Source organism: Rutidosis leptorrhynchoides, chromosome 4, assembly GCF_046630445.1.
Source record: "Rutidosis leptorrhynchoides isolate AG116_Rl617_1_P2 chromosome 4, CSIRO_AGI_Rlap_v1, whole genome shotgun sequence".
Taxonomy (NCBI): domain Eukaryota; kingdom Viridiplantae; phylum Streptophyta; class Magnoliopsida; order Asterales; family Asteraceae; genus Rutidosis; species Rutidosis leptorrhynchoides.
In genome coordinates this window covers 103001318-103073406 of record NC_092336.1, presented here as the reverse complement: position 1 = coordinate 103073406, position 72089 = coordinate 103001318, and the positions used below count along the sequence as shown (strand labels likewise).

General features: G+C 32.6%; 1 protein-coding gene across 1 annotated transcript; it reads right to left on the bottom strand.

The window, feature by feature from the left end:
- Positions 1 to 48993: 48993 nt before the first annotated feature.
- On the bottom strand, positions 48994 to 61329 carry LOC139840866 (uncharacterized). Its single transcript, XM_071831108.1, has 3 exons — positions 61047 to 61329; positions 49644 to 49816; positions 48994 to 49413 (listed from the first exon to the last, which is right to left on the bottom strand). Exons 1-3 carry the CDS (start codon positions 61327 to 61329, stop codon positions 48994 to 48996), a joined length of 876 nt encoding a protein of 291 aa, XP_071687209.1.
- Between the last annotated feature and the right edge of the window lie 10760 nt (positions 61330 to 72089).

Here is a 72089-nt window from a genome sequence, read left to right as displayed (position 1 = left end):
AAATCACTACACCCTTGTAACGTTGTGCTGAAAATTCTGACCTACTCGCACTTAAACCGTCGCCATAGTCAAACAAAGATGAGGTTGGTTCTAGAAATTGGTCAGCAACTAGAGGACTCCCATACGGAGCCATAGCCACTGATTCCGCATCTTTTTGATTTACATAGAGGTCGTAGCAGCTGATAAAAGTCAGCCTATTGTTCCGATCTCTATACTTGTTAAAGTTACTTAGCTTTTATGATGATGAATGATGATGATGATGACACTTAAACTTATTTTATGCACTATTAGAATGAAACGACCCATCCTAATCCATCCGGACGAAGTCCATATTGATTATAGACGATTCGTAATAGTTGCTTACATCGCGAGGTACTTGACCTCTATATGATACATTTTACAAACATTGCATTCGTTTTTTAAAAGACAAACTTGCTTTACATCGAAAGTTGACGGCATGCATATCATTTCATAATACATCCAACCATAATTGACTTAATAATGATCTTGATGAACTCGACGACTCGAATGCAATGTCTTTTGAAATATGTCATGAATGACTCCAAGTAATGTCTCTAATATGAGCAAATGCACATCGAAAGATTTCTTTCGTACCTGAGAATAACATGCTTTAAAGTGTCAACCAAAAGGTTGGTGAGTTCATTAGTTTATCGTAACAATCATTTCCATTATTTTAATAGACCACAAGATTTCATATTTTTCATTTCTCATAAACATACGTCCCATGCATAGAGACAAAAATATCATTCATATGGATTGAACACCTGGTAACCGACGTTAACTTAATGCATAGAATATCCCCAAAACAGAACCTCTCATCTGTATAATAATCTCGAAGTACTAAAGCATTCGTACCCCGAATGGGACTTGTCAAGGTCCATAGATCTATCTTTAGGATTCGCGTCAATCAGGGGCCATTTCCCTTAATTCTTAGGTTACCAGGCTTGAAGGGCGATATTTGGTTTAATAATCCAACCATAGAATGTAATTTTAAGTACTTGTGTCTATTTTGTAAAACATTTATAAAAGCAGCGCATGTATTCTCAGTCCCAAAAATATATATAGCAAAAGCATTTAAAAGGGAGCAAATGAAACTCACCTAATGTATTTTGTAGTAAAAATACATATGACTATATTGAACAACTGAACAATGCAGGGTTGGCCTCGGATTCATGAACCTATATCAGTTGTATATTCATTAATGTATATACTCGTAATTGAACAAATATATATATATATATATATATATATATATATATATATATATATATATATATATATATATATATATATATATATATATGTATATATATATATATATAAATTTATTAGTTGTATCCTTTTTATATTATATTATATATATATATATATATACATATATATATATATACATATATATATACATATATATATATATATATATATATATATATATATATATATATATATATATATATATATATATATATATATATATATATATATATATATATATATATGTTTCTTATATTCATTTTGTTATATAAAAATATTAATCTTTGTTATGTTATATATTTTTTGTTATATCGAATCTATTCTAAAATCCAATAAAACTTTTACTCATATTATATCTTACTTTATATGTTATATTTATTTATTTTGTATATATATTTAAAATGATAAATATTTTTATATATTTAGTTGTGTCAATATATCTAAATATATTATATGATCAGTATTATATTTAAAATCATTAGTGGGTTATATGTAAGTATTTATATAAATACTATTAATATGTTTGATATATTGTATATGAAATATTAATGTACTTTTAGTATATGTAAAGAGTATATTTTATGCACAAAATATTTAGCTGTTAAAAATGTTAGTTTTGATAACAAGGATTTACTCATAATAATAATAATAATTTTATTGATAATGATAATACTAATAATTACATAAATGATACTAATACTAATATTAATAATAGTTCGTAATATTTTCATAATAACATTTATAATAAAAATCTTAATTTTAATAGTACTTCTATTATTATTAATGATACTAATAATAACATTAATAATGATGTTACATAATAGTAAAGTGATAGTAACATTAATCATAATCTTACTAATACCTAATAATAATAATAGTTGTTACTTACTACATATATTAGTAATATTAATAACAATAATAACTATGATACTAATATTAATAACAATAACAATAATAATCATAACAATAATAATAATAATAATAATAATAATAATAATAATAATAATAATAATAATAATAATAATAATAATAATAATAATAATAAAGATTTGTGACATTAAAAACTACCTCATACGGCCTTTTAAAAAAAATAGTTGCTGTCTGCAGGACTCGAACCCTAGACTCCTCGTTAACCCTTCAACAGCCAAAACCATCCCCTCTAACTCGCTTTTATGTTTTAATATGGATTTTTGTTTTCATATAACATCTTTTCTGTATTCCCTTCTTCTTCATCTCAAACTATAATTCGACCAGGAATCAAAACCCATCTAAACCCTATCTAATCGTTGTATTCAGAATCTTGATACCAAATAGAAACGATACATAATTATTGTTTGACTCAATTAATTTGAATAAACAGAAAAATTGCTGTAACAGACCTGTTAAACTCTTTTATGAACTCAAAATTAAATTCAATTATAGAGGCTGTTAGAGGCCACGATTGCTTCATGAAAAAGGTTTCAAATCATCATTAGAAACTATAGAAATTATCAATTTATCTCAAATTACAACAGAAACTTCGAATTTATCTGAAGAACAAAAGTTGACTTTTTAGAAATTAAAATTTGACTCAAGAATTGGAACTCGATAAGGAAATTTAGACTTTGAAACTTTCCAGTTAATTTGAATACAAGATTTCTAACATCTTGGTTTTAATACATTTTGAAATTTGATTAGGATTCGAGTGTTGACAAAATTGAATGAAGAACAGAGCATAAGCTGTGTTCTTCAGCTCTTTCTATTTCAATTCGATCCCTTGAGATATATTAAATGTGTTTGTAAGGTATAACTGATAATGTGAAGTCATTTGTTAACCTTTACAACTGGATTCTACTATGTTTTATAAGTCTTCCTTGACAGCTTGAATAATTCAGAAAAATAAATAAATAAATAAATAAATAAATAAAATAAGTCGTGACCTCTAACTGAATTTGGACATATCTGGACTCAGATTCGTTGTGTAACAGATTTAGAGACAAAAAACAAAACAGATTAAAGTGGGATGGATACGTGAAACAGAATTACATTATAATTCATGTGATTTTATATAAATAATAATATTAATTAATATTTATAATTATATTAATAATTTAAATAGAATTAATACTGATTTTCTATATTTCTATGTATATAATCATGTATGTATATATATATATTATATATCTGTATATATCTATCTCTATATATGTATATCTATTATATTTATAAATTTATTTTTATAGATTATAATTAATATTATTAATAAATATAAATATAACTATACTAATAGTACTCTTACTATTATATATAATAATAATACAAATTTATAATGATATAATAGTAATAATAATATTACTAATGATAATGATAATAATTATCATAATTGTATAGCAATAATATTGTTATTAACTAATATTATTAATAATAACAATAATATTAATAATAACAATAATATATCAAATCACATGTATTAAATTTCATTAATAATATTAATAGTACCAATATTGTTATTAGTGATAATAAAAGCAGTTATAACAAATATATATATATATATATATATATATATATATATATATATATATATATATATATATATATATATATATATATATATATATATATATATATATATATATATATATATATATATATATATATATATATATATATATATTTTATATCTATTTAATCATAAATTTATAATAACATATACATATTTATATATAATAATAGCATTTAATTATCCTAACTGCTATTTTATATTTTAAATTTTAAATATTTAGAGTATACTTTATTAAATCAAAATATTATATATTCTAATATTTATATTTATATAATATATACATTTTTACTTACACACAGTTGTTCGTGAATCGTCGAGAGCAGTCGAAGAGTAATTGATTACATGAACATAGTTCAAAGTTTTTGAGACTTCAGTATTATAGACTTTGCTTATCGTGTCAGAATTAAATTAGAATTAAGTTTAAATTAGTTCAAAAATTCCCGGGTCATCACATAGAACTTATGAGGATAACCTACTGACCTAGTAACATTTGACTTAGGTTGACGACCTTTCGGACCGACTTACTACTTGCACACTTTCGTGACGACTTTTACTACTTATTCACTGTGAGTTATAGCATCCCTTTTTACTTTAATTATTTTGGAACTGAGAATACATGCGCTTTTTACGTTTTACATACTAGGCACGAGTAGTTAAACTTTATATATGTGTGGGTTATACAACGGCATAAACTTTCCCCTTAGCTCGGTAACGTTTAGTCATTGGTTTTTGAACTGGTGAAAGCGAATCTTAGATATGGATCCATAGGTGTAACAGACTGAAACCCGAGCTAGTTGTAAGTGGACTATTTTTGCCCTTAGGGTTTGTGCTTAGTCTTAAGTGATTTTTATTTTAATTATTTTATTAGTGTTTTATTATAATTGTGTTGTGACCAGTTTGTGACAAGGGTCCTAGAACAGGTTTGTTTATTTTATTTGGACCTCGTTTGGGTTACCTAATCTTGTGCGAAAGATATCAGATAACTGGTAAATACCCGTGTGTTGTGAGGTGGGGAAAATAGCAGCCTTAAGTGACTAGTGTACTGCTTTCTTCTTTCCATTTCTAGAATTTTCCCACACACACGCGTACCTTCATCCCTCCCACCTAACCAAACCCTAATTCTCCATTGTTGATCTTGAGCTCGAATTGGTCTTGAAATCACGTTCTTTACACTCTACTGATTCTTTTAAGGTATGAATCATGAGCTTTCATGATCAATTTAGTGTTAAAATGGTGTTTTTAAGTGTATTTGTTCATAAGCTTGATTTTGTGTCAAAATCCATGGATTTGATGTTGTTATGGTCAAAACTTTGTGGGTTTATAGTCTATAACATGTAGTAATTGAGTTGTGGTAAGTTTTGGTGTCGAAAACGAGCTCTAGATCGAGTTTTAGTGAATTTAGCTTGATGTCCGTAGGTTGTGTTCGGAATCTGCAGATGATGAACACAGTCGGCCGACTGTCGGTCGACAGTCGACCGACTGGCTAGTGAACCGACCGACTGAGTTCGACTTTTGGCCGATTGCGGTGATACCAAATAAGTCGACCGAATGGGAAAGTCAGTCGACCGGTTGTGTCAACAGTCGACCGACTGTCTATGTTAGTCTACCGATTGTGTCAACAGTCGACCGACTGTCTACGTTAGTCGACTGATTGAGGAGACAGTCGACCGACTGCGTGTCCAGGGCAGAATGTTTTACCAAAGTGCCTTTTTATAGCCGTTTTGCTGCCCGTTTGTATTTTTGGTGTTCAGGATGTAAATTTTGAAAGTGCATAAGTGTTGAGCATGAAAATTTTAGCGGACGCATTTTTTTACTAATTTGCTATAATTCGCTGTCAGTGTGTCTAATCTTGATGGGAACACTATTCTAACTTGATTTGCCTTATGTTCAGGTGATAAGGATAAGGAAGCCGCTCAGTGATAGATTATCTGAGCTAGTTGCTGGTATTCGGTGAGTGGGTCTATCTACGTGTAAAGACCCGTCCTTATCCACCTGGACGAAGTCATTAACATTTGGTCCCATTGCGATGATCGACTCCAAGTAATGTCCTTAAAATGAGCAAATGCACAGCGGAAGACTTAATTCGTACCTGAGAATAAACATGCTTTAAAGTGTCAACCAAAAGGTTGGTGAGTTCATAGGTTTATCATAACAGTCTTTTTAATATATTAATAGACCACAAGATTTCATAATCATAAACATAATACACTCGCAAGTGTATGTAAAGCATTCTAAGTGGTTGAGCACTTGGTAACCATACTTAACTATTAATCAACGTCGCATATTCCCTTTATTATGAAATCTCACTACACTGTACCAAGTGTAGCCTACAAAACGAAGTACTGTGCAACCGTTGAATACTGGTCGTCCAGTCCGATTGGGGTTGTCAGGCCCGATAGATCTATCAACAGGATTCGCGTTTACAATACCCATGTAAATAGTAGTTACCAAGCTACAGGGAAGTATGCCAGTGGTACAACTCAACGTAGAATATATTTTAAGTACTTGTGTCTATTTCGTAATCATTTATAAAAGCAGCGCATGTATTCTCAGCCCAAAAATATATATTGCAAAAGCAATTAAAAAGGGAGCAAATGAAACTCACCTAATGTATTTTGTAGTAAAAATACATATAACACCATTAATCAAGTATAAGGTTGGCCTCGGATTCACGAACCTATATCATTTGTGTACTTATTAATATGCATAATTGTAATCGAACAATTTCTAGGTTGTTATTATTAATAATATACTAGTTATATTATTTTTCTGTTAATAATATATATTTTAAATAGTAACAATATTAGTTTAGTTAAGTTTTGTTTTAAACATATTTTTATATAATCATCTTTTGTTTGTCAAATTAATGATAATAATATTTATACTTAGTAATAAAATGATACGATTTTATTTAAGATAATAACATTAGTATTATCAATAATAATAATAATCTATAAATGATTCTTATATTAATAATAATAACAATAATAATAATACTTATGATTCAATTACTTTTAACAATAATAATCTTAGCATCAACAACAATAATAATAATAATAATAATAATAATAATAATAATAATAATAATAATGATAATAATAATAATGATAGTTATAATGTTAATAATAATATTAACAATAATAATTCATAATAATAATTAATAATTAATAATAATATTAATAATAATAGAGTTTAGAAACTACCTTAAGAAGTTCTTAAAAAAATGTCAATAGCGGGAATTGAACCCGCGACCTCCCAGATACCCGAACACTCCCTTAACCATTCCTCCAGTCCCTTATTTCTGTTTTTAATACCCAGTTCTTTATATATAAACCGTATCCTTCGTTCTTCATCTTCTCCCTTCCAAACCAGTCGATCAGAAACCAGGTTATAGCTAACTATTAATTATTGTTTTAGTTTTAGGGTCAATATCTGTTACAGATACGAGTATGGGTAATTAAAACAAATCAAAACAGAAAAAAAAATTGACTGTAACGGTCATTATACTCAAACGATGAACACAACAAAACCCTTACACTGATTTTGATTTTTAGGTCGTTTCAGTTTATAACTCCAACATGAATTATGTTATAAATGATTTATAGAAACTTATGATATCAGTAATTTGCCTTGAATCAAAACAAGTATTGCGAATTTAAATGAAGAACAGAAAGTTGTCTTTTATTTCCAAAAGCTTTGATTCAAAAATTGAAACGCGATAGGCTGAATTAGGCGATGAAATCTTGGAGGTAGTTTAAAGGAAACATTTATAACAGAACTGCATTAAGGGATTTTGATATTAAACTCATTTTCGCTGTTTTTAAAAAAAAATGAATGAAGAACAGGGACCGACGGGTTCAGGGAATTTTCTGGGATAAATATCAACCTATTTATGGCTGTAATTGTTATAATTGATAGTGAAGATGGAAGAAACAGATGTGTCATTTAAAAATACAGATCAATTCGATTGTTAAATATAGATGTTTAGTCGACAGCTGTATCACAAGTTTAACAGAGTTTTCTGAATATGAACAAAAATAAAAAGAAATCTGATAGTGATAGGAAGTTTACACCAAAATAACTACTTTTATATAACATGTATCTGCATTTTCCTATCTATATATAACAGTATTTGCATTTTATTTATCTGTATTTTATATATCAATCTTAACAATTAATAATTATGTTAATTAATAATATTAATACTTTTAATATTATAAATTCTGATAAATAAAATAACAGTAATGTAATAATTTTATTATTATTATTATTTTTTTTTAACGATAATGATAATAATAATTTTAATTGAAAAAGATAATTTCAGTAAAAGTAAATAAACAATCATAATAATAATTATAATGATAGTTTTAAGCATTCTTATAATTATATTTATATTTAGCATCTTTATTTTGATGATTATAATATTTTAATTATAAATATAACAAATACAATAATAATAATATTAATATTAATAATATTAATATTGATATTTGATATTAATAGTAATAATAAAAGTAATAACAATATTCCATAACAACTATATTTTCAACTCTTAATTACATTTAATATATTAATTTACAATTTATTAATTATATAATATATATTAATTATAATATATATATATATAATAAATTATATTTAATATTTAATATTCATACAATGTACATACAGTCAGCAATCATATATATATATATATATATATATATATATATATATATATATATATATATATATATATATATATATATATATATATATATATATATATATATATATATATATATATTGTAACAGTAATTTAATTATATGTATTTTAAATTTTTAATATTAAATAATAATAATATTTAGTGCCTTTTATAAACAATACATCTAATACACATAATTGTTCGTGAATCGTCAGGCATGGTCAATGGGTAATTAATTACCTAAGTATAGATTTCAAACTTTCTGGACTCAACATCACAGATTTTGCTTATCGTGTCGGAATCATATGAAGATTAAGTTTAAATTTGGTCGGAAATTTCCGGGTCGTTACACTACGGATAGAGTTTAAGTAGCATATCATGCTACTGTGGTTGACTATTTTACCATGCATAGTGTAGGAATTGTTATGATAGAATAATATAGTTTGCCTAATGTTGTATGTGAATTATGTGTACACTGTGTGAATGGCACCAGTCGGGCCTAGGGAGACTGGGGACTCGAGACCGTGCCTAGGAGAGGTTAGAGTCCGTATGAGGTCAACCGTGCCTAGGGGAGGTTGGGTCCTGTAATGACCCGGAATTTTCCGACCAAATCATACTTATGAGATTAATATTTACATAAATTAAACCATACCAACATGATAAGAAATCCAAATTGTTGAGACTTGTATTTTTAAAAAGAGTTTTACACAACGTTTGACCGTCCAATATGACCGATGATATCACGAACTATATAACATACGATTATTATACGTTTGTGTATATATATGTATTTATATATATTTAACATGATCTAAGGATGGTTTAACATCTCATTGTGTACTAATGACAATGAGTTATAAGTATATTTTGAAACTACTAACTTAAGTTTTCAAAACGATAACTATACGTAACATTCTTTGATATATATATACTTATAATATATAATGCTTATACACGTATCGTATATATAAAGTATTTAATCACTTTTTAAGGAATTAAATACATAAAACAATATAAGTATATTCACAAAAGATAGCTATATTTGAATTCTCGTTCCGTTTCCTCAAGATTTCTATACGTATATCTAGGATATATGTACCCGTATCATACCCAGCTTCTATACGTATTTACTATTGGTATATACACATCAAATCAACATCCTAATCAACATTATTACTGCCCTAGATATGAGGTAACTAGGATTTGTCAAGTAGTATGAATTATTAGTAAGAAAACAAAATTAGGAATCCTTTTCTTTCTTTATAAACTAAAAACGTTTTTATAAATGAACACCATTTCTTCACTCCATTTTCTCATACCTACACCCTCATTTCTCTCTCAAAATACTCCTAACTTCATACTTGATCATCTCCAAGCATTTTCCCCATCATTTAGCTTCAATTACAAGCCTTAAACACCATAAGAAAACTCTTTCAAGAACATATCAAAATAACCACCCATTTGAAGAAGTTTACTTCCAACCTTTTGATCTAACTCCACCACTCTTTGATTCCAAGATTATTTCTTATCTTTTGCAGTAACTTTGTCTAAGTAACTGGAGGTAGTAACCTTGTTCATAATCTTATTCAATTCATATTCATATAGCTATCTTATTTTGTGGTATAAAATTTTAACAACAAGAACATAGTTTGAATGATTTCAAACTTGTTCGCAAACTAAATAGATCCTTCTAACTTGACTTTTAAAACACTTCAAGACCTGTAATATATCATAATGATATGCTAACCTAACAAGATATAACTTGGTTTTACAAAGAACATCTTAAAAACTGAATCTACGTCGTCGGAGTGCAACCGGGGGCTGTTTTGGGTTGGATAATTAAAAACTATCTTGAACTTTGAATTGGAAGTTCATGTTCTGGAAAAATGATATTTCTTATGAATATGTTAACACATAAAAATTTCATGGTTTAACTCAAAGTGTAAGTATTTTTAGAAAAATGATCATTAAATGTTGTTTTTATGATGGAAAATGATCACTTTCATAAGTTTCACCAAAGTTTGACCTATAACCTATGATTTCGAATACAAACTAAGGTATTTTCAGTTCATATTCTTAAAATTTGACTCGATCCAAGGAAGTGGCAAGTTGAACCAACAAAAACAGAGTTGTAATGAAGAAACTACGACTAAAACAAGATTGGGTATCCGAAGCTAGTTTAGCTACGAAAATATTTGGAGAAAAAGTAAATTAATCATATCTTTTCTAATTAATATGATATTTTATATATAATTACTTATGATTTGATTTTATATATTTCAGGACCACCCGTAAACAACACGAGAAGATTAATCATAAGACCTCATGATTGTACGCAACACGTCATTTGACAACATGGTACCATGGGTCGAGATTAATTCTGATCAATACGAATATGATGGGGTCTTTATTTATTTTATTTAAGCAACTAATTGTGGACCACTAACATCGGACTACTAACTACGGACTAAGAAAATATTAAAAGTATTAATAGTATATATATATGTAACGATTACTTAAAAAAGAAAATATGTTGATATATTATATATATGGTTAGGTTCATGATATCTATCGGAGACCAAGTCGAATTAAATACCTTCAATGCAAAAGTGAGTTTCATTTGCTCCCTTTTATATATATTTTTGGGACTGAGAATACATGCGCTGTTTTTATAAATGCTTTACGAAATAGGCACAAGTAATAAAACTAATTCTACGTGGGTTTAAACCAGAAATATTCCCTTAGCTTGGTAACATTAAACTAATTGTCTATGTACGGTAGGCGCGAATCCTAAAGATAGATCTATTGGGCCTGACAAACCCCATCCTGACTATGGGATGCTTTAGTACTTCGAGGTTATTTTAAACACACCTGATCTGGTGTACTTCAGAGGGTAAAACATGAACGTTAAGGCTTGTTACCGGGTGCCTACAACTTATAGAATACTTTTATACACTTGCGAGTGTACATATATTTATAAACGGAAATCTTGTGGTCTATTAATATATTGAAATGATTGTTATGATAAACCTATGAACTCACCAACCTTTTGGTTGACACTTTAAAGCATGTTTATTCTCAGGTATTAAAGAAATCTTCCGCTGTGCATTAGCTCATTTTAAGGATATTACTTGGAGTCATTCATGGCATTTGAAAGACGTTGCATTCGAGTCATTGAGTTTATCAAGATTATTATTAAGTCAATTATAGTTGGATATATTATGAAATGGTGTGCATACCATCAATTTTTGTTGTAAAGAAAGTTTGTCTTTTAAAAACGAATGCAATGTTTGTAAAATGTATCATATAGAGGTCAAATACCTCGCGATGTAATCAACTATTGTGAATCGTTTATAATGTAAATGAACGGGTCCTTTCAGTTGGTATCAGAGCGGTGGTCGTACCAAACCAGGTCTTGCATTAGTGTGTCTAACTAGTAGTTGTTAGGATGCATTAATGAGTCTGGACTTCGACCGTGTCTACATGTCAAAAGTTTGGCTTATCATTTCTAGTCGGAAATCATCTGCTTATCATCCTTAGGAAATTACCTGCTTATCATTCATAAGTCTAGACACGTTTTATTGCATTTACTGCATTGATAGTGTATAGACGAATTCTTATCTTAGCATATCTGTTATTGCGAACTTTGACTGATATCTTTTCAAAGATTCTCCGTAATTTACGGGATTTTGGTATTATATATACATATGTAAATTATGTATTGAAGAGTACCAAATCTAACTCCTATAATCTATTCCATACCAAAAATTCATTTTCCCCATTATACAAGATGGATTCCGCATCTAGTTCGAATTCTTCAGATTCCGACAGTTATGCCGATATGGATTTCCATTCGGGCTCTGAAAGCAGCGTCACCGGAATGGATCAACCAATTTCCCATCATCTATTCTGGATGAATTAGGGATGGGTTCGTAATATACTAAATCACTGGAGACAAGAAGAAGGTGATCCATTCCATCCACCAAATTGCCCTCTTGGCGATGAACCTGAAGCACTTCCCGGCGAACCTATTCGAAACACCATTTTCTCTCTCATTTCTAGAGTATCTCGTCACGATTATATACTATCCCATATTACAAATCTTGTTCATACGCTCGCTCCAACCACCAATCATCCCGGTGTACTAGCAGAAGTTAACGAACTTTGCGCTCGCGTGACGGCTTTGGAGAACATGGTGCGAAGGTTGCAAACACCAGCAGTAGCACCAACAGCATAATCAGCACCACCATCAATAACATCAACAATACCATCATCACCACTAACAAACAACATCCGCATCACACGTCTCGACATCATAATCTGTCCCACAAACATCAACATCATACGCACCATAGATACCAAGGAGTACCAACAATAATGAACGATGAAGTATTGATCCATAACTTCATTGATGTTCTGCGAAGAATATGTGGTTTCAAAAAGTTTTAGAGATTTCTTATTCTAGCTCAAACCGAAAAGCAAATGAGATTAATATCATATTAACTCATTAAATTCATGATTTCATCTGAAGAAAATATATATGTATATATGTTTTCATAAAGATTGTAATTAAAAGTTCTTTTGTACAAAATATTAATGGTGAAATTTTTTTTTAACGGGTAGGTAATACCCGAGGAATAATTAGATTTCATCTTAATAAGTTACATTGTACATTCGTCGAAGCTGATTCAACAGTCATTTACTATCCTACTTACAATCACCGATATACGTATCCGTTCACCGCAGAATAACCATTTTCATTCAATTTCATATTTGGATTTTGACTTCCCAGAATCCAACAAGTGGCATATGAAGAAAACATATGACAAAATAAAATCTGTTAGAAACAAAGAAATTAACTATGAAAAATTTTGTTAAGAATTCACGCTAACTGTTCCAGCTAACTGTTCCTAGCTAACTGATTACATTTTATTTATCGCAGTTTATTTATCGCAATTTAATTATCGCACTTTTATTTATCGTCATTTAATTTCTGTAATTATTTTACGCACTTTAAATATCGGGACACGTATACAATGTTTTGACATATCATATCGACGCATCTATATATATGATTTGGAATCACCATAGACACTCTATATGCAGTAATGATCGAGTTCTCTATACAGAGTTGAGGTTGATTCTACAATAATATATATAGTTTGAGTTGTGATCGAGTCTGAGATGTATACGGGTCACGACACGTATTAATTAATTCATATATTATATATTAAACTATATATGAATTATTGGATTGTTACTGTGGACTATCGACTGTGGACTAATGACATTGGACAATTAAAATGAATTAAAATATTGATTATAACATATGAAACTAAACATTTCTTCAAGATTGCCACTTGATTTCATCTTAAACCTCATTGTATCTCGACGATTACAATCAGCGTTCAAATCTATCATGATTCTTAAAAACACCTCAATCGAGAGGATAAACCAACCGCACTTCATCTACGGAAGAAAAGATTGATGCATATAGTTATGCACCTAAAAAATCCTTGGAAACTGAGTAAACGTTTGACACGTATCTGTTCTAGTTCCTTTGACATTGTTATTACCGAAGATCGTTTTGCAATCCCTTTCCAAAGTAGCTAATTTTGTCATAGCTCCAGCAAGTCAACTCCGACTTTTCATCCGAAACAACTTTATTATAACCGCGATATATATGCGTACTCTTTATTGTTACTGGGGAACCTTTTATATTCCACAATATTACCATCAGCGATTAATCATTCTAAAAACACAATTTTCCTGAAACTACCTCGGTTTGATAACCGATGACCCAGATCAGTTAACTTTAAAAATGCTGACGAAGCAGCATGTTGTAGATGATTTTAATGGCTAAAAGTTTGATGATAAAGAAAGGAGTGTTAGGAACGCTCGATAGAAAATTTAGTACCGAAAAGCGGATTATGCGAAACTATGAAGAAAGCCGTGGACAAATCACAAAGAATAAGTTTGCCTTCAAAGAATCCAAATGATTCTGTGCCTGCTGAAATCGTTAGCAAACATCTTATTTCTCATTCTAAACCTTCACAGACAAATCTTCTTCTTCATCCATTGATATTAGAAATTCTAAGATATTCTCTATGTTCTATTATAAATATCCTCCATATTTCTGGCGATATTTTCACAACTATTCTTATCTGAGATCATTTATCTCTCCGTAATATCTGCAACATAAAAGAAACTGTGTTAGTTTCTAAATTCTGAAACCTTCGAGTTTAAAATATGAATGTTTTGAAGTAGTGTTGGGAACTGAAGCATGGATTAGTATAATATAATGACACTTGATCAACGTCATTATATTACAGTAAGTCATGCTGAGTTTCTAATGAAGCATGATGATTCACAGTACCGTCATCATGTGCCATTTACACGACTCTTACATTCTATCTAATCTCTAAACATATCAAGAGAATATTTTTCTGGATGACTCGGTCTTCTCCAGGGTATTCTGGTAATTTAACAAATCAAAATCGTTCTATTACCATTTTCTTCTTAGAGCATTAGCTATGTTCATTCTGAATTTTATATCTATGAATTCCGGACCATTACTCGATTGACTCAAAGTCGGGAAGAGAAAACGAAAGCATGAAGCTCCGAAAAATAATGAAGAATATAAACTCCGATAATAACCCCGAAATTACAAACCATGTATATCGATGCAGATAGCAATATAGAGACACGGGAGAATTAGAAACACTATAAACACAAGAGTATAGTAGAAGTAAATAGATTCTTCTGGTGGTAGATGAAAAAGAAGAATGACAGATATAAAAGTTAGGAGTATATCAAAAATCAGGACTGGATGGAGCATATTGATGAATGCTTTAAAGTAAGAATCAAGGGAGAAAGAATAGAAGGTGTGAGTCGTAGAAAATAAGGAAACGAAGGGGTGAATTTATAGTGAAATATCCGACAGAGCAATCAAAACAGATTATTGCATATAATCAAAGAAGATCCTGATTTCCTTAATCACCAAAGAACCAAATCTTGTTACGTAAGATTCTCTTTAAATCCCTTAAATCTCGGAAATCAATCATAATTACATCATCGGTTAAGACGAATATATTTTACTCATCTCACTCTTTTACGATAGTCTCATTTATATTCTTTGCATAATCGAATCGTTTTATCTACATTACTCAATGATGATAAAACTCCATTATCACCTTATATTTGTCATGAAAACCTTCTTATTATTATCCATAACAACCTCTATCAAATTTCGGGGACGAAATTTCTTTAACGGGTAGGTACTGTAATGACCCGGAATTTTCTGACCAAATCATACTTATGAGATTAATATTTACATAAATTAAACCATACCAACATGATAAGAAATCCAAATTGTTGAGACTTGTATTTTTAAAAAGAGTTTTACACAACGTTTGACCGTCCAATATGACCGATGATATCACGAACTATATAACATACGATTATTATACGTTTGTGTATATATATGTATTTATATATATTTAACATGATCTAAGGATGGTTTAACATCTCATTGTGTACTAATGACAATGAGTTATAAGTATATTTTGAAACTACTAACTTAAGTTTTCAAAACGATAACTATACGTAACATTCTTTGATATATATATACTTATAATATATAATGCTTATACACGTATCGTATATATAAAGTATTTAATCACTTTTTAAGGAATTAAATACATAAAACAATATAAGTATATTCACAAAAGATAGCTATATTTGAATTCTCGTTCCGTTTCCTCAAGATTTCTATACGTATATCTAGGATATATGTACCCGTATCATACCCAGCTTCTATACGTATTTACTATTGGTATATACACATCAAATCAACATCCTAATCAACATTATTACTGCCCTAGATATGAGGTAACTAGGATTTGTCAAGTAGTATGAATTATTAGTAAGAAAACAAAATTAGGAATCCTTTTCTTTCTTTATAAACTAAAAACGTTTTTATAAATGAACACCATTTCTTCACTCCATTTTCTCATACCTACACCCTCATTTCTCTCTCAAAATACTCCTAACTTCATACTTGATCATCTCCAAGCATTTTCCCCATCATTTAGCTTCAATTACAAGCCTTAAACACCATAAGAAAACTCTTTCAAGAACATATCAAAATAACCACCCATTTGAAGAAGTTTACTTCCAACCTTTTGATCTAACTCCACCACTCTTTGATTCCAAGATTATTTCTTATCTTTTGCAGTAACTTTGTCTAAGTAACTGGAGGTAGTAACCTTGTTCATAATCTTATTCAATTCATATTCATATAGCTATCTTATTTTGTGGTATAAAATTTTAACAACAAGAACATAGTTTGAATGATTTCAAACTTGTTCGCAAACTAAATAGATCCTTCTAACTTGACTTTTAAAACACTTCAAGACCTGTAATATATCATAATGATATGCTAACCTAACAAGATATAACTTGGTTTTACAAAGAACATCTTAAAAACTGAATCTACGTCGTCGGAGTGCAACCGGGGGCTGTTTTGGGTTGGATAATTAAAAACTATCTTGAACTTTGAATTGGAAGTTCATGTTCTGGAAAAATGATATTTCTTATGAATATGTTAACACATAAAAATTTCATGGTTTAACTCAAAGTGTAAGTATTTTTAGAAAAATGATCATTAAATGTTATTTTTATGATGGAAAATGATCACTTTCATAAGTTTCACCAAAGTTTGACCTATAACCTATGATTTCGAATATAAACTAAGGTATTTTCAGTTCATATTCTTAAAATTTGACTCGATCCAAGGAAGTGGCAAGTTGAACCAACAAAAACAGAGTTGTAATGAAGAAACTACGACTAAAACAAGATTGGGTATCCGAAGCTAGTTTAGCTACGAAAATATTTGGAGAAAAAGTAAATTAATCATATCTTTTCTAATTAATATGATATTTTATATATAATTACTTATGATTTGATTTTATATATTTCAGGACCACCCGTAAACAACACAAGAAGATTAATCATAAGACCTCATGATTGTACGCAACACGTCATTTGACAACATGGTACCATGGGTCGAGATTAATTCTGATCAATACGAATATGATGGGGTCTTTATTTATTTTATTTAAGCAACTAATTGTGGACCACTAACATCGGACTGCTAACTACGGACTAAGAAAATATTAAAAGTATTAATAGTATATATATATATGTAACGATTACTTAAAAAAGAAAATATGTTGATATATTATATATATGGTTAGGTTCGTGATATCTATCGGAGACCAAGTCGAATAAAATACCTTCAAGGCAAAAGTGAGTTTCATTTGCTCCCTTTTATATATATTTTTGGGACTGAGAATACATGCGCTGTTTTTATAAATGCTTTACGAAATAGGCACAAGTATTAAAACTAATTCTACGTGGGTTTAAACCAGAAATATACCCTTAGCTTGGTAACATTAAACTACTTGTCTATGTACGGTAGGCACGAATCCTAAAGATAGATCTATTGGGCCTGACAAACCCCATCCTGACTATGGGATGCTTTAGTACTTCGAGGTTATTTTAAACACACCTGATCTGGTGTACTTCAGAGGGTAAAACATGAACGTTAAGGCTTGTTACCGGGTGCCTACAACTTATAGAATACTTTTATACACTTGCGAGTGTACATATATTTATAAACGGAAATCTTGTGGTCTATTAATATATTGAAATGATTGTTATGATAAACCTATGAACTCACCAACCTTTTGGTTGACACTTTAAAGCATGTTTATTCTCAGGTATTAAAGAAATCTTCCGCTGTGCATTAGCTCATTTTAAGGATATTACTTGGAGTCATTCATGGCATTTGAAAGACGTTGCATTCGAGTCATTGAGTTCATCAAGATTATTATTAAGTCAATTATAGTTGGATATATTATGAAATGGTGTGCATACCATCAATTTTTGTTGTAAAGAAAGTTTGTCTTTTAAAAACGAATGCAATGTTTGTAAAATGTATCATATAGAGGTCAAATACCTCGCGATGTAATCAACTATTGTGAATCGTTTATAATGTATATGAACGGGTCCTTTCAGGTCCATAGGCTACTGATTGTGGAGTATAGTGTGAACGATGCATCCCCTGCATCTGGATAACTATACTGTGAATTGAGTAGCAGGGACTATCGGTAGACTCAGGCCCGATCAGCTGAGAGTCATGTGCTCGTATAAGCCGCCGATCCTCGTATTGTCTTTTGTATGCTAGTTGGTAGTTAGCAGGTGTTGTTGTTAGTATATAGCTTGTGTGTGGCTTAAGCTATATCTGTTAGATAGATTCCATTCACTTAGCGGTGCGCTAATCCCCCACATGTTTCCCCTTTACAGGTTTAGGTACTGCTAGTTGGGATGGGTATTGATGCAGAAGACATGTTTGACAACCCAACTCTGATGTGGACTTTTGTATAAATAATGTTTTGTAATAACGTAACACCGTTGTGTAAACTTAAACATAATTACACGGATTAATGTAATAACGTGACATATATAGTGTTTGTAAATAAAGTCTTCCGCTCTGTGTCTAAAAAAAAAAATGGCCGGTGTTACAATAGGGTTTGACATCCCCACTCGGGCTAGTCGCGCTAGCATTTAACGGGTGTTTAATACTTCGTAAACTTACGCACTCGCCAAGTGTACTTTTAGGGGGTAATATTACGTTAAGTTAGTTACCGGGTGCCCACGGATAAGCATATACTTTATCATACTGATTTGAAATACTGATTTGAAATGCTGGTTGAAGCACTGAAATCTCGTGGCCTACATTACATTACTGATTACAGACAAACTATAGCTCACCAACATTCGTGTTGACTTTTTAAGCATATATTTCTCAGGTGCTTAGACATTGTTGCTTCCGCTGTTAGACTTGCTGTCATGCTGTTATAGCTTTGCTGTTAAGGACCTGCTGTGTTAGATTTCCGCTGCATTACTTAGAGATGTCTCAATCATGGAACTTTTCTTTTGCATTTGTAACTTATGTTATTTTCAAACAATGACTTTGTAACGACCTTTGTGTCACGTTATCTTTTGTAAAGCGCTATCTTTTTATGAATGCAAAACTGGTTTTCAAACAACATATAGTGTTTGACCTTGTAATGATCCTGTTGTTGATGAACCGTACACGATGGTTTTGTACGGGGCGTCACAGAAGGTGATGAGAATTCGAGTTATTTTCACGCGGTGATACGACGAAATTACAACAGTAAGAACATAAGAGGGATAGTTATTGATGGTATTTGGAATGAAAATGTTCACGATATAAAGCAAGCTGTCCAAATCCATTTCGAGTCGCAATTTCAGAGAAAAAGTTTCAACATGAAAGGACCCGTCCTAATCCATCCGGACGAAGTCCATATCGATTATAAACGATTCACAATAGTTGATTACATCGCGAGGTACTTGACCTCTATATGATACATTTTACAAACATTGCATTCGTTTTTGGAAGACAAACTTTCATTACATCGAAAGTTGACGGCATGCATACCATTTCACAATATATCTAACTATAATTGACTTAATAATAATCTTGATGAACTCGACGACTCCAATGCAACGTCTTTTGAAATATGTCATGTATGACTCCAAGTAATGTCTCTAAAATGAGCAAATGCACAGCGGAAGATTTCTTTCAAACCTGAGAATAAACATGCTTTCAAGTGTCAACCAAAAGGTTGGTGAGTTCATTAGTTTAACATAAATAATCATTTCATAATTTTAATAGACCACAAGATTTCATATTTCCATTTCTCATAACATACGTCCCATGCATAGAGACAAAAATATCATTCATATGGATTGAACACCTGGTAACCGACATTCACAATATACATATAAGAATATCCCCATCATTCCGGGATTCTCCTTCGGACATGATATAAATTTCGAAGTACTAAAGCATCCGGTACTTTGGATGGGGCTTGTTGGGCCCGATAGATCTATCTTTAGAGTTCGCGTCAATTAGGGTGTCTGTTCCCAAATTCTTAGATTACCAGACTATATAAAAAGGGGCATATTCGATTTCGATCATTCAACCATATAATGTAGTTTCAATTACTTGTGTCTATTTCGTAAAACAGTTATAAAAACAGCGCATGTATTCTCAGTACCAAAAATATATATTGCAAAAGCATTTAAAAAGGGATTAATGAAACTCACGCATATAAATATTGTAAAAACAGTTAATAAAGCATTTGCATGTATTCTCATCCCAAAACGTAAAGAGTAAAAAGGGAGTAAATGAAACTCACTGTAATGTATTTTGTAGTAAAAATACATTTGACGACATTGAACAATGCAAGGTTGGCCTCGGATTCACGAACCTATATCATTTGTATATATATATTAACACATATAATCACATAATTCCTTCTATATAATATTTATATATTTTTAGTGTTGTAGTTATACAAATATATATACTTTATTTATATTTATATCTTTAGTTATATTTTATATATCATTATTTTGTAAAATAATCCATATTCATAGATATAGTTATATTACAATATTTATATATTTGTAGTTGGTATTATATCGAAAATCAGTAATTTGTTATAATAATACTAATAATAATAATAATAATAATAATAATAATAATAATAATAATAATAATAATAATAATAATAATAATAATAATAATAATAATAATAATAATAATAATAATAATAATAATAATAATTCTAGTAATAATAAAAATAATAATAGTAATAATAGTACTTATATTCCTAATAATGATATGATAATAATAATAATACTAATAATACTAATAATACTAATAATAATAATACTAATAATAATAATAATAATAATAATTATAATAATAATAATAATAATAATAATAATAATAATAATAATAATAATAATAATAATAATAATAATAATAATAATAATAAAAGTAATAATAATAATATTAATAATAGAGTAAGATTGCTACCTCAAGGAAATGGCTTTCTTTTAAAAAAAAATAACACCCTTGCCTAGGCTCGAACCCAGGACCTCTCGCTCACCCGCAAACACCCATAACTATTACTCCATCTTGTTTCGTTCTGAAATTATTATTATCACCTTATTTATATTTAATTCGATTTCCGTTATCTTCATCTTAATACTAAACCCACTACTACTCATCATCATCATCATCATCTTCATTTATCAATTTCATCAATCGTCTTCAACAGACTCATCGTCGTCTCAACCTAAACTTAGTCACCATCAGTATATATCACTTATCGTCATCATTATTATTATTGTTATTTCATGTATCAATTAACCAATATTATTATGATCATTATTTTCGATTCACTTCATCACAACACAACGACATCATCATAATTATCACTTTCACTTCTATTATCACCTTTAAATAAGTGTTAGTGTTAGTGTGATATCGTCGACAGGAACTCGAAAGAAAAAAAAAATGGAACGATAAGCTTGAAATTTTCGTAACCCAATTCTCTTCACAAATCCAACCTTATTCTTGGCCCAATCATCACTAATGGTATTCGGGCCGCTTATAGTAAATAAGTTTACAGCCCAAAATACCTCCACCAATACAATGGCCTGTTATAACTCGATGGCCCAAAGAAAAAAATAATAATAAAATAAAACGGAAACCAGATACTCCATGACATGATAGCGGTTTCGAGTGGGGTTCGTCCGGAATGTATCAACATCAACACGTCATCATTTTATGATAACAATTTATCCTTCTTAATTAATTAGACATTTGGTATTAGCTCGTCTAGGACCCACAACTATCACGGCCCAACTTAGTACACATGGAGAGGATATACATCGAGCAGTAGATAATCACTAGGGCCCCTTTTATTTTTATAAATTGAGAGTTTGAAAAGGTTGTGTGCCTGTCGGCCATATAATAAAAGTAGAACACGTAATATTAATACTTTATTGATCAAGCATGTGATAAAAGGAAATCAAATGCGATTGATTTTAATATCATCTTCATCGTATCATAATATCATTAACACTATTTATCATGTTCTCAACATCGTCCTTATCATCGTCATTCGAACAGAGAAGGAGCAAAACAAGAACATCAAAATTGTTGATGGTGGTGTGGTGTTTCTTGATAAAAACAGAAAAATGGAAGGTGGTGTTTGTTGGCTCATATCAACAGAAAAGTAGAAGCTGTAGTTTAAAAATGATGATGGCTGTTTTGAGTTGGGTTTGATCATAGAACACATAAAATGGCGAGTAGCAGATTCTAGGTTGTTATCGTATGTGGTGTAAGGTGTTGGTATTCGCTGTTTCCAGTTCTGGTTGAACGAAAAAAAAAAATAGCAGCACAGATGAGCAGTAATAAAGGGTTTTCGATGGTGTTTTCATCGAACTAGCAGAAGCAGATAGCAATAGTAGGTGATAGTGTGGTTGGGTAGGTGGCGGTTCATGGTGGGGAAGGTGGTGAACTGTTAATGGATGATTTCAGCGGTGGTAGCAGCCGGACATGGACGATGTCGTGGAGATTACAGGAGTTTAGAGTGTGACGAGTACTTATCGAAATAGAAATAGACAAGATTGATAGGTGTAATATTTTTATCAATGTCTATGGTTCATATATATAATTACAAATTGAATGATGATGTAAAAAGTAAAACAGTGGGTCTAGTTAAATTCACGGGTGTACATTTATTTAATAGACTGCCGACAGTTTGAATTGGCTATAATATCGTGCTCCGTTGTTGATCAGTGGTGGATAAAAAGGTCTCAGAAAAATCCCAAAATTTTAAATTAAATGTCTTTATTTATTTAGGTCATTATGGTATAAAATTTAGTCATTAATTTAATAAATGAAAGTACATCAACTGTCCCTCTCATTTATGAGTAAAATATAAAAAGTGTTAAAATTAAATAATTAGATCCTAAATATACTTTTAATAAGACTACAACTTACATAACTCATTTTCGAATCACCGTTTATTTTAAAATAATATAAGTTTGAATTAAACTTGCTTAATATCAATCGGGACATCAAACGAGTATTACAATCTTTAAATATTTATTTTCAACATACTTTATTTATATATATACATATATTTTAAATAATAATTATTATAATACCCTATTTTTATTTTATTAATTTTTAATAATAACAACATGTAATACTTCAAATTATATTTCGAATTATTATTTATATATACATACACACATATCTATTTACAATTAATTGTTCGTGAATCGTCGAGAGCAGTCGAAGGTCAATTGAATATATGAACATCGTTCCAATGTTTCCTAGACTCAACATTACATACTTTGCTTATTGTATCGAAATCATATAAAGATTAAGTTTAAATTTGGTCGGAAATTCCCGGGTCATCACAGTACCTACCCGTTAAAGAAATTTCGTCCCGAAATTTGAGTGAGGTCGTCATGGCTAACAATAAATATGTTTTCCTGACGACTATGAGCTGATAAATAGAGTTTTATCATTATTGAATAATACAGATAAAATAATTCGATTATTCGAAGAGCACGAATGAAGCTATCACAAAAGAGTGAAATGAATAAATGAAATTTCGTTTTAACTTTTGACGTTGTCTTGGTTGAATTCCGGAATTCAAGGGATATAAAGAAAATCTTCGAAATCTAAAAGATTTGATTCTTCGACGAATAAGGAAATCAAGATCTCTATAAATAAATACAGTGATCTGCCTCGATTACATTGTCTAATATTTCCATTATAAATTAAACTTTTTCCGTTCCATTAGTTTCCACCACTTCTATACCTTCTTTCTCAGTTCGTATATCCAAAAGATTATAATAATGCTTAATCCGGTTCTAATCCTTGTTCTTATTCTGACTATCACAATGATCGTTCTTCTTTTCCAACTCCCACCTGAAGAATCTGTTTATTTCTACTATGCTCTAGGGATTATTGTATTTATAATTCTCCCGTGTCTTTATATTGCTATACGTAATGATATCCACAGTTTGTAATTTCGGTGTTGTCATTGGGCTTTATATTTTCTCTTATATTTTGGATCTCTTTGCCTTTTATTATCCTCTCGACTTCTAGTAAAGCGAGCAACGGTCCAGAATTCATAGATATGAATTTTGAAATGAACATAGTTAATGTTCTAACAAAAAAATGGTAATAGTACGATCTTGATTCGTCAATTTACCAGAATATTCGGGAAAGATAGAACTATCAAGAAAATATGTTCTTGATATGTTTATATATCAGATAAAATGTAAGAGTCGTGTAACATGGCACATGATGACGTTATGATCTGTGAATCATCACGTTCCATTTAGAAACTCAGCATGGCTTACTGTAATATAATCACGTTGATCAAGTGTCATTATATTATACTAACTCATGCATCAGTTCCCAACATTACTTCAATAATATTCATATTTTAAGCTCGAAAGTTTACAGAATATAGAAACTAACAGTTTCTATATGATGTAACACTGATATCAGGAAGAGATTAATGATTTCAGATAAAAATAGTTATGAAAATATCTTCAGAAATATGGAGGATATTTATAATGAAAGATACGATGATATATTGGAATTTCTAATATCGATGGATGATGAAGACTATTATCCGCAAGGGTTTAGAGTAATGAGCAAAATATTTGCTAAGGACTTCAGCAGACATTGAATCATTTAGATTCTTTGAAGTCAAACTTATTCTTTGTGATTTGTCCACGGCTTCTTTCATAGTTTCGCATAATCCGCTTTTCGGTACTAATTTTTTTTTTTTTTTGAATGTTTCCAATATAATGATACACAGGAAGCACGAGGAGGTATATAATTTCGAACAAGAATATTTATGAAAATATCCTCAGAAATATCGAAGATATTGATGATGATATTTTGGAATTTCTAAGTTCGATGGTTGATGGAGAAAGATTTTTCGCAAGATTTTAACATGACTTCTGAGCAAGATATTCTCTAAAGATTTCCACGGATCCAGAATTACCTGAATTCTTTGAATATAGGGTTTGGTCCTTGTATTTGTCCTTGGTCTCCTTCATGGGTAGCTCAATCTGTTTTTCAATACCCAATTTTCTATCGAGCGTTCCTAACACTCCTTTCTTTATCATCAAACTTTTGGTTGTTTAGACCATCTACCATTTTTCTGTTTCCTCTGCATTTAATGCTATGATATCCGAATCATCGGTTATTAATCCGAGGTGGTTTCAGGAAAATTGTGTTTTTAGATGATTAAACGCTGATGGTAATATGGTGGAATATGAAAGGTTCCCTGGTAACAATAAAAGAGCATGCGTATATATCAATGTGATAATAAGGTTGTTTCGAACGAAAAGTCGAAGTTGATTTGCTGAAGCTGTGACAAAATTGGTTACTTTGAAAAGGGATCGCAAAGTTATTTTTGCTAATAAATGCCAAAGGATCTGACGCGGCTACGTGTTAAACTTTTACTCAGTTGCCGATAGTTTCTCAGGTGCATAACTATATACATAAATCTTTTCTTCCGTAGATGAAGTGCGGTTGATTCATCCTATCGATTGAGGTGTTTTCAAGAATCATGAAAGGTTTGAACGCAGATTGTAATCGTCAAGATACTAATGAAGTTTAGAATGAAATCAAGTGGCAAACTTGAAGAATTGTTTAGTTTCATATGTTATAATCAATATTTTAATTCATTTTAATTGTCCAACGTTGATAGTCCTCAGTTGATAGTCCACAGTTAGTAGTGTACAAGTAATAATTCATATATAGTTTACTATATAATATTCGAATTAATTAATACGTATCGTGACCCGTGTACATGTCTCAGACTCGATCACAACTCAAAGTATATATATTATTATAGAATCAACCTCAACCCTGTATAGAGAACTCGATCATTACTGCATATAGAGTGTCTATGGTGATTCCAAATAATATATATAGATGTGTCGATATGATATGTCAAAACCTTGTATACGTGTCCCGATATTTAAAGTGCGTAAAATAAATAACAGAAATTAAATGACGATAAATAAAGTGCATAAAGTAATAACAGAAATTAAATGACAATAAATAAAATTGCGAGAATATAAATTGCGATAAAATAAATTGCGTTAATTAAATTGCAATAAATAAAATGTAATACGGAATTAACAGTTAGCTAGGAACAGTTAGCTAGGATTTTTGTTAGCGTGGTTTCTTAATAAAATTTAATATTGTTAATTAGTCTGTTTCTAATCAATTTTTATTGTGTCCATTATTTCTTCATTATGACACTTGTTGGATTCTGATAGGTCAAAATCCAAATATGAAATTGAATTTGAATGAAAATAGTTATTATTTGATGAACGGATACGTATCTGGGTGGTTGTAAATAGGATAGTATATGACTGTTGAAACAGATTCGAAGAACGTACAATGTAACTTATTAATGTGAAATTTAAATATTCCTCGGGTATTACCTACCCGTTAAAATATTTTCACCATTAACAGTTTGTACAAGAGAATTTTTAATTACAATCTTTATGAAAACATATATACATATATATTTTCTTCAGATGTATTCATGGATTTAATGGTTTAATATGATATTAAACTCATTTGCTTTTCGGTTAGATCTAGAATAAATAATCTGTAAAACTTTAGAGATTACATATTCGCCATGTCGAACGAAGATAAATGAGGTAGAACGATACGTAGAACGAAGATCATACTCAAAGTACAGATGATGATATTGAAGCATGGATTGTTGATGGTACTGGTGCTGTTATTGATGGTACTGTTGGTGCTGGTGATGTTGCTGAAGCTGGTACATTTTGCACCATATTCTCCGAATTGGTTATTCGAGCGCGAAGTTCGTTGACTTATTACTCCAGGATGATTGTCGGTCAGAACGAGTGGATGAATAAGGTTCAGAATTGTGGATAGAATATAATCTTGTCGAGTTACCCTGGAAACGAGACTGAAAATGGTGTCTCGAACAGGTTCACCGGTAAACGCTTCAGGTTCATTGTCAAGAGGTGAATTCGGTTGGTGGAAGGAATTACCTTCTACGCGTTTCCATTAATTAAGTCGACTACGAACCCATAAGATGAATTGATAATGGTTGATTGGTTGATTCATGCCGATGACGCTGTTTTCGGAGCTTAGGTGAACATCTATGTCGGAATAGCTGTCGAAATAACTATCGGAATAGCTATTGGAATCTGAGGGACTCGAACTGGTTGCAGGATTCATCTCGTACGATCAGATGAAGGAATTTCGATAAAAATAGATTATAGGATGTAGATTAGTACCCTGCAATACATAATTTACATATGCATATATAATACTAATATCCCATAAGTTACGGAGGAATCTACGGAAGCTGTCAGGCAAAGGTAACAATAACAGATACGCTAAGATATGAATTCATCTATACACTGTCTATGTAATAGAGGCAATAAGACATGTCTAGACTAAGAATGATATAGCAGGTAATTTCCTAAGGATGATAAGCAAATGATTTCCGACTAGAAATGATAAGCAAAACTTTTGACATGCAGACACGGTCGAAGTCTAGACTCACTAAAGCATCTAAACAACTATCAGTTAGACACACAAATGCAAGACCTGGTTTGCTAAGACCACCGCTCTGATACCAACTGAAAGGACCCGTCCTAATCCATTCGGACGAAGTCCATATCGATTATAAACGATTCACAACAGTTGATTACATCGCGAGGTACTTGACCTCTATATGATACATTTTACAAACATTGCATTCGTTTTTGGAAGACAAACTTTCATTACATCGAAAGTTGACGGCATGCATACCATTTCACAATATATCTAACTATAATTGACTTAATAATAATCTTGATGAACTCGACGACTCGAATGCAACGTCTTTTGAAATATGTCATGTATGACTCCAAGTAATGTCTCTAAAATGAGCAAATGCACAGCGGAAGATTTCTTTCAAACCTGAGAATAAACATGCTTTCAAGTGTCAACCAAAAGGTTGGTGAGTTCATTAGTTTAACATAAATAATCATTTCATAATTTTAATAGACCACAAGATTTCATATTTCCATTTCTCATAACATACGTCCCATGCATAGAGACAAAAATATCAATCATATGGATTGAACACCTGGTAACCGACAATCACAATATACATATAAGAATATCTCCATCATTCCGGGATTCTCCTTCGGACATGATATAAATTTCGAAGTACTAAAGCATCCGGTACTTTGGATGGGGCTTGTTGGGCCCGATAGATCTATCTTTAGAGTTCGCGTCAATTAGGGTGTCTGTTCCCAAATTCTTAGATTACCAGACTATATAAAAAGGGGCATATTCGATTTCGATCATTCAATCATATAATGTAGTTTCAATTACTTGTGTCTATTTCGTAAAACAGTTATAAAAACAACGCATGTATTCTCAGTCCCAAAAATATATATTGCAAAAGCATTTAAAAAGGGATTAATGAAACTCACGCATATAAATATTGTAAAAACAGTTAATAAAGCATTTGCATGTATTCTCAGCCCAAAACGTAAAGAGTAAAAAGGGAGTAAATGAAACTCACTGTAATGTATTTTGTAGTAAAAATACATTTGACGACATTGAACAATGCAGGGTTGGCCTCGGATTCACGAACCTATATCATTTGTATATATATATTAACACATATAATCACATAATTCCTTCTATATAATATTTATATATTTTTAGTGTTGTAGTTATACAAATATATATACTTTATTTATATTTATATCTTTAGTTATATTTTATATATAATTATTTTGTAAAATAATCCATATTCATAGATATAGTTATATTACAATATTTATATATTTGTAGTTGGTATTATATCGAAAATCAGTAATTTGTTATAATACTAATAATAATAATAATAATAATAATAATAATAATAATAATAATAATAATAATAATAATAATAATAATAATAATAATTCTAGTAATAATAAAAATAATAATAGTAATAATAGTACTTATATTCCTAATAATGATATGATAATAATAATAATACTAATAATACTAATAATAATAATAATAATAATAATAATAATAATAATAATAATAATAATAATAATAATAATAATAATAATAATAAAAGTAATAATAATAATATTAATAATAGAGTAAGATTGCTACCTCAAGGAAATGGCTTTCTTTTAAAAAAATAACACCCTTGCCTAGGCTCGAACCCAGGACCTCTCGCTCACCCGCAAACACCCATAACTATTACTCCATCTTGTTTCGTTCTGAAATTATTATTATCACCTTATTTATATTTAATTCGATTTCCGTTATCTTCATCTTAATACTAAACCCACTACTACTCATCATCATCATCTTCATTTATCAATTTCATCAATCGTCTTCAACAGACTCATCGTCGTCTCAACCTAAACTTAGTCACCATCAGTATATATCACTTATCGTCATCATTATTATTATTGTTATTTCATGTATCAATTAACCAATATTATTATGATCGTTATTTTCGATTCACTTCATCACAACACAACGACATCATCATAATTATCACTTTCACTTCTATTATCACCTTTAAATAAGTGTAAGTGTTAGTGTTAGTGTGATATCGTCGACAGGAACTCGAAAGAAAAAAAAATGGAACGATAAGCTTGAAATTTTCGTAACCCAATTCTCTTCACAAATCCAACCTTATTCTTGGCCCAATCATCACTAATGGTATTCGGGCCGCTTATAGTAAATAAGTTTATAGCCCAAAATACCTCCACCAATACAATGGCCTGTTATAACTCGATGGCCCAAAGAAAAAAAAAATAATAAAATAAAACGGAAACCAGATACTCCATGACATGATAGCGGTTTCGAGTGGGGTTCATCCGGAATGTATCAACATCAACACGTCATCATTTTATGCTAACAATTTATCCTTCTTAATTAATTAGACATTTGGTATTAGCTCGTCTAGGACCCACAACTATCACGGCCCAACTTAGTACACATGGAGAGGATATACATCGAGCAGTAGGTAATCACTAGGGCCCCTTTTATTTTTATAAATTGAGAGTTTGAAAAGGTTGTGTGCCTGTCGGCCATATAATAAAAGTAGAACACGTAATATTAATACTTTATGGATCAAGCATGTGATAAAAGGAAATTAAATGCGATTGATTTTAATATCATCTTCATCGTATCATAATATCATTAACACTATTTATCGTATTCTCAACATCGTCCTTATCATCGTCATTCGAACAGAGAAGGAGCAAAACAAGAACATCAAAATTGTTGACGGTGGTGTGGTGTTTCTTGATAAAAACAGAAAAATGGAAGGTGGTGTTTGTTGGCTCATATCAACAGACAAGTAGAAGCTGTAGTTTAAAAATGATGATGGCTGTTTTGAGTTGGGTTTGATCATAGAACACATAAAATGGCGAGTAGCAGATTCTAGGTTGTTATCGTATGTGGTGTAAGGTGTTGGTATTCGCTGTTTCCAGTTCTAGTTGAACGGAAAAAAAAATAGCAGCACAGATGAGTAGTAATAAAGGGTTTTCGATGGTGTTTTCATCGAACTAGCAGAAGCAGATAGCAATAGTAGGTGATAGTGTGGTTGGGTAGGTGGCGGTTCATGGTGGGGAAGGTGGTGAACTGTTAATGGATGATTTCAGCGGTGGTAGCAGCCGGACATGGACGATGTCGTGGAGATTACAGGAGTTTAGAGTGTGACGAGTACTTATCGAAATAGAAATAGACAAGATTGATAGGTGTAATATTTTTATCAATGTCTATGGTTCATATATATAATTACAAATTGAATGATGATGTAAAAAGTAAAACAGTGGGTCTAGTTAAATTCACGGGTGTACATTTATTTTATAGACTGCCGACAGTTTGAATTGGCTATAATATCGTGCTCCGTTGTTGATCAGTGGTGGATAAAAAGGTCTCAGAAAAATCCCAAACTATTAAATTAAATGTCTTTATTTATTTAGGTCATTATGGTATAAAATTTAGTCATTAATTTAATAAATGAAAGTACATCAACTGTCCATCTCATTTATGAGTAAAATATAAAAAGGGTTAAAATTAAATAATTAGATCCTAAATATACTTTTAATAAGACTACAACTTACATAACTCATTTTCGAATCACCGTTTATTTTAAAATCATATAAGTTTGAATTAAACTTGCTTAATATCAATCGGGACATCAAACGAGTATTACAATCTTTAAATATTTATTTTCAACATACTTTATTTATATATATACATATATTTTAAATAATAATTATTATAATACCCTATTTTTATTTTATTAATTTTTAATAACAACAACATGTAATACTTTAAATTATATTTCGAATTATTATTTATATATACATACACACATATCTATTTACAATTAATTGTTCGTGAATCGTCGAGAGCAGTCGAAGGTCAATTGAATATATGAACATCGTTCCAATGTTTCCTAGACTCAACATTACATACTTTGCTTATCGTATCGAAATCATATAAAGATTAAGTTTAAATTTGGTCGGAAATTCCCGGGTCATCACACAACAGGCTATCTATGGCAGATTTGCGATATCCGGTGTTATCTTCTGATCAAAGTGCCAAACTGGAAACTCCATTTACAGAAGCTGAAATTTTTGAAGGGTTAAAAGATTGTGCAAGTGATAAGGCCCCTGAGCCCGATGGGCTCAATATGGGCTTTTTTAAAAACTATTGGGATCTAATTAAAACCGATCTAATGACTGCAATACATTGGTTTTGGGAGAAGGGTGAGATTTCAAAAGGGTGCAATGCCTCATTTATATCACTAATTCCAAAGACAAAAGATCCGTTAAGCCTAAATGATTACCGTCCGATTAGCCTAATTGGCGGATTCTACAAAATTATCTCAAAAGTTCTATCCAAAACAATCCGAAAAGTTATTCCGAGTGTGATTGGTTATGAACAAAGCGCCTTTTTGAAAGGAAGGTACATACTAGATGGCGTTTTAATTGCAAATTAGACCATTGACTACATACGTCGATCACGTAAGAAAGGCGTAATTTTTAAAGTTGACTTTGAAAAGGCGTTCGATAGCATTGATTGGGAATTCCTATTAGAAGTCATGTCAAGTATGGGGTTTGGAGATAGATGGAGGAAGTGGATAATTGCATGTCTAGGATCGGCTTCGATTTCAATCCTTGTTAATGGTTCTCCTACAAGTGAGTTTTCTATGGGCCGGGGGGTAAGACAAGGAGATTCGTTATCTCCTTTTCTTTTCATAATAGCGGTTGAAGGTTTAAACATTTTAGCAAAGTCGGCGGTTGAGAAAGATTTGTATAAGGGAATAGAGGTTGGAAGTGATAAAATCGTGGTTTCGCATCTTCAATATGCGGATGACACAATTTTCTTTGGTGATTGGAACTTCGGGAATCTTAAAAGTCTTATGAATTTATAAAAATACTTTGAACTTACGTCGGGTCTTAAGATAAATTTTGGGAAAAGGTGTATCTATGGTGTAGGGGTGAGTGGCAATGAAACTTCGTCACTTGCAAGCCACTTTGGTTGAAAAATAGGGAAATTTCCTTTCACATACCTCAGGCTTCCGATTGGATCGAGTATGAAAAAATTAAAAGATTGGAAGGTGGTTATTGATAAATTTAAATCAAAGTTGTCGGATTGGAGAGCACGTTCGATTTCTTTCGGGGGTCGGGTTACACTTATTAAGTCGGTTCTTTCGAGTCTTCTATTTTATTACTTTTCGTTATATCGTGCCCCGCCATGTGTGATAAAAGAGCTTGAGAGAGTGAGGAAAGATTTTTTTTTGGGGCAATTCCGGGGAAGGGAAAAAATCGCATGGGTCAAATGGGAAACAATTATGTTACCATACTCGTAGGGTGGGCTCAATGTGGGCTCACTCAAATGTAAAAACTTAGCCTTATTATGCAAGTGGTGGTGGCGGTTCCACACCGAGTCTAACTCATTGTGGGCCAAAATCATTGCAAGCATATATGGGCCTTCGGATGGTTTATCTTCTAATAATGTTATGTCACATATCACTTTTTGCAGCAATTGAAGCAACATTCTACGTTCAGGCTATTCAACAGACAATCTTAGAGTACAATTCAGTAAGTCGATACAGAAGGTTGTTGGAGACGGATCAGATACAGATTTTTGGAAGACAATTTGGGTCGGAAATGAACTATTGAAATCAAAATACAGCAGAATTTTTCGTTTAGAGCAGAATCAAGATGCAAAGGTTGCAGATCGCGTGAAGTGGGAAGATAATCGATGTGTTTTTAATTGGGAATGGCCCAGGGACGTTTCTGAAAGAACAAGAGGGGAATTAGATGATTTAATCAAATTGAACGAGGAATACAATCACAGTGGCGGCTCTACAGATTCGTGGCGATGGTCACTCTCTAATAACGGTATTTTCACGACAAAAAACTGAATAATATCATAATGGAGAAAGTACTTGCAGGTGATCGTAGCCATCCCGAGTCTAAACATAACTGTTTGGTACCAAAGAAAGTCGAAATATTTGTTTGGAGGGCATGTAAAAAAAGGCTACCATCATTGATCGAGCTTGATAAGAGGGGAGCAGATCTTCATTCGGTAAGATACCATATATGTGATGATGATGATGTAGAAAGTGTAGATCATGCGTTGATTTTTTGCAAATATGCTTTTGATGTATGGTCTAGAGTGTACAATTGGTGGGGTTTTGGTCCGTTCTCGAAATTAAGTATAATTGAAGCTTTCGATGGTATGGTTAATCAAAGATGTTCGGAAGTTGGAAGATTGATTTTGAAATGTCCCGTTCTTATTGATTAAAAACGTTCCATATTAATTGATTTCGTTGCAAGGTTTTGACCTCTATATGAGACGTTTTTCAAAGACTGCATTCATTTTAAAACAAACCATAACCTTTATTTCATCAATAAAGGTTTAAAAAGCTTTACGTAGATTATCAAATAATGATAATCTAAAATATCCTGTTTACACACGATCATTACATAATGGTTTACAATACAAATATGTTACAACAAAATAAGTTTCTTGAATGCAGTTTTTACACAATATCATACAAGCATGGACTCCAAATCTCGTCCTTATTTAAGTATGCGACAGCGGAAGCTCTTAATAATCACCTGAGAATAAACATGCTTAAAACGTCAACAAAAATGTTGGTGAGTTATAGGTTTAACCTATATATATCAAATCATAATAATAGACCACAAGATTTCATATTTCAATACACATCCCATACATAGAGATAAAAATCATTCATATGGTGAACACCTGGTAAACGACATTAACAAGATGCATATATAAGAATATCCCCATCATTCCAGGACACCCTTCGGATATGATATAAATTTCGAAGTACTAAAGCATCCGGTACTTTGGATGGGGTTTGTTAGGCCCAATAGATCTATCTTTAGGATTCGCGTCAATTAGGGTATCTGTTCCCAAATTCTTAGATTACCAGACTTAATAAAAAGGGGCATATTCGATTTCAATAATTCAACCATAGAATGTAGTTTCACGTACTTGTGTCTATTTTGTAAATCATTTATAAAACCTGCATGTATTCTCATCCCAAAAATATTAGATTTTAAAAGTGGGACTATAACTCACTTTCACAGATTTTTACTTCGTCGGGAAGTAAGACTTGGCCACTGGTTGATTCACGAACCTATAACAATATATACATATATATCAAAGTATGTTCAAAATATATTTACAACACTTTTAATATATTTTGATGTTTTAAGTTTATTAAGTCAGCTGTCCTCGTTAGTAACCTACAGCTAGTTGTCCACAGTTAGATGTACAGAAATAAATCGATAAATATTATCTTGAATCAATCCACGACCCAGTGTATACGTATCTCAGTATTGATCACAACTCAAACTATATATATTTTGGAATCAACCTCAACCCTGTATAGCTAACTCCAACATTCACATATAGAGTGTCTATGGTTGTTCCGAAATATATATAGATGTGTCAACATGATAGGTCGAAACATTGTATACGTGTCTATGGTATCTCAAGATTACATAATATACAATACAAGTTGATTAAGTTATGGTTGGAATAGATTTGTTACCAATTTTCACGTAGCTAAAATGAGAAAAATTATCCAATCTTGTTTTACCCATAACTTCTTCATTTTAAATCCGTTTTGAGTGAATCAAATTGCTATGGTTTCATATTGAACTCTATTTTATGGATCTAAACAGAAAAAGTATAGGTTTATAGTCGGAAAAATAAGTTACAAGTCGTTTTTGTAAAGGTAGTCATTTCAGTCGAAAGAACGACGTCTAGATGACCATTTTAGAAAACACACTTCCACTTTGAGTTTAACCATAATTTTTGGATATAGTTTCATGTTCATAATAAAAATCATTTTCTCAGAATAACAACTTTTAAATCAAAGTTTATCATAGTTTTTAATTAACTAACTCAAAACAGCCCGCGGTGTTACTACGACGGCGTAAATCCGGTTATACGGTGTTTTTCGTGTTTTCAGGTTTTAAATCATTAAGTTAGCATATCATATAGATATAGAACATGTGTTTAGTTGATTTTAAAAGTCAAGTTAGAAGGATTAACTTTTGTTTGCGAACAAGTTTAGAATTAACTAAACTATGTTCTAGTGATTACAAGTTTAAACCTTCGAATAAGATAGCTTTATATGTATGAATCGAATGATGTTATGAACATCATTACTACCTTAAGTTCCTTGGATAAACCTACTGGAAAATAGAAAAATGGATCTAGCTTCAACGGATCCTTGGATGGCTCGAAGTTCTTGAAGCAGAATCATGACACGAAAACAAGTTCAAGTAAGATCATCACTTGAAATAAGATTGTTATAGTTATAGAAATTGAACCAAAGTTTGAATATGATTATTACCTTGTATTAGAATGATAACCTACTGTAAGAAACAAAGATTTCTTGAGGTTGGATGATCACCTTACAAGATTGGAAGTGAGCTAGCAAACTTGAAAGTATTCTTGATTTTATGTAACTAGAACTTGTAGAATATATGAAGAACACTTAGAACTTGAAGATAGAACTTGAGAGAGATCAATTAGATGAAGAAAATTGAAGAATGAAAGTGTTTTTAGGTGTTTTTGGTCGTTGGTGTATGGATTAGATATAAAGGATATGTAATTTTGTTTTCATGTAAATAAGTCATGAATGATTACTCATATTTTTGTAATTTTATGAGATATTTCATGCTAGTTGCCAAATGATAGTTCCCAAATATGTTAGGTGACTCACATGGGCTGCTAAGAGCTGATCATTGGAGTGTATATACCAATAGTACATACATCTAAAAGCTGTGTATTGTACGAGTACGAATACGGGTGCATACGAGTAGAATTGTTGATGAAACTAAACGAGGATGTAATTGTAAGCATTTTTGTTAAGTAGAAGTATTTTGATAAGTGTATTGAAGTTTTTCAAAAGTGTATAAATACATATTAAAACACTACATGTATATACATTTTAACTGAGTCGTTAAGTCATCGTTAGTCGTTACATGTAAGTGTTGTTTTGAAACCTTTAGGTTAACGATCTTGTTAAATGTTGTTAACCCAATGTTTATAATATCAAATGAGATTTTAAATTATTATATTATCATGATATTATCATGTATGAATATCTCTTAATATGATATATATACATTAAATGTCTTTACAACGATAATCGTTACATATATGTCTCGTTTAAAAATCATTAAGTTAGTAGTCTTGTTTTTACATATGTAGTTCATTGTTAATATACTTAATGATATGTTTACTTATAATAGTATCATGTTAACTATATATATATATCCATATATATGTCATCATATAGTTTTTACAAGTTTTAACGTTCGTGAATCACCGGTCAACTTGGGTGGTCAATTGTCTATATGAAACATATTTCAATTAATCAAGTCATAACAAGTTTGATTGCTTAACATGTTGGAAAAATTTAATCATGTAAATATCAATCTCAATTAATATATATAAACATGGAAAAGTTCGGGTCACTACAGTACCTACCCGTTAAATAAATTTCGTCCCGAAATTTTAAGCTGTTGAAGGTGTTGATGAATCTTCTGGAAATAGATGAGGGTATTTCTTCTTCATCTGATCTTCACGCTCCCAGGTGAACTCGGGTCCTCTACAAGCATTTCATTGAACCTTAACAATTGGTATCTTGTTTTGCTTAAGTCTTTTAACCTCACGATCTATTATTTAGACGGGTTCTTCGATGAATTGAAGTTTTTCGTTGATTTGGATTTCATCTAACAGAATAGTGAGATCTTCTTTAGCAAAACATTTCTTCAAATTCGAGACGTGGAAAGTGTTATGTACAGCCGCGAGTTGTTGAGGTAACTCAAGTCGGTAAGCTACTGGTCCGACACGATCAATAATCTTGAATGGTCCAATATACCTTGGATTTAATTTCCCTCGTTTACCAAATCGAACAACGCCTTTCCAAGGTGCAACTTTAATCATGACCATCTCTCTAATTTCAAATTCTATATCTTTTCTTTTAATGCCAGCGTAGCTCTTTTGTCGACTTTGGGCGGTTTTCAACCGTTGTTGAATTTGGATGATCTTCTCAGTAGTTTTTTGTATAATCTCCGGACCCGTAATCTGTCTATCCCCCACTTCACTCCAACAAATCGGAGACCTGCACTTTCTACCATAAAGTGCTTCAAACGGCGCCATCTCAATGCTTGAATGGTAGCTGTTGTTGTAGGAAAATTCTGCTAACGGTAGATGTCGATCCCAACTGTTTCTGAAATCAATAACACATGCTCGTAGCATGTCCTCAAGCATTTGTATCGTCCTTTCGCTCTGCCCATCAGTTTGTGGATGATAGGCAGTACTCATGTCTAGACGAGTTCCTAATGCTTGCTGTAATGTCTGCCAGAATCTTGAAATAAATCTGTCATCCCTATCAGAGATAATAGAGATTGGTATTCCATGTCTGGAGACGACTTCCTTCAAATACAGTCGTGCTAACTTCTCCATCTTGTCATCTTCTCTTATTGGCAGGAAGTGTGCTGATTTGGTGAGACGATCAACTATTACCCAAATAGTATCAAAACCACTTGTAGTCCTTGGCAATTTAGTGATGAAATCCATGGTAATGTTTTCCCATTTCCATTCCGGGATTTCGGGTTGTTGAAGTAGACCTGATGGTTTCTGATGCTCAGCTTTGACCTTAGAACACGTCAAACATTCTCCTACGTATTTAGCAACATCGGCTTTCATACCCGGCCATCAAAAATGTTTCTTGAGATCCTTGTACATCTTCCCCGTTCCAGGATGTATTGAGTATCTGGTTTTATGAGCTTTTCTAAGTACCATTTCTCTCATATCTCCAAATTTTGGTACCCAAATCCTTTCAGCCCTATACCGGGTTCCATCTTCCCGAATATTAAGATGCTTCTCCGATCCTTTGGGTATTTCATCCTTTAAATTTTTCTCTTTTAAAACTCCTTGTTGCGCCTCCTTTATTTGAGTAGTAAGGTTATTATAAATCATTATATTCATAGATTTTACTCGAATGGGTTCTCTGTCCTTCCTGCTCAAGGCATCGGCTACCACATTTGCCTTCCCCGGGTGGTAACGAATCTCAAAGTCGTAATCATTCAATAATTCAATCCACCTACGCTGCCTCATATTCAGTTGTTTCTGATTAAATATGTGTTGAAGACTTTTGTGGTCGGTATATATAATGCTTTTGACCCCATATAAGTAGTGCCTCCAAGTCTTTAATGCAAAAACAACCGCGCCTAATTCCAAATCATGCGTCGTATAATTTTGTTCGTGAATCTTCAATTGTCTAGACGCATAAGCAATCACCTTCGTTCGTTGCATTAATACACAACCGAGACCTTGCTTTGATGCGTCACAATAAATCACAAAATCATCATTCCCTTCAGGCAATGACAATATAGGTGTCGTAGTTAGCTTTTTCTTCAATAACTGAAACGCTTTCTCTTGTTCATCATTCCATTCAAATTTCTTCCCTTTATGCGTTAATGCAGTCAAGGGTTTTGCTATTTTGGAAAAGTCTTGGATGAACCTTCTGTAGTAACCAGCTAGTCCTAAAAACTGGCGTATGTGTTTCGGAGTTTTTGGGGTTTCCCACTTTTCAACAGTTTCTATCTTTGCCGGATCCACCTTAATACCTTCTTTGTTCACTATGTGACCGAGGAATTGAACTTCTTCCAACCAAAATGCACACTTTGAAAACTTAGCGTATAATTCTTCCTTCCTCAATACTTCTAGCACCTTTCTCAAATGTTCACCGTGTTCTTGGTCATTCTTTGAGTAAATAAGTATGTCATCAATGAAAATAATGACAAACTTGTCAAGGTATGGTCCACACACTCGGTTCATAAGGTCCATGAACACAGCTGGTGCATTAGTTAAACCAAACGGCATGACCATAAACTCGTAATGACCGTAACGTGTTCTGAAAACAGTCTTTGGAATATCATCTTCTTTCACCCGCATTTGATGATACCCAGAACATAAGTCAATCTTTGAATAAACAGACGAGCCTTGTAGTTGATCAAATAAGTCGTCAATTCTCGGTAGTGGGTAGTGGTTCTTGATGGTAAGTTTGTTCAACTCTCGGTAGTCGATACACAACCTGAATGTACCATCTTTCTTCTTGACAAACAAAACAGGAGCTCCCCACGGTGATGTGCTTGGTCGAATGAAACCACGCTCTAAAAGTTCTTGTAATTGGCTTTGCAGTTCTTTCATCTCGCTGGGTGCGAGTCTGTAAGGAGCACGAGCTATTGGTGCAGCTCCTGGTACAAGATCTATTTGAAATTCAACGGATCGATGTAGGGGTAATCCCGGTAATTCTTTCGGAAATACATCGGGAAATTTTTTTGCAATGGGAACATCATTGATGCTCTTTTCTTCAGTTTGTACTTTCTTGACGTTTGCTAGAACAGCATAGTAACCTTTTCTTATTAGTTTTTGTGCCTTCAAATTACTAATAAGATGTAGCTTCGTGTTGCCCTTTTCTCCGTACACCATTAAGGGTTTTCCTTTTTCTCGTATAATGCGAATTGCATTTTTGTAACAAACGATCTTTGCTTTCACTTCTTTCAACCAGTCCATACCGATTATCACATCAAAACTCCCTAACTCTACTGGTATCAAATCAATCTTAAATGTTTCGCTAACCAGTTTAATTTCTCGATTCCGACATATATTATCTGCTGAAATTAATTTACCATTTGCTAATTCGAGTAAAAATTTACTATCCAAAGGCGTCAATGGATAACTTAATTTAGCACAAAAATCTCTACTCATATAGCTTCTATCCGCACCCGAATCAAATAAATGTAAGTAGATTTATTGTCAATAAGAAACGTACCCGTAACAAGCTCCGGGTCTTCCTGTGCCTCTGCCGCATTAATATTGAAAACTCTTCCGCGGCCTTGTCCATTCGTGTTCTCCTGGTTCGGGCAATTTCTAATAATGTGGCCCGGTTTTCCACATTTATAACAAACTACATTGGCATAACTTGCTCCGACACTACTTGCTCCGCCATTACTCGTTCCGACACCATTTGTTCCTTTCGTTCTATTAACCCCTGGTCCGTAGACCTCACACTTCGCCGCGCTATGACCATTTCTTTTACACTTGTTGCAAAATTTGGTGCAGAACCTCGAGTGATACTTTTCACACCTTTGGCATAGCTGCTTCTGATTGTTGTTATTGTTGCGGTTATTATTGTTGTTGGGATGATTGTTGTAGTTGCTGTTGTTGTTGTTGTTGTTGTTGTTGTTGTTGTTGTTGTTGTTGTTGTTGTTGTTGTTGTTGTTGGGCCGTTTGTTGTAGTTGCGATTGATGTTGCGATTGTTGGGATAATTGTTGCGATTATTGTTGTAATTGTTGTTGTTGTTGTATTGGTGATTCTTATCACCGTTTTCCTCCCACTTTCTTTTGACTTGCTTCACATTGGCCTCTTCAGCAGTCTGTTCTTTAATTCTTTCTTCAATCTGGTTCACTAGTTTGTGAGCCATTCTACATGCATGTTGTATGGAGGCGGGCTCGTGTGAACTTATATCTTCTTGGATTCTTTCCGGTAATCCTTTCACAAACTCGTCGATCTTCTCTTCCTCATCTTCGAATGTTCCCAGACACAATAGGCACAATTCTGTGAATCGTCTTTCGTTCGTGGTAATATCAAATCCTTGGGTTCGTAACCCTCTAAGTTCTGTCTTGAGCTTATTGACCTCGGTTCTGGGACGGTACTTCTCGTTCATCAATTGCTTGAATGCTGACCACGGTAGTGCGTATGCATCGTCTTGTCCCACTTGCTCTAGATAGGTATTCCACCATGTTAACGCGGAACCTGTGAAGGTATGCGTAGCGTACTTCACTTTGTACTCTTCAGTACACTTACTTATGGCAAACACCGATTCGACCTTCTCGGTCCACCGTTTCAATCCGATCGGTCCTTCGGTTCCATCAAATTCGAAAGGTTTGCAGGCAGTGAATTCTTTGTAGGTGCATCCTACACGATTTCCTGTACTGCTAGATCCAAGGTTATTATTGGTATGTAGCGCAGCCTGTACTGCGGCTATGTTTGAAGCTAGAAAAGTACGGAATTCCTCCTCATTCATATTCACGGTGTGTCGAGTAGTCGGTGCCATTTCCTTCAAAATAGTCAAATGGAACAAGTTAATCATACAGAATATTAAGAGTAGTTAATAGTATTTCGTAGCATAATATGAACTCATTTATAAAAGCTTTTTCTTCATATTAGCGTTTTATAAGTTTAAATTCGGGTAGTACCTACCCGTTAAGTTCATACTTAGTAGCTAATATACAATTCAACTACTACAATTCTAAATGAAAAACTGATTATAATAATATTTCGCGTTCAAACTTTTACACAATATTTTACAAACTTACAATACCGCTTATTTTACATATAGCATGAAATATAGCACATAATAAATTTGATACAAGATGGTTGTGAAGATAATTCTAGCTAGTACACAAGTCGTTCAGCAAAGGCAATAAAGACACGTAATTCATACGTCCAGAAACAAGTCATGCATTCTGGTTTTACTAGGATTACTTCCCATCCTTGGTCTTGTGGAACATAACCGTTATGGCCGTTGATAAGACAGCGTGTTGTAACGTCGTCAAAGGGACAAGGGTTACGTAATGTCCAACAGTCCCGTAACAATCTAAAAACCTCATTTCTTACCCCAATTACCAACTCCGTCACTTGTGGGAACGTTTTGTTTAATAGTTGTACCCCAATGTTCTTGTTCTCACTTTGGTGAGAAGCGAACATTACTAATCCGTAAGCATAACATGCTTCTTTATGTTGCATGTTAGCCGCTTTTTCTAAATCACGAAGTCCAATATTCGGATATATTGAGTCAAAATAATTTCTTAACCCATTGCGTAAAATAGCATTTGGGTTCCCCGCAATATATGCGTCAAAGTAAACACATCGTAACTTATGGATTTCCCAATGTGATATCCCCCATCTTTCGAACGAAAGCCTTTTATAAACTAAGGCATTCTTGGAACGTTCTTCGAATGTCTTACAAACTGATCTCGCCTTAAATAGTTGTGCTGAAGAATTCTGACCGACTCTAGACAAGATTTCATCAACCATGTCTCCGGGTAGGTCTCTTAAAATATTGGGTTGTCTATCCATTTTGTGTTTTTATACTGTAAAATAGACAAGAGTTAGATTCATAAAAAAAAATACTTATTAATACAAGCAATTTTTACATATATCATAAAGCATAAGCACACTATATTACATATATTACACCACACGAATACAACTATCTTATTTCGACTCGCTTATTTCTTCTTCTTCGGGTTTGGTTCGTTTTGCCAAGTTTCTAGGGATATATGATGTTCCCCTAATACGAGCTGTCGTTTTCCACATTGGTTTAGAAAAACCTGGTGGTTTAGAGGTTCCCGGGTCATTGTTAAAACTTAAGGACTTCGGGGGTTGACGATACATATAAAGTTCATCGGGGTTGGAATTAGATTTCTCTATTTTTATGCCCTTTCCCTTATTATTTTCTTTTGCCTTTTTAAATTCAGTTGGGGTAATTTCTATAACATCATCGGAATTCTCGTCGGAATCTGATTCATCGGAGAATTGGTAATCCTCCCAATATTTTGCTTCCTTGGCGGAAACACCATTGACCATAATTAACCTTGGTCGGTTGGTTGAGGATTTTCTTTTACTTAACCGTTTTATAATTCCCCCACCGGTTCTATTTCTTCATCTGGTTCTGATTCTTCTTCCGGTTCCGATTCTTCTTCCGGTTCCGACTCTTCTTCCGGTTCCTCTTCGGGAACTTGTGAATCAGTCCACGAATCATTCCAATTTACATTTGACTCTTTATTATTATTAGGTGAGTCAATGGAACTTGTTCTAGAGGTAGACATCTATCACATAATATCAAACGCGTTAAGAGATTAATATATCACATAATATTCACATGTTAAAAATATATAGTTTCCAACAAAATTTGTTAAGCAATCATTTTTCAAGTAAACACGGTCGAAGTCCAGACTCACTAATGCATCCTAACAAACTCGATAAGACACACTAATGCAAAATTCTGGTTCTCTAAGACCAACGCTCGGATACCAACTGAAATGTCCAGTTCTTATTGATTAAAAACGTTCCATATTAATTGATTTCGTTGCGAGGTTTTGACCTCTATATGAGACGTTTTTCAAAGACTGCATTCATTTTAAAACAAACCATAACCTTTATTTCATCAATAAAGGTTTAAAAAGCTTTACGTAGATTATCAAATAATGATAATCTAAAATATCCTGTTTATACACGACCATTACATAATGGTTTACAATACAAATATGTTACAACAAAATAAGTTTCTTGAATGCAGTTTTTACACAATATCATACAAGCATGGACTCCAAATCTCGTCCTTATTTAAGTATGCGATAGCGGAAGCTCTTAATAATCACCTGAGAATAAACATGCTTAAAACGTCAACAAAAATGTTGGTGAGTTATAGGTTTAACCTATATATATCAAATCATAATAATAGACCACAAGATTTCATATTTCAATACACATCCCATACATAGAGATAAAAATCATTCATATGGTGAACACCTAGTAACCGACATTAACAAGATGCATATATAAGAATATCCCCATCATTCCGGGACACCCTTCGGATATGATATAAATTTCGAAGTACTAAAGCATCCGGTACTTTGGATGGGGTTTGTTAGGCCCAATAGATCTATCTTTAGGATTCGCGTCAATTAGGGTGTCTGTTCCCAAATTCTTAGATTACCAGACTTAATAAAAAGGGGCATATTCGATTTCGATAATTCAACCATAGAATGTAGTTTCACGTACTTGTGTCTATTTTGTAAATCATTTATAAAACCTGCATGTATTCTCATCCGAAAAATATTAGATTTTAAAAGTGGGACTATAACTCACTTTCACAGATTTTTACTTCGTCGGGAAGTAAGACTTGGCCACTGGTTGATTCACGAACCTATAACAATATATACATATATATCAAAGTATGTTCAAAATATATTTACAACACTTTTAATATATTTTGATGTTTTAAGTTTATTAAGTCAGCTGTCCTCGTTAGTAACCTACAGCTAGTTGTCCACAGTTAGATGTACAGAAATAAATCGATAAATATTATCTTGAATCAATCCACGACCCAGTGTATACGTATCTCAGTATTGATCGCAACTCAAACTATATATATTTTGGAATCAACCTCAACCCTGTATAGCTAACTCCAACATTCACATATAGAGTGTCTATGGTTGTTCTGAAATATATATAGATGTGTCGACATGATAGGTCGAAACATTATATACGTGTCTATGGTATCTCAAGATTACATAATATACAATACAAGTTGATTAAGTTATGGTTGGAATAGATTTGTTACCAATTTTCACGTAGCTAAAATGAGAAAAATTATCCAATCTTGTTTTACCCATAACTTCTTCATTTTAAATCCGTTTTGAGTGAATCAAATTACTATGGTTTCATATTGAACTCTATTTTATGGATATAAACAGAAAAAGTATAGGTTTGTAGTCCGAAAAATAAGTTACAAGTCGTTTTTGTAAAGGTAGTCATTTCAGTCGAAAGAACGACGTCTAGATGACCATTTTAGAAAACACACTTCCACTTTGAGTTTAACCATAATTTTTGGATATAGTTTCATGTTCATAATAAAAATCATTTTCTCAGAATAACAAATTTTAAATCAAAGTTTATCATAGTTTTTAATTAACTAACCCAAAACAGCCCGCGGTGTTACTACGACGGCGTAAATCCGGTTTTACGGTGTTTTTCGTGTTTTCAGGTTTTAAATCATTAAGTTAGCATATCATATAGATATAGAACATGTGTTTAGTTGATTTCAAAAGTCAAGTTAGAAGGATTAACTTTTGTTTGCGAACAAGTTTAGAATTAACTAAACTATGTTCTAGTAATTACAAGTTTAAACCTTCGAATAAGATAGCTTTATATGTATGAATTGAATGATGTTATGAACATCATTACTACCTTAAGTTCCTTGGATAAACCTACTGGAAAAGAGAAAAATGGATCTAGCTTCAACGGATCCTTGGATGGCTCGAAGTTCTTGAAGCAGAATCATGACACGAAAACAAGTTCAAGTAAGATCATCACTTGAAATAAGATTGTTATAGTTATAGAAATTGAACCAAAGTTTGAATATGATTATTATCTTGTATTAGAATGATAACCTACTGTAAGAAACAAAGATTTCTTGAGGTTGGATGATCACCTTACAAGATTGGAAGTGAGCTAGCAAACTTGAAAGTATTCTTGATTTTATGTAACTAGAACTTGTAGAATATATGAAGAACACTTAGAACTTGAAGATAGAACTTGTTAGAGATCAATTAGATGAAGAAAATTGAAGAATGAAAGTGTTTGTAGGTGTTTTTGGTCGTTGGTGTATGGATTAGATATAAAGGATATGTAATTTTGTTTTCATGTAAATAAGTCATGAATGATTACTCATATTTTTGTAATTTTATGAGATATTTCATGCTAGTTGCCAAATGATGGTTCCCACATGTGTTAGGTGACTCACATGGGCTGCTAAGAGCTGATCATTGGAGTGTATATACCAATAGTACATACATCTAAAAGCTGTGTATTGTACGAGTACGAATACGGGTGCATACGAGTAGAATTGTTGATGAAACTGAACGAGGATGTAATTGTAAGCATTTTTGTTAAGTAGAAGTATTTTGATAAGTGTATTGAAGTCTTTCAAAAGTGTATAAATACATATTAAAACACTACATGTATATACATTTTAACTGAGTCGTTAAGTCATCGTTAGTCGTTACATGTAAGTGTTGTTTTGAAACCTTTAGGTTAACGATCTTGTTAAATGTTGTTAATCCAATGTTTATAATATCAAATGAGATTTTAAATTATTATATTATCATGATATTATCATGTATGAATATCTCTTAATATGATATATATACATTAAATGTCTTTACAACGATAATCGTTACATATATGTCTCGTTTAAAAATCATTAAGTTAGTAGTCTTGTTTTTACATATGTAGTTCATTGTTAATATACTTAATGATATGTTTAGTTATCATAGTATCATGTTAACTATATATATATCCATATATATGTCATCATATAGTTTTTACAAGTTTTAACGTTCGTGAATCACCGGTCAACTTGGGTGGTCAATTGTCTATATGAAACATATTTCAATTAATCAAGTCTTAACAAGTTTGATTGCTTAACATGTTGGAAACATTTAATCATGTAAATATCAATCTCAATTAATATATATAAACATGGAAAAGTTCGGGTCACTACAGATTTGGCAAGCATTCGAGTGGACGTGTGGGTATTTGTTGTGGAAAAGCCGTAATACAAAGATTTTCAAGAATAAAAAGTGGTGTGTGCCTTCGATAATTAATGAAATACAAATCTTAAGCTTTGATTGGATCTCTAGAAGGATGAAAAACTCGATTTTAGAATGGTGTATGTGGCTTTCGAATCCTAAATCTTATCTAACAATTACATAGTCTAGTTGAGTTTTAGTGCTATCTCAGCATTTGTAGTGTATATGTAATAGGAATTGGTGCTGTAGACATCTGCTTTGCATAAGCAGCACTTGTATCACTCTTTTTAATATATAAAATTTCTGTTGCTTTTCAAAAAAAAATTACCACAAAGTATATTCAGTCTTCACTTACTATTCCAAGCAGGGGCGGATCTATATATAATTGAGTGGTAGCACGGGACACCACTGAAATACGCGATGTAGTGGAAAATTTTTGGGGTTTTTAATTAGTGACACCAGTGGATAGTGTAAATGTTTTTGTGTGACACCACTAAAATAAGTCATCTATTAGAAAAAATTTTGGGTCTTTAACCAGTGACACCACTAACTATCATTCCTAGATCCGCCACTGATTCCAAGTGATATTGTCTTTAGTCTAGGTAAGCTCACATATCATGGTAGATCTAATGCCACACAATTTGTTCAAAGCAACCTTATAAATTATACGATGACCAACTAAATATCATAAACTTTAAAAGTTATAATGCAATCAACAATAAGGGTAAAATAAAGGGTCAACTAAAACAAAACTAAATCTAAAAGAAGCTTAAAAGGCAAAAACACTAAAATCGAATCAACCCGGGTGAACTGAGATAAGGTGTTTATGAATGGGAACATGAAACATGGAGAAAGTATACGGAGTGCGGAGATGATACCAAATGATGCAGAAATAATTAGAAGGTAAGGAGACTAAATGACAGATAAACGATTCAAGAATTCAATTGGGAAGTGACATGGATTAAAATGCAGACGCGCCATTGGTTAAACGAACTAATTGTGGTAATGAATTGCAATTTATGAACTGATGGCTATTGTTAATTATGAATCGATGAACACATTTATGAACTTAAGCTCCTGTTCTTAGACTAAAATTAACAACAAAACAAAACTTATAATCTAATCAAACAAACCTGTAGAATGATTCATGTAATCTAAAACTATGCTATCTCAAGATTGATTCATTATCACTTAGACCATATTTAACCCTGAGGGGCGTGTTGGCATGTTGCTGGGTGGGGGTGAGGTACTTGATGAGCGTGCTGCTAGACTGCTGTGTAATGGGTGGCGTGCTGAGTGGCGTGTTGGGGGTATTTTTTATTTCTTTTTCATTTTTCTTGTATTTAATTTATTTTGTTTAATTAGTTATATTATTATTTTGTAATTATAATAACAAATAAATTAAATAAAACATACTAAAATTATTATTAAAAAACGATTACATATAAAAAGTGCTACAAATATAAAACTACAATACGATAATTAAAAGATTACAATAAGATAATTAAAAAAACATTACATTAAAACATAACTTAAATAGTACGACGGTAGTTTGGTGGAAGATTCCAAATATGCTCGGTTAAGTTCGCACGAAGTGCATTATGCACATCTTTGTCGCGAATTTCCTTTTCGCGTGAATCTCGAGAAGTATTTCGATTCCTAACAAAAACGGTTCGGTTTTCTGGCTCTTTTAGATACTCTTCGTCAAGTGACGTTATAGCAAAACCATTATCCTCTTGGATTATATTGTGCAATAGAACACAACAACATAATATGCGGTGCATTTTTTTAGCTCTCCAAGCTCGTCCAGGCACACGTAATATATTGAATCTACCTTGAAGGACACCAAATGTTCGCTCAACATCTTTTCGTGCACTTTCTTGAAAACGTGTAACCTTTGCACATGGCTCGTCGGTTGGGGATTGATATGCTTTGATAAGTGTAGTCCAATTCTGATAAATACCGTCCGCGAGATAATAACCATGTGTGTAGTTATGACCATTTACTGTAAATGGTTAAGGTGGAGCGGAACCGTTCCTGATAGAATCAAACAATGGAGAACGGTTTAAAACATTGATGTCATTGTTGGAACCTGCAACACCAAAATATGCGTGCCATATCCACATATCATACAGCTTCGAGAATAAGAAATGGTTTTTTTTATGCCCACTTGTGTATTGACCTTGCCATGCAACGGAACAATTCTTCCATTCCCAATGCATGCAATTGATGCTTCCAAGCATCCCCCTAAAACATGCCTTGTTTCGTGCCTTTCATATATTCGTTGAATATCACATGCAGTTGGTTTACGTAGATATTCTTGTTCGTACAAATCAGTAACTGTCATAACCCGTCCTTAACCATAAGAACGTGTTAGATAACGTATGATTTCATTGCGAGGTATTGACCTCTATATGCGACATTTTTTTTAAAAAGGAAAACTGCATATATTATACATTACAAACCAAACCATTATTTTTGTTACAAGCTTTAGACAATAAAAAGATGATTATCGTTTAACGATAATCTTCGACTTACAAACTTTACAAATGATAATAACAACACGATTTCTAGCATATTTTACAACACACGTCCTCGGATATGCAGTTTTATTTTTGACACAAATATGAGTACGCATGATCCTGCTTAGATTCAACATAATGCAGCGGAAGCTTTAATTATCACCTGAGAATAAACATGTTTAAAAACGTCAACATAAAGTTGGTGAGATATAGGTTTAGTGCGCAGCAATATATATATATAGACCACAAGATTTCGTATATAAACAGTTTAATAAAAGTATTCTAAGTGGTTGAGCACTTGGTAACCATACTTAACATTTTCACGTCGCATATTCCCTTTAATATGAAATCTTACTACACCGTACCAAGTGTAGTCACAAAACGAAGTACTGTGCAACCGTTGAATACTGGTCGTCCAGTCCGGTTGGGGTTGTCAGGCCCGATAGATCTATCAACAGGATTCGCGTTTACAATACCGCTGTAAATATTAGTTACCAAGCTACAGGGAAGTATGCCAGTGGTACAACTCAACGTAGAACATATTTTTCAGTTACTTGTGTCCATATCGTAAAACATAAAATACATGTATTCTCATCCCGAAATATTTAGAGTTTAAAAGTGGGACTATATACTCACTCTTGTCTTGATGATATATATATTTTGACTCGGTCTTCCGGTTGATATCACGAACCTATCCATATATAATATATCAATATGTTTTCATTTTAAAACAAACGTTATATATATATATACTTGTTATACTTTTAATATTTTGAATATTTCCTTAGTCCGTAGTTAGCATTTCGATGTTAGTAATTCAATTTTAATGGTTCATTTTTAGATGTTTAATATACCCGCAATAAACAAAACCCCCAACGAAATAAATAAAACCCCATCGTATATGTATTGGTCGAGATTAATCTTGACCCATGGTACCGGTGTTGTCAAATGACGTGTTGCGTACATAAAGTACCGGTGTTGTCAAATGACGTGTTGCGTACAATCATGGAATCTTATGATTAATCTTCTCGTGTTGTTTACGGGTGATCCTGAACCATATAAAATTGAATTATAAGTACATATATATAAAATATCATGTTATCTTAGAAATATGTGATTTATATCATTTTTTTCCAATTGATCCCGTAGTTGAAATGATCTAGGATAACCAATTTTGTTTCGGTCATAGTTTCTTCGTTACAAATCCGTTTTCGTTGATTCAAATTGCCATCTTCTTGGATCGAGTTCTTCTTTAAGACTATGAACTGTAAATACCTTGGTTTGTATTCAAAATCATACGGCATAAGTGAAACATTAGTGAAACATATGAAGTTAAACATTTTTGTTACAACAAAATCATTTAATGACCATTTTTCTAAAAATACATATACTTTGAAAAACCAAGTTTTACCTTGTTAAATTAGCATATACATAAGTTATATTACAGGTCTTGAAGTATTTTAAAAGTTAAGTTAGAAGGATCTATTTAGTTTGCAAACAAGTTTGAAAACATTCAAACTATGTTCTTGTTGTTAAACTTTTGTACCACAAAATAAGATAGCTATATATATATGAATCGAATAAGGTTATGAACATAGATTCTACCTCAAGTTCCTTGGATAAGTTTGCTGTAAAAGAGGAGTAAGAAGCTAGAATCAAAAGGGTGATAGAAGTGGATGAAAGATTGGAAGTAAGTTGGTGTTCTTGGAGGGTTTTCTTGAAGTGTTTTTGTATGGTTTTCTTATGGTGTTTTAGTATGGTTTTTGAAGCTAGATCTTCTTGGAAACTTTGCTGAATTGATTAAGGGTTTTAAGGCTTCAAAGTATGTGTGTGTTTTGCTAGAGAATTTGAGATAAAATGAATCAAAATGATGATACATATATACACCATAAAAAAACGTGTTTCATGGGCATACATGGACAAATTTTAGTTTGTAATCTTGCTAATTAGTCTTGCAATCATACAAAAGTAATTACCTAGCTCTAAGGGCATGAATAATGGCTGGTTAGGTGGTGATGTTGATGTGTATTTACTATTAGTAAATACGTATAGGAGCTAGGTATGATACGAGTACAAATACTCTAGGTATACGTATAGAAATTTTGTGAAAAATGAAATGAGGATTCAAATATAGCTATCTTTTGTGAATACACTTATATGGTTTTATGTATTTAAGTTCTTTAAAAGTAATTAAATACATTACTTATACAATATATGTATAACATTATAAGTCTTAAGTATATATGTCAAATAACGTTACGTATTGTTATCGTTTTGAAAACTTAAGTTAGTAGTTTCAAAATACACATACAACTTGTTGTTATTAATATATAATGAGATATTAAAACATTCTTTAATCATGTTAAATATGTATATATACATATATATATACAAACGTATAATTATCATATATTGTATAGTTCGTGATATCATCGGTCAAACTAGACGGTCAAACGTTATGTAAAACTCTTTTCGGAAATATAAATCTCGACAATTTGGATTGCTTATCATGTTGGCAAGGTTTAATTTATGTAAATATTAATCTTATAAGTATAGTATGATCGAAAAAGTGCGGGTCGTTACATTACCTCCCCGTTAAATAAATTTCGTCCCGAAATTTTAAAATTGTACCTATTTTGCGTCATCGAGAAACAAGTGTGGATACTTTTGCTTCATCTGATCCTCTCGTTCCCAAGTAAACTCGGGACCTCTTCTAGCATTCCAACGAACCTTAACAATCGGTATATTGCTCTGTTTGAGCTTTTTAACTTCACGGTCCATGATTTCGATTGGTTCTTCGACGAATTGTAGTTTCTCGTCGACATGGATTTCTTCAAGAGGAATGGTAAGGTCTTCCTTTGCAAGACACTTCTTAAGGTTCGAGATGTGAAAGGTATTATGTACTCCGGCGAGTTGTTGCGGTAACTCGAGTCGATAAGCTACCGGTCCAATGCGTTCGATGATCTTGAACGGGCCTACGTACCTTGGGTTCAGTTTACCCCTTTTGCCGAAACGTATTACACCTTTCCAAGGTGACACCTTTAGCATAACCATGTCCCCAACCTGAAACTCTAATGGTTTCCTTCGAACATCGGCGTAGCTCTTTTGGCGACTACGGGATGTTTTCAATCTCTCCTTGATTTGTACTATCTTCTCGGTCGTTTCGTGTATGATCTCGGGACCAGTTAAATGTCGATCTCCTACTTCATTCCAACAGATAGGAGATCTACACTTCCTTCCGTACAATGCTTCGAATGGCGCAGCTCCAATGCTCGCATGATAACTATTATTATACGAGAATTCTTCTAACGGTAGGTATTTATCCCATCCGTTTCCAAAATCGATCACACATGCCCTGAGCATGTCTTCGAGAGTCTGAATCGTTCTCTCACTCTGTCCATCGGTTTGTGGATGATATGCGGTACTCATATCCAACCGAGTTCCTAGTGCCTCCTGTAGTGATTGCCAGAATTTTGAGGTAAATCTACTATCACGATCGGATATAATGGAAATAGGTATTCCATGCCTTGAAACAACTTCCTTTATATACAATCGTAATAGTTTCTCCATTCTATCCGTTTCCTTTATAGGCAAGAAATGTGCAGACTTGGTGAGACGATCAACAATCACCCAAATGGTGTCGTATCCCCAGGCAGTCTTTGGTAACTTCGTGATGAAATCCATGGTAATACCGTCCCATTTCCATTCTGGAATTTCTGGTTGTTGAAGTAACCCTGACGGCTTCTGGTGTTCTGCTTTAACCTTGGAACAAGTTAAACACTCCCCAACATATGTTGCAACGTCTGTTTTTAAATTAGGCCACCAATAATGCGTCTTAAGATCTTGGTACATCTTTCCAACTCCAGGATGTATCGAATATCTTGTCTTATGTGCCTCGTTCAATATCAACTTCCTTAATCCACCCAACTTCGGTACCCAAATACGATTTGCAAAATATCGAATTCCATCTTCCCGCATAACGAGTTGCTTCTCATACTTCTTCATTATTTCATTTCCTATATTTTCTTTAGTAAGTGCTTCTCGTTGAACTTCTTTGATTTGTGAGTTGAGATTCATGCGAATTTTTATGTTCATCGCTCGTACTCGAATTGGTTCTCGTTCCTTTCTGCTTAGAGCGTCGGCCACCACGTTCGCTTTCCCGGGATGATAACGAATTTCACAATCATAGTCATTTATTAACTCAACCCACCTACGTTGCCTCATGTTCAGCTGTTTTTGATCGAAAATATGTTGAAGGCTTTTATGATCAGTAAACACAGTGAATTTAACCCCATACAAGTAATGTCTCCACATCTTCAATGCAAACACGACTGCTCCCAGTTCTAGATCATGCGTCGTATAATTCCGCTCGTGAATCTTCAATTGTCGGGATGCAAATGCAATTACTTTCTTTCGTTGCATAAGAACACAACCAAAACCTTGTCGCGAAGCGTCACAATATATTTCAAAATCATCGTTCCCTTCAGGTAACGATAAAATAGGCGCCGTAGTTAACTTCTTCTTCAATAATTGAAATGCGTTCTCCTGCTCCGAGGTCCATTCGTATTTCTTCCCTTTTTGCGTTAATGCTGTCAACGGCTTAGCTATTCGAGAAAAATCTTGAATAAACCTTCTATAATAACCGGCTAAACCCAAAAATTGGCGTATCTGCATTGGTGTCTTAGGAGTCTCCCATTTTTCAATAGCTTCAGTTTTTGCTGGATCAACCTGAATTCCTTCGCTATTAACAACGTGACCAAGAAATTGCACTTCTTTCAACCAGAAAGCACACTTAGAAAATTTAGCATAAAGTTGTTCTTTTCTCAACAACTCCAGTATCAACCTTAAATGCTCTTCATGCTCTTGCTCACTCTTGGAATAGATAAGAATATCATCAATGAAAACGATAACAAACTTATCTAAATACGGACTACAAACTCGATTCATGAGGTCCATGAATACAGCTGGCACATTCGTCAATCCAAACGGCATAACCAAAAATTCGTAATGACCATAACGTGTCCGAAAAGCAGTTTTCGGAATGTCCTCTTCTTTGACGCGTAGTTGATGATAGCCCGATCTTAAGTCGATTTTTGAATAAACACATGATCCTTGCAATTGATCAAATAAGTCATCAATTCTCGGTAGTGGATACCGATTCTTGATAGTTAACTTATTTAATTCACGATAGTCTATACACATCCTAAAAGATCCATCTTTCTTCTTAACAAACAAAATTGGAGCTCCCCACGGTGAAGTACTCGGTCGTATGAATCCACGGTCCAGTAATTCTTTTAACTGACTTTGAAGTTCTTTTAACTCGGACGGTGCAAGTCTATATGGAGCACGAGCCACTGGTGCAGCTCCTGGTACTAAATCTATTTGAAATTCTACCGATCTAAATGGAGGTAATCCCGGCAATTCTTCCGGAAAAACTTCAGGAAAATCTCTTGCCACAGGCACGTCGTTGATGCACTTTTCTTTCTTTTCGACTTTATTAACATGTGCTAAAATAGCGTAACATCCCTTTTCTAAACACTTCTTGGCTTTCAAACAGCTAATGAGTTTTAGCTTTGAATTACCCTTCTCTCCATAAATCATCACTGGCATTTTATCCTTACCAGGAATACGAATTGCCTTCTTGGCACAAACAACTTCCGCTCCTATTTTGGACATCCAGTCCATGCCGACTATTACATCAAAACCTCCTAATTCTACAGGTATTAAGTCGATTTTAAACGTTTCTCCAGCTAGATTTATTTCACAATCACGACAAATTTTATCGGCTTTAATTAGCTTACCATTAGCTAACTCAATCAAGTACTTAGCATCTAGAGGTAATGATGAACAATTCAATTTAGTGTAAAAATTTATACACACGTAACTTCTATCGGCGCCAGTATCAAATAAAATAGATGCTGATAAGTTATTAATGGTAAACGTACCCGTAACAAGTTCCGGGTCTTCTCGTGCCTCTCTAGCATTAATAACAAACGCTCTTCCACGTGCAGGTCCGCTATTCTGATTCGGGCACTGGCTCTTATAATGACCTTGTTTTCCACACCCAAAACAAGTAATGTTAGCCAAAGCAGTTCTATTTGCGTTGGTGGCAGGAGTCTTGTTGCCATTTGTAACGAGAGCCTTACAATCTTCCGCAAGATGACCTTGTCGATTACACTTGGTGCATAACACACTACAGTAACCAAAATGATGTTTGTGACAACGGTTGCATAAAGGACTTTGTCCTTTGTAACCAAAGCCTGAACCGCTACCCGCACCTTTCGGGGTTTCTGGTTTCTTAAAAGATTGCTGTTGGTAACCTCGATCATAATTTCCGTTCCACTTCCTTTTGTTACTCGATACCTTCACCTCAGTAGTGAATGCTTTCTTATCCAGAATGACCTGATCCATTAACTCGTTCGCCATGGTTATAGCTTCATGAATTGTCTTAGGTTTCGACGCCGTAACGTTTGCCTTGACCTTTTTGGGCAAACCAGCTTTGTACATTTCAATCTTCCGTTCTTCGGTTGGAACCAATTCAGGACATAGCAAAACTAATTCCATGAATCGCTGGTTGTAGTTGGTGATTTCAGTACCAACCACCTTCAAACTTCGTAACTCATCTTCTAACTTAATAACCTCATTCCTTGGACAATACTCGGTGATTATCATTGCTTTGAATTCTTCCCATGGAGTATCATAAGCTACATCTCCTCCTACCGCCTTCACATAATTCTTCCACCATGTGAGTGCACTATCTTGTAAAGTGCACGATGCAAACTTGGTCATGTCTTTTTCATCACAACCGCTGATTTTGAACACCGTCTCCATCTTTTCTATCCATCGGGTTAAACCGATAGGTCCTTCCGTTCCACTGAATGATGATGGCTTGCAAGCTTGGAACGTCTTGTAGGAGCATCCTACACGAGGATTTGGATTAACTGCAGCAGCTCTTGCAGCCTCAACCCATAACATTCTGTCGTTCACTCGCTGGTTGATGAGTTCCTCGAGTTCTTGTTCCGTCATTCGATTCAATCGCGCCATTTCCTAATGAAAGAAAATAATTATTCACATGGATTATTATAGATGTAGTGTGTATTTATAGTACATTATAGCTTATTAATAATATGAACTAGGTATTATTATAAAAGCCTTTTCTTCTTATTAGCGTTTTATAATTATATCTTGGGTAGTACCTACCCGTTAATGTTCATACTTAATAGCTTAGTACAGAATCAATTACTACAATCTAAATAATACTTAACCATGGAAAATTATTGCATTTCATACTTCAATATTTTACATATGCTTATCTTACATCGAACATTAAGCAAACCACACTATTAATATTATACAAAACATTATTCGGTTCCATGGTTTGACACAGCAGCGCATCGTTTGATCTATTTTCTAGGACGTTTAGACACAAAGATTTGCTTAACGCTTATCCTAACTGTCTGCCTATATTTTGGCTGTGGGACTGAAGAACTGGATGCCGGGACAGAACGAATAGGAATAGCGGGGATAGGGGTGGTAGTGTTGAGTGGAATTGGTGCCACATCATTCTCATTAAACTCGGGATTTGGATTTTCTAATTCATTAGCCTTTCGTTTCTTTCCTAGTTCGAACTCGTCTTTTGTAATTTCCTGTATTTCTTCCTCGGGTTCACTTTCCTCCTCGGGTTCACTTTCCTCCTCGGGTTCACTTTCCTCCTCGGGTTCACTTTCCGGGTTCTCTATAGTTGGTTCATCCGGAATTTGTGAGTCTTCCCCAAGGATATCATTTTCGTCATCGGACAGGTTAATGACTGGAACGCCATCTGAAGATTCTGATTCGGAGTCGTTGATTGTGATAACAATTTTTGAGCTCGACATCTATCACACAACAACTAACCCATTAGTACTTATATAATATTTACATATAAATTTTAACCAACAGTGATAAGCAATGGTTTTTTTTTTTTTTTTTTTTAAATCAGACCCGGTCAAAGTCCAGACTTACTAATGTATCCTAACGGCTTCTCGGTTAGACACACTAATGCAGACCTGGTTCGCTAAGACCAACGCTCTGATACCACATGTCATAACCCGTCCTTAACCATAAGAACGTGTTAGATAACGTATGATTTCATTGCGAGGTATTGACCTCTATATGCGACATTTTTTTTAAAAAGGAAAACTGCATATATTATACATTACAAACCAAACCATTATTTTTGTTACAAGCTTTAGACAATAAAAAGATGATTATCGTTTAACGATAATCTTCGACTTACAAACTTTACAAATGATAATAACAACACGATTTCTAGCATATTTTACAACACACGTCCTCGGATATGCAGTTTTATTTTTGACACAAATATGAGTACGCATGATCCTGCTTAGATTCAACATAATGCAGCGGAAGCTTTAATTATCACCTGAGAATAAACATGTTTAAAAACGTCAACATAAAGTTGGTGAGATATAGGTTTAGTGCGCAGCAATATATATATATAGACCACAAGATTTCGTATATAAACAGTTTAATAAAAGTATTCTAAGTGGTTGAGCACTTGGTAACCATACTTAACATTTTCACGTCGCATATTCCCTTTAATATGAAATCTTACTACACCGTACCAAGTGTAGTCACAAAACGAAGTACTGTGCAACCGTTGAATACTGGTCGTCCAGTCCGGTTGGGGTTGTCAGGCCCGATAGATCTATCAACAGGATTCGCGTTTACAATACCGCTGTAAATATTAGTTACCAAGCTACAGGGAAGTATGCCAGTGGTACAACTCAACGTAGAACATATTTTTCAGTTACTTGTGTCCATATCGTAAAACATAAAATACATGTATTCTCATCCCGAAATATTTAGAGTTTAAAAGTGGGACTATATACTCACTCTTGTCTTGATGATATATATATTTTGACTCGGTCTTCCGGTTGATATCACGAACCTATCCATATATAATATATCAATATGTTTTCATTTTAAAACAAACGTTATATATATATATACTTGTTATACTTTTAATATTTTGAATATTTCCTTAGTCCGTAGTTAGCATTTCGATGTTAGTAATTCAATTTTAATGGTTCATTTTTAGATGTTTAATATACCCGCAATAAACAAAACCCCCAACGAAATAAATAAAACCCCATCGTATATGTATTGGTCGAGATTAATCTTGACCCATGGTACCGGTGTTGTCAAATGACGTGTTGCGTACATAAAGTACCGGTGTTGTCAAATGACGTGTTGCGTACAATCATGGAATCTTATGATTAATCTTCTCGTGTTGTTTACGGGTGATCCTGAACCATATAAAATTGAATTATAAGTACATATATATAAAATATCATGTTATCTTAGAAATATGTGATTTATATCATTTTTTTCCAATTGATCCCGTAGTTGAAATGATCTAGGATAACCAATTTTGTTTCGGTCATAGTTTCTTCGTTACAAATCCGTTTTCGTTGATTCAAATTGCCATCTTCTTGGATCGAGTTCTTCTTTAAGACTATGAACTGTAAATACCTTGGTTTGTATTCAAAATCATACGGCATAAGTGAAACATTAGTGAAACATATGAAGTTAAACATTTTTGTTACAACAAAATCATTTAATGACCATTTTTCTAAAAATACATATACTTTGAAAAACCAAGTTTTACCTTGTTAAATTAGCATATACATAAGTTATATTACAGGTCTTGAAGTATTTTAAAAGTTAAGTTAGAAGGATCTATTTAGTTTGCAAACAAGTTTGAAAACATTCAAACTATGTTCTTGTTGTTAAACTGTTGTACCACAAAATAAGATAGCTATATATATATGAATCGAATAAGGTTATGAACATAGATTCTACCTCAAGTTCCTTGGATAAGTTTGCTGTAAAAGAGGAGTAAGAAGCTAGAATCAAAAGGGTGATAGAAGTGGATGAAAGATTGGAAGTAAGTTGGTGTTCTTGGAGGGTTTTCTTGAAGTGTTTTTGTATGGTTTTCTTATGGTGTTTTAGTATGGTTTTTGAAGCTAGATCTTCTTGGAAACTTTGCTGAATTGATTAAGGGTTTTAAGGCTTCAAAGTATGTGTGTGTTTTGCTAGAGAATTTGAGATAAAATGAATCAAAATGATGATACATATATACACCATAAAAAAACGTGTTTCATGGGCATACATGGACAAATTTTAGTTTGTAATCTTGCTAATTAGTCTTGCAATCATACAAAAGTAATTACCTAGCTCTAAGGGCATGAATAATGGCTGGTTAGGTGGTGATGTTGATGTGTATTTACTATTAGTAAATACGTATAGGAGCTAGGTATGATACGAGTACAAATACTCTAGGTATACGTATAGAAATTTTGTGAAAAATGAAATGAGGATTCAAATATAGCTATCTTTTGTGAATACACTTATATGGTTTTATGTATTTAAGTTCTTTAAAAGTAATTAAATACATTACTTATACAATATATGTATAACATTATAAGTCTTAAGTATATATGTCAAATAACGTTACGTATTGTTATCGTTTTGAAAACTTAAGTTAGTAGTTTCAAAATACACATATAACTTGTTGTTATTAATATATAATGATATATTAAAACATTCTTTAATCATGTTAAATATGTATATATACATATATATACACAAACGTATAATTATCATATATTGTATAGTTCGTGATATCATCGGTCAAACTAGACGGTCAAACGTTATGTAAAACTCTTTTCGGAAATATAAATCTCGACAATTTGGATTGCTTATCATGTTGGCAAGGTTTAATTTATGTAAATATTAATCTTATAAGTATAGTATGATCGGAAAAGTGCGGGTCGTTACAGTAACACACAAACAAAAGTTGTCTAAACAGATTAATGAGGTTAGCTCACTCATATGCAAATATTCGTCCCACATATCACCCGCCGTACCGTAGGCCAACTGTCGTAATGCAGAGGTGCACTTTTGATATATACTAAAACTTTGACGACCAACAGCGTCGTATGAGTGCCTAAAATATGCAAAGTGTTCGGGTAAAGGATTAATAGTGCAGTCGCGTATACCTGATATGATACGCTCGAATAATTGTGGTTGCATTCGATAACGTCTTTTAAATTTGCTATCGGGATAAGTAGGAGATTCAGCAAAATAGTCTCTGTGTAGACGTTCAGCTGCACCTTCGCGATCCCTAGGAATATAGATTCGGGCTCGTGGAGGTTGTGGAAGTGCCTGACTTGAGCCCTCACCAGCTTCTTGGTCTAGCTCTTCGGCGCACGAACCCATAACACCTAATAACAATTCATCGTCTGAAGAATCATCGTCGAAGATTTTTAAATAGGCATCCATTTTGAGTAAATGATAGTTTAACGACCTGTCAAAGTACACTTGACGATCATCGTTATCTTGGTCCCACAGCTTGATCATAACTCTAAACTAATTTAATAAATAACCTTGCATTCTTTATTTAAAAATGATTTCCTATAAAGGAAACCCACCAAAATATGTAAGTTTAGAAAAATCATACATAAATACTTAATCAACAGTTGACCAAAACAAAGTCAACAAACACCCACAATTTAATGTATCAAAATAGAATGCAAGTTAATGTTTAACAAAAGCTGCCATCATAATTATGCAGACTCTCTAAGCACAGCGGAAGCAATCACTCATGAACCTGAGAATAAAACATGCGAGTAACTGTCAACAAAAATGTTGAGTGAATTATAGGTTTAAAATTGCAAACAATATTTAGTTTAAACCGTAAAAATTTATGTTTGAAAACATAAAGCCTTATTTTGGACCACAAAAATTATATGCTCGAAAACATATAAAACATTATTCCATTAATCCATGAGCCACCTGGTAACCACTTAACCAATTCCACCATTACCAAATACAATATACACTGAACATGTGTATCTTCAAATAATTACGAAGTACTAATTCATGCTGTCTTCAAAAATTGCTAGCGCGACTAGCACGAAATGGGGTTTGTCAAACCCGATAGATCTATCCATAGGATTCGCGTTCACCAGTAGAAACCAGTGATTACAGTTACCAGACTAGGGAATATTTTCGTTCAACTCACAATGAATAACTTAAACCAACTTCACTTGTGTCCAATAAAAAAAATGCATGTATTCTCATCCTAAAAGATATAAAATAGAAAAATTGGACTATAACTCACCTTAAAAACGAAGTAGTAACACAGAAAACGTGATCTACATGAAGTAAAGTGATCAAGAATGATCACAACGCCGACCTATAAATAAAGCAGGTCGATATAACTAACTAACTTAGGTCAAGTCTTAGTATGATAGCTATAGTACTTGTTGCAAGTAGGCATAGAACAACACTCAGTATGCTTCGGTTTGATCAGAACAGCGTAAGGACACGTACTTTCTATTTTTAGAAAGTTTCTATTTTTAGCAGGTTTCCATTTTTGGAAAGTTACTATTTTAGGAAAGTCTCTATATTAGGAAAGTTTCTATATTAGGAAAGTTTTTATTTTTGAAAAGTTTCTATATTTAGAAAGTTGCTATTTTTGGAAAGTTTATAATTTAGGAAAGTTTCCTTAATTAGTAAGTCAACAAAAGTCAACTAAAAGTCAAAGTCAATCGAAATCAACTCAAAAGTCAACCTTGGTCAAACATAGTCAACATTAATTTTTAAAGTATAAGTTATAATAATAATGTAAGTTATAATGTTATTTAAAGTCATATATGTATAATCTTGTCATATCATAAGTTTAATTAAATTAAATTGAATTATTAAAGTTAACATGAGTTTAAATGATATAATTAATATATATATGTATTTATTTAATTAATTAAATATTAATCATAACATAAGTATTATTAATTAATAATAAATTTTAATCATATCAAAAGTATTATTAATTAATAATGAATTATTAATCATATCATAAGTTTCTAATTATAATTATTAAATCATAAGTATTTAATAATTGAATTATAATTAAATAATAACTAAGCCTTATAATAATTAAATAATTAATTAATCCTTATTATAAGTCTTATTATAATAACCTCATAACTTAAGTTTAATACTTATCATAAGTATTTCTCATTAATAATAAAAGTATTATTAATCATAAATTTAATTAAATGTTTAATTAAATCATAATGTAATTAATAAATGATATAATAAATATATATATATATATATATCATAAGTCTTAAATTAAAATAATTAATTTTATATCATAAGTAATTTAATAATAATAAAAATCATTATTCATATCATAAGTTAGATGTTATAACCGTAAGTTTTAATTAAAAATTCATCGGGTCATAACTTGAGCCCCGAGTGTCGGTTTTCGGCGAGTCTTATATATATCCTCGCCTAACCCAACCACCCGACACATTAGTACACTCAAGAACACCCTAAGAACAGCCCCCAACTTGTGACCAACAGCCATAATTCAACTTGGGACTTTAATCCGATCAAAAACAAGTTTTAGTCATAACGGGTGATCCGTGGCTCGGATTTCGATGACCCGAACATGAAAGTTCATCTAATCATCAATCCTAACACACTAGTACACCCTAGAGACTCCAAAAATGGTCATAAAGTAGGACCAAACCTGAACACATTCGTTTTTATGTTTTAATTCCATGAAAACACCAAATTAATCATAACTTGAGTTCCGAGAATCGAAATAACATGAATCCGGAGTCTAAAAATCAATATCTTGATGAGAGGAACACATCTAAACACTTTAATTTATCAGAAACATCAGTTAAGTGTACTGAAATGATCAATTAGTCCGCTGTCCAATTCCTATCAAACTGAAAACATGAATTTACGAGTGACTCTACGCATACAATCAATAATCCAACAACACACAAGCACTATACTATCATAATATCATTCAAAATCAGTAAAATAATTTAAAAATCAAAAATTTAGGGTTAGGGTTTATACCCTAATCAAGAATCAAAGAGTATAGGCGCGTAGAGAACGAAGAGATGAATTCGTTTATGTTGAAAGCCCTAAATTCCAAGAAAAAATTGATGAAGAAATGATGATGGTGATGTTGCTAGGTGACGGCCAAAGAAAAAGAAAAAGGAGGAGATAAAAAAATATGGAGTGTTTAGGTTAGAAATGAGGGAGTAGTGAGTTTTGATCTAATGAACACTAGTTTGCAACATTTGACAAAAAACCCCCTCCTTGATGGGGTTTGGCCAAAATTCTCACATGGGGTGGGCCCTATTGGCCCAAAATGATAATATGTATAATTGCTTGTGGCCCAAATGGCTGAATGAAGCCCGAAACGCGAAAACACCGCTACGCGATTACATATTCGGAGAGATAACGCACACGCGACAAATAAAATATATAAACACTATATATAAACATATGACATAAAAATATCATATTTAAAATAATTGGGATTCAAAATATCAAAAGTCTGACCGTTGGTTTGAAAACCGAAATGATTCGCCGGATAGAAATCCACGACACGTAGAAACGTACAATTTAAAATATGAATACAAATATTCACATATCACATAATAATTAATATATTATTATAAAAATAATAATATAGGTCATAGAAATGACATGGAACGAACAACAATTAACGGACATTAAATAATAAACGGTAAAAGATAACAGAAAAAGTAGGGTCGTGACAGTACCTTCCCGTTACGGAAATTTCGTCCCGAAATTTAAGCAAGTGCAGGGGTTGACTCGACATCTGAGAACAAATGCGGGTATATCTACCTCATCTGATCTTGACGCTCCCAAGTGAACTCGGGACTGCGTCTGGCGTTCCATCTAACTCGGACGATAGGAATTCTACTCTGCTTGAGTGTCTTAACCTCTCGATCCATAATTTCAATGAGTTCCTCAATAAAATGGAGTTGTTTATCAATATGAAGCTCCTCCAGAGGAATGGTTTCATCGGCCTCAGCCAAACACTTCTTCAAATTCGATACATGAAAAACGTCATGAACAGCACTGAGTTCTTGTGACAATTTCAAACGATAAGCCACGGGTCCAACTCTCTCGGTAATCTCAAACGGTCCAACAAAACGAGGATTCAACTTTCCCATTTTTTTCCAAATAGTACCACACCTTTCCAAGGTGATACCCTCAACATAACACGGTCACCAACATGAAATTCTATATCTTTCCTTCTTTTGTCGGCATAACCCTTTTGCCGACTTCTGATGTTTCTCAATCTTTCTTTAATCCGTACGATCTTCTCGGTAGTCTCATGAATAAATTCTGGGCCTATGAGTTGAGCATCCCCAACCTCATTCTAACAGATAGGAGACCTACATTTTCTACCATACATAGCTTCAAATGGTGCGGCTTTAATACTTGCATGATAGCTGTTATTATAAGAAAATTCAGGTAGTGGCAAATATCTATCCCACCCATTACCAAAATCAATAACACACACTCGTAACATGTCTTCTAATGTTTGAATGGTCCTTTCACTCTGACCATCCATCTATGGATGATAAGCGGTGCTCATATTCAATTTTGTTCCCAAAGCTTCCAGTAAGGATTACCAAAACCTCGATATAAATCGACTGTCTCGGTCTGAAATAATAGATACAGGAACACCATGTCTTGAAACAATTTCCTTCGAAAACAAATGAGTAAGCTTCTCCATCGAATCTATTTCCTTAATCAGTAAGAAATGAGCTGACTTTGTGAGTCGGTCAACAATAACCCAAATGGTATCATAACCACCCACAACTCTCAGTAACTTCGTAATAAAATCAATTGTAATACCTTCCCACTTCCACTCGGGAATCTCAGGTTGCACCAAAAGTTCGGACTGTTTTTGATATTCATCTTTAACCTTAGTGCATGTCAAACACTTAGCCACATAAGTAGCCACATTAGTTTTCAAATTAGGCCACCAGTACGGCTCCTTAAGATCATGATACATCTTTCCTGAACCAGGATGAATATAGTACCTAGACTTATGAGCCTCATCTAACACCAGTTGTCGCAAATCCCCAAATTTCGGAACCCAAAGAAGTCCCGCAAAATACCGAGTACCATCGGCTCGTACCTCAAATTTCTTACCCATGCCTCTGACTTTCTCGTTCACAAAATTCTCCCCCTTCAAGGCTTCTTGTTGAGCAGCAAGAATCTGCCTTGCGAGGTTTGTTCGAATGGTCATATTCAAAGCTCTAAACCTGCGAGGTTTAACTCTCTCTTTTCGACTTAAGGCATCGGCCACAACATTGGCCCTTCCCAGATGATAAAGAAGTTCGCAATCATAATCGCTCAATAGCTCAACCCATCTTCGCTGTCTCATAATCAACTGTTTTTAATCAAGGCTGTGTTGAAGACTTTTGTGATCAATGTACACTGTACATTTGACCACATATAAGTAATGTCTCCAAATCTTGAGGGCGAACACAACAGCTCCTAATTCTAAATCATGAGTTGTATAATTCTGTTCATGATTCTTCAACTGACGTAAAGCGTAAGCAATGACTTTCTTTTGCTGAATCAAAACACAACCAAAACCCTGACGCGAAGCATCAAAATAGACAACAAAATCATCATTACCCTCAGGTAGTGATAATATCAGAGCGGAAATTAACTTCTTCTTTAGGGTTTGAAAAGCAGTCTCCTGTTCATTCTTCCACTTGTACTTCTTCCCCTGGTGCGTTAAAGCAGTCAAAGGTTTTGCTATACGAGAGAAATCTTAAATGAACCTTCTATAGTAGCCTGCCAACCCTAGAAACTAACGAATCTGAGTAGGAGTCTTCGGAATTTCCCACTTCTCAATTGCCTCAATCTTGGCAGGATCAACTTGAAATCCCTGTTTACAAACAACGTGCCCAAGGAATTGAACTTCTTTTAACCAGGAAGCACACTTAGAGAACTTAGCATACAGCTCTTCTTTCCTCAACAAATCAAGCACCAACTTCAAATATTCTTCGTGCTCTTCATCACTCTTGGAATATATAAGAATATCATCGATGAAGACGATAACAAATTTATCCAGATAGGGTCTAAACACACGGTTCATGAGGTCCATGAACACAGCAGGTGCGTTAGTAAATTCGAACGACATAACAAGAAATTCGTAGTGACCATAACGGGTACAGAAAGCGGTTTTCAGAATAACAGTTTCTTCAACGCGTAATTGGTGATAACCAGAACGGAGATCAATCTTAGGATAAATGGATGAACCTTGAGGCTGATCGAACAGAACATCAATTATCAGAAGAGGGTAACGATTCTTAATAGTAAGCTTGTTCAAATCGCGATAATCAATACACAATCGGAATGAACCATCTTTCTTCTTAACAAACAAGACAGGAGCTCCCCAAGGGGACGAACTGGGACGTATGAAGTATAGTTGCAACCAGCAAGAAAACATTATATAGAGTGGCCACATCAGTGATATAGATATTTATGGCAATTCCTACAAAGGGGATAACGAGGATCATGGACTTCAAAGTAATTTTCATTACATTTCCGAAAGGAAGATGTACGAAAGGTGTGATCTTTCAACGAGAGTGAACTTCCTTGCACAATGAGCGAGGCAATCTAGGATTCATCCTTATTCTTCAATTTATGTGCGGATGAAATGAAACGTGAATCGTAGACTATAAAGAATAGTCGACTCCAGGTGAGATGAATCTCCGAAAATGATTCTGTGCACCTCAAAGTAATGAATCATAGGATTGATGTTTACGAGGGTGTTGCGATTAGCAGACAATATCGAGAGTAGAAACTTCTCAAACGGTCTAGTGTAATATCTATTTGTGATACCAACTATAACAATAGTTGGGGTAAAAACCCTCCCAGTGCCTTTCCTGAGAACAGGGTGGACACTGAATGTGCCTCAGAAAACTGATTTATCGATTCGCGTTTCGGCCATGTCTAACCTTAAAAGGAACATTTTATGAGCGCAATAACTTCCCAACAAATTTTATGAAATCGTCATCCAAAGTGGCGTAAGAGTCTTTAACAAGGATCTTAATGGTAAGTTTCATCTCTAAACGGAGGATGAAAAGAAGTGTGATCCATCCCGTTGTAGATTAATACGAAAATCTTTAATATAATCAACCAAAGAAGTTTTGGAAAAGCTTTAAACGTTTGATGTGACAACATAAACGGAACGAAGTTCTTAGTAATTTAGAGGTATGTACAACGTATACCATCTTATATAAAACAATTTGACTCTGTTAAACAACTCAATAAGGGAGTGGTTTTAAAAAAATAATTTTTAAAGGTATAATTTAGCATGTACTACCCAAAATAGGCAAAAATAAATTTATTCATTTGAATTTTTTTTTATACATACATATATGATTTTATAAATTTCATAAGTGACAGAAAATTTTTATTACTTTTATTCATCCATAAATCTCGTGAGGACCGCACAAATAACCAATGTGTAAAAATTCCGATAAACAGAGTATTCGTATTTCGAAGGTTACGAGTTAAAGTAAGATCGTGGAAGATTGAGTGAGATACTTGAATCGTTTTGCGACATTTGATCAACAAATGTTACGAGGTCATGAAACAAATGAATTTAAAAGTTGTTTTGACTATTATCAGGGCGTAAGCCCTTGGGCCAAAACTGTTCTCGAGCGAAGCTATTGCTATCACGCGAGGTATGAAGGATATCACATGAGATAGATAGTCTGGTTAAAACAAGCTTACTGAAATGACCCGTTCATATCACTATAAACGCAGTACGTTATTCATTGGTCTCATAGCGAGGTATTTGACCTCTATATGATACGTTTTAGAAATTAGTGCATTCGTTTCATAAAAAGCACACCATTATTATACATAATGCAAGTTTTAAACAAGTGGGCGATTATTTAAGAAATAATCTCCATAATACATCGATTTTCAAATACTACACACGTGACATAAAAGTTGAATATAATACATGACGAAGGTTTTATTGAATGCAACACTTCATTTAAACAAAAACATGAGACTTCATGCACAGCTTGCTCAGATAATGCAACAGCGGAAGACTTTCTTAAGGACCTGAGAATAAACATGCTTAAACAGTCAACACAAAGGTTGGTGAGATATATAGGTTTAGCATCGATATAAATATAGACCACAAGATTTCATAGTTATAAATATATGTACACTCGCAAGTGTATAAAAGTATTCTATAAGTTTTTGAGCGCTTCGGTAACCATACTTAACCATTAATGTGGCATATTCCCTTTATTATGAAATCTCCCTACACTGTACCAAGTGTAGTAAAAACGAAGTACTATTCAACCGTTTACGATACTAGAGCGACTAGCCCGGTTGGGGTTGTCAAACCCGATAGATCTATCAATAGGATTCGCGCTTACATGTTCTTACAACATGTAAATATTAGTTACCAAGCTATTAGGGAAGATATGCAATGTGGTACAACTCAACGTAGAATATATTTTAAGTACTTGTGTCCATGGCGTAAAACATAAAATGCATGTATTCTCATCTCAAAATATTTTTAGAGTTTAAAAATGGGACTATATACTCACAGTAGTAAAAGTATATTAATAATAAGTTTTCAACTTATTAAAAATATGACCGTCGTCCTTGGATTCACGAACCTATAACAATAATAACGATTAAGATAATAATACGACATATGAATAAAATAAAGCAAGTTCATAGAATACTTATATAATAATTTTTAACATTTTATGTTAGTAGTCCATTGTTAGTAGTCCTTTGTTAGTAGTCCAAAATAGTCCGAAAATTTCAATAGTCCAATAATCGGTATGTATATATATATATATATATATATATATATATATATATATATATATATATATATATATATAATCTTAGAATTACCCCACGAAGTATTGTATACGTATTGTCTTTGCATCAACCCAGAGACGTATTGTATACGTATTGTCTTAGAATTAACTAAGACGTTAGAATTAACTAAGACGTATTGTGTACGTATTGTCTTAGAATTTATCAAAACGTATTGTATACTTATTGTGTTAGGACGTACCAAGAATATTATTATACATATATACAATCACAGAATTAACCAAGATTATAATATTTTGTTATACTACTGATAACATGTCCAAATATATATATAGGATATAGGAAAAGTTAACAAGGATATGGTTAATATAGTTTTTATTATATAAATTTCGTCCATACAACGTTAATTTTAGCAGATTTTGTTTTGCTCGCCAAATATTCATTACAACTCCGTTTAAAGTGAATAAAATTGCTATAGATTCCTTAAGAAGTTAATTTTTTAAAAACAATTCGAAAAGTTCAGCCCATGTATTAATATTAAGAGTTTTACCCTCTTTTTGTGCCGATGAACAGATTTGGAAGAATCCCGGCACCCACCCAATATATGATTTTTGATAAAATACTTCCACTTTGTCTAAAATCATGAAAAAATTACTGGAAGTATTATTTACATATATTAACATATTTCCAAAGTCTTAGCCTCGAACTCAAAGTCTAAGATAGGTTTTTAATTCCCAACTCAAAACAGCCCGCTTTTTACTGAATGGAGATTAAATGATATATGTTAAGTTTCAAGGTGTTCTTCGTATGTACAAGTTATAAGTTCTTATATTAACTTAATATAATATCATAATACATATAAATAAGTGTTATTAGAGTTAAGTTAGAAAGATTAGATTAGTTTTTCAAACAAGTTTAGAATCAACTAAACTATGTTCTAGTTTATAAACTCTTATATAGATAGCTATAAACATTTGAATTGAACAAGAGTTGAAGTAGAGTTTTTACCTCAAGTTTAGAATTTAAAGTTGCTGTAAAGAAGTAGTAGAACAAAACTTGAGAGAGTTCTTGCAAGTGTGTGTGAAAATTGGAAGTAAAATTTGGAAAATGAATGTGTAAAAATGAGTTAGAAATTGTGCTTATTTATAGACTTGAAAATTTGGTTTTTAGTAAAAATATCTAAGATAAGTTAAAATGTATTATGTCATGGATGACATATTAAATTAATTAGCTCATGGATGACATATTACACAAATAATTGCAGATTTCTATTGGTATATACCAATAGTAAATACTTCTAGGAGCTGTGTATAATACGGGTACAAATGCCGTATGAATGCGAGCAGAATTCTTGAGGAAATTGAACGAAAATACGAGTATAGCTATCCTTTATATATATTGGTATATTATAAAGTGTATTTAATACTTGTAAGGATGTATTTATACTCGTAATACATTATATGTAAATACATTTTAACATAAGTTAATTACGTCGTTTAAATAGTAACATATATATTGTTCAAAAACTCTTTAAATTATTAGTATGAATATATATATATATATATATATATATATATATATATATATATATATATATATATATATATATATATATATATATATATATATATATATATATATATATGTGACAACCCGTCCTTATCCACCTGGATGAAGTCATCAACATTTGGTCCCATTGCAATGATCGACTCCAAATAATGTCCTTAAAATGAGCAAATGCGCAGGGGAAGACTTAATTCGTACCTAAGAATAAACATGCTTTAAAGTGTCAACCAAAAGGTTGGTGAGTTCATAGGTTTATCATAACAATCTTTTTAATATATTAATAGACCACAAGATTTCATAATCATAATCATAATACACTCGCAAGTGTATGTAAAGCATTCTAAGTGGTTGAGCACTTGGTAACCATACTTAACTATTAATCAACGTCGCATATTCCCTTTATTATGAAATCTCACTACACTGTACCAAGTGTAGCCTACAAAACGAAGTACTGTGTGTGACGACCCGGGAATTTCCGACCAAATTTAAACTTAATATTATTATGATTCCAATACGATAAGAAAAATCTGTAATGTTGAGTCTCGAAAGTTTTGAAATCTATATTCAAGTAATCGAATACCCTTTGACTATGCTCGACGATTCACGAACCATTAATCGTAAATAGAAATGTATATATATATATATATAGGATTAATATACATAATTATTAATTGTATGCATATTATAATATATATAAAATGTAAAAATATTAAATATGAAATTTGATATAAGTTATTGTATTATCAAAGTCATTAATATTATTATTAACAATATTATGAAAAGTA

Excerpts from the sequence above, each read along its gene's own strand:
- LOC139840866 (XM_071831108.1), bottom strand. The coding sequence starts at position 61,329 with ATGGATGCCTATTTAAAAATCTTCGACGATGATTCTTCAGACGATGAA. Across the intron at positions 49,817-61,046 it reads ATTCGAGCGTATCATATCAG|GACGGGTTATGACAGTTACT; the intron begins GTATACGCGACT and ends CTTATGGTTAAG. Across the intron at positions 49,414-49,643 it reads TTGTTCCGTTGCATGGCAAG|AATTGGACTACACTTATCAA; the intron begins GTCAATACACAA and ends GGTATTTATCAG.